The 72089-nt window shown below is 38.3% G+C and overlaps 2 protein-coding genes across 3 annotated transcripts in view; both read left to right on the forward strand.

Moving 5' to 3' along the window:
- The first annotated feature begins 8519 nt into the window (after positions 1-8519).
- NPY1R (neuropeptide Y receptor Y1) lies at positions 8520-9798 on the forward strand. The gene is made up of 2 exons (XM_035552738.1): positions 8520-9218; positions 9340-9798. Exons 1-2 carry the CDS (start codon positions 8520-8522, stop codon positions 9796-9798), a joined length of 1158 nt encoding a protein of 385 aa, XP_035408631.1.
- A 40931-nt stretch (positions 9799-50729) lies between these two features.
- NAF1 (nuclear assembly factor 1 ribonucleoprotein) overlaps positions 50730-72089 on the forward strand; it is a 22125-nt gene continuing 765 nt past the window's right edge. The window contains exons 1-8 of one of the 2 annotated variants that reach the window (XM_035554434.2): positions 50730-51049; positions 52868-53012; positions 55542-55635; positions 59540-59622; positions 60633-60793; positions 64469-64520; positions 68237-68342; positions 71276-72089. The exon at positions 71276-72089 is cut by the window's right edge and continues 765 nt beyond it. In XM_035554434.2, the coding sequence (XP_035410327.2) occupies positions 50802-51049; positions 52868-53012; positions 55542-55635; positions 59540-59622; positions 60633-60793; positions 64469-64520; positions 68237-68342; positions 71276-71691 (1305 nt within the window). In that variant the 5' untranslated portion in view covers positions 50730-50801 and the 3' untranslated portion in view covers positions 71692-72089. Of the gene's footprint in view, positions 51050-51253; positions 51396-52867; positions 53013-55541; positions 55636-59539; positions 59623-60632; positions 60794-64468; positions 64521-68236; positions 68343-71275 lie in introns of those variants that run through there. The other variant, XM_050710580.1, reaches the window with a different exon arrangement.

Here is a 72089-nt window from a genome sequence, read left to right on the forward strand (position 1 = left end):
CAGCAGTTCTTAATGATTTCAACCATCTTCTCACCTAACAGTGGTGCCATGGAAGCTTTTCATGCACTTATTTGACCTGAAGATAGAAACCCACCCTGGTTCTCACCTCCTATGTGGGGATTTAAGACCATCTCCCAGGGCACAGACATAACTGGGTGCTCCCTGTTCCAGGGGAGTTTCCCACATTGCTGACCCTGCTGCTTGAAGTAGGAGATCCCTTCTGGAAAGAGGGAGTCTTTAGGGACACCATGTCTTTCTGTGAAAACTTCTGACTACAGCAAGCTGAGGTGGTCTTTAAAAAACAAACAAACCAACCTGAATTTGCTGGCAAAACCCACAAATGGGAAGTGATGGGATCTTGCATCCCCCAGCTATGACTTATGTGGGATGCTATTGTACCTTTGTGAAGGTACGAACAGCCTACCTTCACGCTGACCATTTCTAAGGTGGGCATTCACCTACTATAGTTTCCTAAGCAGCCTCTAGAAATTGCATGCTCCTTAGTAAAAGCAGTCAGTAAGAAAAGTGTTTGTTCCTCAAAGCAATTTTCTATAAGAACAAAACATCCTACCCATCTTATTTCAGGAGAGTTCATCAACCAGTAATGTACTGGCAGGTGGGGCTTTGTGTTTTGTGGTGTTTTTTTTTGTTTGTTTTTTTCTTTTAACCTGGACCTGTAAATAACACCAGATTCTTCCTCTCAGCTGTATTTGGACAATTCGCTGCTGATACTTGTGGCATCAGAGGCAATTACTATTCAGACCATTAGCATATTTTTCCTTTTCAGTGGTTGTGAACCTCTGAATTGCCAGTAATACTACTGAATAATAAAATAGGTGATCTACAGATGGGAGAAGTACTGATATAAGAGGACTGGCAACAGATAATAGTACAAATTCCCTAGAAACCAGCCTTCGTGGGGTTGTTGAAACCATGGAGGAGTCCTTGAGGAAGTGAGAGATGGTGACGATGAAAGATAGCTGCTCTGGAGGAGCTGGGGAAGAAAAATGAGATTTCTGATTCAGAAGGGCACAAAAGAAAACGCAGGACAGAACTCTGCCGTTATAGAAATACAAATGAACTGTGGCATGTTTATAACCTCATTCCCAAAGATTTCTTTCTTTTGGGAGTATTATCCCAATATCCTTGAAAATTTAGCTTCTAAAGTCTAACTGTGAAAGAATGAAGACTCTAAGCTCTTTCTGAAGTCAGTGAGAACTGATGAATGCCACTAAAATACCAAGTTGTATGCCACCGAACAACCAAATTGTACAGCATGCAGTTGTCGCCCTGAATCGAAGCTCACCATGAGTCAGAGCGATGTTATTGTAAAGTTTGCTACCAACAGAGCCCCTATCCATCAACAAGACAACCCAAAATGGTAGGACATAACTACTGCAGAATTTGAGGTATTTTGTGAGATGCATATAAAGCATTCTTGTTGGTTGAAATTTTTCCCACACGTCCACACAGCTGATCATCCCACACATGTAAAAAATGCTATTAAAAATACTGGCTGTGTTTTGCTTCTGTGGATACATGTTTGGCCTGTCCCTTCCACAGGTTCTTACCTTGTGTAAAGCAGCTGGGCGTGAAGGCAGTGAGCCATGGACTGCTGAAAAGGTTGTAATGCTTGAGATGTCTTTGTAATGAGGGGGGACACCTGATGGTTAGCTAGTAAAATACTTCTAAGGGTGAACATTTTTGTTACCTAACAGGCATTGTCACGTTTGTTGGCTGGTGTTATATGCATTGATTGTTGATGCTACTTCTGGATTGTCATGCAAGGGCCTATTTCTGCTGCATTTGAAGCCAGGTGGGAGCTTGTGTTTGAGTGTACACGAGTTCAGTCCCAGAATGGACAGAAAGTAGGATGGCCATAGCAGAAAACATGACTTAGTATTTTAGCCAGGTAACATCTCAAGCAGTCTTTGAGTAACAGTGCATATTTTCAGGGTAGCTTTACACTAGTTAGCTTGAGTTTATCATTGGAAGTGGAGCTGCAGCAGCAAGACACTCAGCTGAGACTAACCACATAATTATTCACACAGCTTCTTTGCATTTGTGACATTAGCAGTCAAGTGAAATGTTGTTATGTTTGGTGTCAGTTGGTCAGTTTGGTGTCAGTTTGGCAGTCATTGCAGAATAAACATGCTCTTAGCCAGAGAATTTACTGCTGTTCTTATTGTACTCAACAGTAAAACGTCTATTTAGTCTACTGATGACAGACTTTTGCCCCCAGGGCCACAAGTTCCCTGATCTGTGAATAGTGTAATGTGAAATGAAAGCCTTTCAGTGGTACTGCGGTTCCTTACTAGAAAATGAAAACAATAAAAAAATAAAAATAAAAATAAAAAAAGCAACAACCACCAACCATCAGTGTTTCCACTCAAAAAAGTGGCAACTTCAGTTTATTTTATATACAGTAGAAACCACAAACAACTCTAAAGGTGTTCTTTTACTCTGTGGATATTAAGTTTTAGAGAGGGATTGTGTTAGCTTAATGCACGACAATGCATTGTAGTGAAAGTGACAGCCTCATTTTATGATATCTTTTCTCTTATGTTTTTGAGAGTTACAGTGAGAAAGCATTTTAATGGGTTGATCTCCTGGCATGTTTTTTCCATGTGTTTCTGCAAAACGTCTTGTTCCTTTCTTTGTGCTATTACTTCAAAGAAATTCTGTGTTCTTTTACTCATGCTGTTCTATTTCCTTAGTTAAGATAATTGTCTTCTTTTTATTGTACTTCTCTTTTTGCAGTGTCATGTCTTCACACAAACACGCACCATCAGTCCTCCAGCCTGGGGTGCCTGTGATGCACTGAAATAATATGCTCCAAGGAAGAGGATAATCTCCTACACTGTGGCTATCTTGCCACTCCAGTGTTCTCATGTCCTGACAGCGATTGGCAATAGAATAAGAGTTACTGAGGAATTATTTGACATCTTTGTGAATTTGGTGCTCCAGTTGGACACAGTCAGCTGCGTGCTGAGACAAGACGCACAGAATGGCTGAGAACTGCTAAAATCTGAGCTTCCTTCAGAACTTACCTGATGCTATGCAGCTTTTACTGCACAACATGCATTTTATATATCTATCTAATGAAAAACCTTTGATAAGAGCATGTTTCTGTGTTTTAGAGTGATTATGTATGTGTGTTTTATTGTTCCCATATATATGAAATTCTTTGGAGAAGATTGGCATAGTTCCTACAGATTCAGTCTTCTGAGGTGAGCATACAACACAGAAAGCAAGTATGGCAGAGCAGGAGGTTTGTCGTAACACTTTGTTATAGCATGTATGTATATATACATACACATATAGTATATACGTTTGAAAGACTCAGTGACTCACACAGCCCTTTCTACTGCTCCACTGCTCTGTTTCAAGCACCCACCTGCAGCGTGAATAACTCCATGAATGATTGTTACTATAACTGTGAGTTCAGGTCACTGAGTTTGTGACATGTAAGATCTACCTTCAGTCTCTTATAGGTAATAATTATTTTTATATGGTATAAAAAAGTATTGTGAGGTGTGCTTCCTATGTTTATATGACGTATGAAATTCTTGTGTAGACTGACCACTATGACAAAATATTATGAATCACTTCATTTACTGATGAAATGGAGATCCTCATGATTAATGACAAAATGGAGGAGAAAGAAGATCATATCTACCAGAAACTTTTCTCTGGTGGGCACAATGTCATTCCTCTGTTTGGATTTTTCTAGGCCACCAAATGTAAAGCCTGTGTGGTGGGTTGACCTTACCTGGCTGCCAGGCCGCCACCACACCAGTCTCTCACTCCCCTTTCTATACAGGACAGAGGGAGAAAGTAAGATGGAAAAGGTCATGGGCTGAGATAAAGACAGGGACATTGCTCATCAATAACCATCATGGGCAAAACAGAGTTGGCTGGGGAAGATTAATTTAATCTATTACCAATTAAAAATAGAGCAGGATACTGGGAAACAAAACTACAGACACCTTCCCCATCCTCCCTTTCTCACAGACTTAATTTCACTCCTTCACGCCCAACTCTTCTACCTGCTCCTCCCCAAGCAGGAGACTGCAGGGCAATCAGTAATACCTTGGATTGCTCCACACCCATAACAATGAGAGACCTCATTTGTACATGTCCTAAACTGTTACCAGTTTAGGACGAAATATGCTTTTTTATGGGATCCTCAGCACTAGCTTAGATCTTTGGGTTTTCTGCCTAAGCACATCCACCTTTGCTCTGCTCAGACGGACTCTGGTGCATGCTAATGATCCACACATAGCTGAAGTTCTCGAGAGGCCTGCACTTTTCTCCTGGTTGCTGGTGGTAAATGTCAGCAGAGTCAAGCAACGCTAATGTACAGCTACATTTAGAGCAGCCCTGAGGTATGCCTGCACTTTCCTTCCTCACGTGGAGGGCTGCAGGTTAGATGCAGCTGAGCTGAATGCCTGGAAATACAGTAGGAACACGAACAAACCTTCCCATGAGGCTTATTCTGCAAAACATGTTACAATCATTTATTGCATGTAACTATTTTTTCTTAGCAATAATTAACACAGCTACTTGCTTGAGAGCTATCCACAACATAACAGAGCATTGTCCTGTAACAGAGGTATTCTAACTGGAACTCCTTGCACTTGAAAAATTAATCTGGATTCTCGGAGAGTCAGGGCACTTCTGTTTTACATGAGCTGCAAAATCCTAATACAGCCTGCAGGGGGACGTTTTTCAGGTGCTGTTCAATAAACCTGAGTCGATCTGGGTACCTTTTCTCAGACTTCTGTACTGGCTTCCAAACTCCTTGTTGTTGTTGTTTGTTGTTGTTGTTGTTGGTAGGTTGACTTTTTTTATTTATTTATTTTTAATGCATATTAAAGTAGATCTTCTGCAGAAGTGCCTCTTGTGTGTGAGAGCAATGTATTTCAGGATCATCAAAAGAGCAAATGGCAAATAAAATCATTATTTGCTTTTTATGAAGTTGCCCCATAAGCAGTAAACTTGCCTCCTACAGCTGCTGGTAGTTTGCAGAGCTATTCAAGCCAGCTGCATATAAAAGTCTGGTTGATGGAAACTGGAGTTTGCAAAAGCAGCAGCAGAGCTGGCCAAGGCAGCAGCTGCTGACTTTCCAGCTCTGTATCCACCAAGGAGCTTTGCTCCCTGCTGGCAGGGGCCCATTTTCCTCCCAGCCCCCTGGGATATCCCCCTGCTGTGTACGAGCCCCATGGCTGGGACGAATGGCCCTGCAAGAGGTCCAGGGCAACTGCTGTATTTTCATGAGCTTTGAAAATTTATTGACATTAGGTTTTAAAAGAGTTTTGTATTGCTCCTAACTGGAAAAAAAATAGCAATGGTGGCAGCTTGACCGTTCTCATCAATCCATACATCTCCTTTAGTGAAAAATGCAGACCAGGAGGTGGCTGTGCTGGTTTAAAAACTTTGTAAAGTTGCTCTTCGGACCTGAAGCCGCCTCCTAGCTCCCTTTCCCCAAAAAGCTTCCCGTTCCGTCCTAGCTTTGGCCACGAGGTGGCAATAACTTGCAAACAAAACGCTGAAACCGCCAGGCAGCAACTGGAAACTGTCTCCTTCCCTGAGCTTTTCGCTGAGCTCTTCCCCCTCCTCCTTTGTTTCAATATTTAATTGCATTTATTTCGGAATTACTAGGCAACCCACCCCCAGATGTGTAATTTAAAGGTGATGTGCTTGCAGTGAGATTTCCAGGATCCGCTCAGCAGAGCACCATCCATCATGTGATGCTGGGATAAGGTGGAGTTCGGCTTTAAGGGGGAGTCTCCAGCCTTCCTCACCCAGCTTTGGGATCTCAGCTGGAGGAATACCAGAGGATCCTTTCCCTCTCCCTGCTCCTCAGCCAGCCCCCGAGAAGACCAAAAGCAGGCAGACAGCTGCAAGGTGAGTTTCCCCTGGGGTTGCTCCTGGTGCCAGATCGGGCTGGTGGTGCTGGCTCCGCTAGGTGCAGGTGACAAAGTGCCAGGTGGGACCTGGCCAGGTGGACCATGGGCTTGGGCTGACAGCATTTAGTCCTTCCTTTCAAAGAGCTCCAGGAGTTTTTGCAGTCTGCTGCCAGTCGACTCACACCACCTTATTTTACTCTTTCCATCTATCGGTGCCAAACTTTTGACTAAAATCCTTCAGGAGAGTCAGAGGGGTGTGTGGGGTGGGGGAGACTGTGCAGCCACCCGGAGGGGGCTGCAGAGCTGTGGGCTCCCCCTGACCTGTGCCAGCAGCCGGGATGGGGAGGAAAGTCCCTGCTGGTCGGGGAGCCAGCGAGGTGGGGGACAGGGGACAGCACAGCAGGCCAGGAGAGGAGACTTCACCCCTCCTGCTGTCTGGTCCCTTTGGGAGAGGTGGGCAGGGAGGGAGGGAGGACTCCTTGCCATCAGGGCTGTGTTTCTGAGCTGGTTCCCAGCTGTGGTCCTAGGCTGGGTCTCTGTTGTGGGGAGAGGCAAGGCAAGGAGCAGAGGCATTTTCTGGTTCTGAATTTGTTATTTAATAAATAAGCGAGAGTAGACCTTGGCTAAGGAAAACTAAAAACAAGAGCCTGGAACCAAGGCCTGCCCCTGTGCTGAGTGCAATGAGGTCCCAGCTGGTGAGAAAATCTGGCCAGTTCTCTCCTTGCAGGACATGGTCCCCCACCCATCCTGCTTCTGCCATTGTCCCATCGTGTCCCAGGCTGGACCATCCACCTTGTGCAGTACAAGCAACAGGGAAATTATTAAATCCAGATGTTGATTTTCAGGCTGGGGTAAAATCATACCTGTTGGAAATTAAGGAGTCCTGACTCCACATCACTTGCATGCTTGTCCTTCGGGTAGAGCACCTTCCTCAGGCTCTGGCTGAAGCAATGCTTCAGGAAGCCCTGTGGGAGGCTTTTTCTTTATTGGGCCCTCAAGCAGACTATGTGGGACAGGGAGACCTGGTAAATTTAGTTAGCAGAGGCATCAGGTCTGAGAAAGAATGCTCAGGTACGTGCCTAGCTAGCTTGAAAATCAGAGTAACCAAACCTCAGGCAGAGATGCCGTTCCTCTGAAGCCGCTGATGTTAACTCTTGTCAGTAAGATGTCACTTGGAGGCAGGCTGCATTGCCTGTCACTGTTCCATGTAGCCATGTGGTGATTAGAGACAGCCTGCAAAGCTGTCTGAGGTGAGCCCGGGGCACCGGTGACAAGACATCACGGTGGCAGGGTCATCTTTTTGCTGATCCTCATGAGGAGCTGGAGCTGCAAGCCCAGAACGGGGCTGGCTGAAACGATGTCTGCCACCAGCAACAGGCAGAGGGGACTTAGATGGCACCGGGATTTATACCAAATATCATTTAGGACCAAAACACACCTGTTCTGGGTAACTTTTAATGAAGTACAGTTCAGTGCGCTATGTTTTTGCAGCTTCTGTGACAAGTGCCATATGGAGCTGGGTTTAGAACCCACTTGTGTGAATTTTAAGTGGCATCACTTTCATTTCGTTACTATAACCTAGGGTTACATGAGCAACAAATTTAGCTCATGGGGAAGGGGGCAGAGGGAAACTTCCAGATTCAGAGTGGCTGCTGTTAACAGTGAGTTGGAGTAGAGGTGTGTAAGGTTATTCGATTTTGTTTTTTTCTCCTGAACACATATACCCAAGTTTCTCTGATTTTAATATTAGAGGCCTTGCAAAGGGATGCTTATTTAGCCATGCCTATTTATATTGCACGGGTGTGTGCTCTGCAGTGCTTATTTTTTGCTGTTTTTTTTTTTTTTTGTCTTTCATTTTGTATTGTTCTTTCTTCACTGTGCAGTCCTGCTAGCTGAGATTAAGGTATTCAGAGCTCCTGATTTGCCTTTGACTCAGCGCCAGTGCTGCTGTGGGCGCCTGTCCACTCAGCATCAAGTGTATGCATTAGGTAAAAAAGAATGCAGCAGTTTGTGGCGTGATTTTTCTACCCCTCAGGTGTGGTTTTCCACCCTGTTATGCTATGGCTGGGTATAATTGTGCTGAGAGTAGCCTGAGGAAGCAGATCTTCACAGATTAAACTTGTAAGAAGGAGACCTAAAACATCAAACACAGGTTACGCTGCTGTAAGACTGAAGTTGATTCTCACCTTCTTATTTCATGTAACTTGTGCTAGCGAGGCAGTATTGGGAAGGGCTGTGGTCCCGGATGGCAGACTCACATTTTGACTTGCCTCCTTTCTTTCCCTGGCCCGCAGCCCCTGATCCTGCTTTGGACAGGAGGCTGTGACTGCTGCCCTTGTCAGGGATCTCCCCACTCCTCTCCACGGCCCCATGGAGAAGCAGTGCTATGGGGCTCAGGATGGTGGGGGTCACCCTGGGGTTTTGGGGTGCTGCTAGGGCAGCCTGGGTGCCAGGGGGTGACTGGTCCTCCTTCTTCCCCCAGGTCCTGCAAGAGAGATGCAGCACCAAGAGTCTCCTCACAGGCTGACAGGCACGTTTCAAACGTCGTGAGAGGTTTGGATGAGACCCGTGGCAGCTGGGAATATTATACGGCAGGTTGGGAACAACATGAATGCTTCAGTTCTTGGCTCCCTGGGAAATAGTTCCAGCCACCTGAATTTTTCGGAGAAGAACTCGCAGATCTTACAGTTTGAGGATGAAGATTGCCACGTGCCTTTGGCCATGGTCTTCACCTTGGCCTTGGCTTATGGGACCGTGATAATTCTGGGAGTCTCTGGGAATCTGGCCCTTATTGTCATTATTTTAAAACAAAAGGAAATGCGCAATGTTACTAACATCCTCATTGTCAACCTGTCCTTTTCTGATCTTCTAGTGACCATCATGTGTCTTCCCTTTACCTTTGTGTATACCTTAATGGACCACTGGATTTTTGGGGAGGCCATGTGCAAATTGAACCCTTTCGTGCAATGTGCCTCAATCACCGTCTCGGTCTTTTCTTTAGTCCTCATTGCCATTGAGCGCCACCAGCTTATCATCAACCCCCGAGGCTGGAGGCCGAACAACAGGCATGCCTACATGGGGATTGCTGCCATATGGATTTTAGCCACAGCTTCCTCCTTGCCTTTCCTGATCTACCACGTGCTAACAGACGAACCCTTCAGAAACATAACGTTTGATGAATATAAGGACAAATATGTGTGTTTGGACCTGTTCCCCTTGGACACTGCCCGGCTTTCTTATACCACGACTCTGTTGGTGATTCAGTACTTTGGACCGCTTTGTTTTATATTTATTTGCTACTTAAAGGTAAGAGAGAACCCCCTCTGTGACATGTCCTTCTTTTTGTCTGATGTTTGTTTATCCTTGCAAAGATTACAGGTGTAGGTTAAATTACCCCATATGTTTCTCTCTGTTGAATTTCCTGCAGATATACATACGATTAAAAAAAAGGAACAACATGATGGACAAGATGAGAGACAATAAGTACAGATCCTCTGAAACCAAAAGGATCAACATCATGCTGATCTCAATAGTGGTTGCCTTTGCCGTTTGCTGGCTGCCTCTGACCATCTTCAATATCGTGTTTGATTGGAACCATGAAATTCTGCCCGTTGCTACCTGCAGCCACAACCTCTTGTTCCTCATCTGCCACCTCACCGCCATGATCTCCACCTGTGTGAACCCCATCTTCTATGGGTTTCTCAACAAGAACTTCCAGAGGGACCTGCAGTTTTTATTCCACTTTTGCCACTTCCGCTCCCGTGAGGAGGATTATGAGACCATAGCCATGTCCACCATGCACACAGATGTTTCAAAAACCTCTCTAAAGCAGGCAAGCCCAGTCGCATTTAAAAAAATAAATAGCGATGATGATGACAAAATATAAAGAAATCATAATTCTACACCAAACCTCTGAAAGCGTGATCGCAGGTGAAATGTGTCCAAGGACAAGCACAATTATTTAACAAGTGCAAAATGGGTAATGCTTTTCTTCTTTTTCCAAGGAACTGGGATTGTTGTCACTCTGAAATTATACGCTGTGCATTTTTGCCCCTTTTGCTGCTTTAATGTTCGCAGCAGTTATATCTGAATGTTATTATAAGATGTAGTTGGACCTGCTACTACCTATGGTTTTCGTCAGCTGTCTTTTGTTCTGTTTTCTTTGTACAGTTATGCACTTTAGCTCAAAGATACATTTATTGATTTTTTGTTTTTTCAAATAAGTAGTTTTTGGGAGTGTCCATCTAAGACCATTAGAAATCATAAAATTATATGAGCCACAGGGAGACTGTCACTACAGAGGACACCCATCCCAGCTTGAAATTAGGACATTTTGATCTGAAGAGTTGTTCTTTTATTTAATTTTTTTTTAATCTGGCTTTTGATCAATGCTAAAATCCTGTAAAATCAGTAGAGGCACACAGAAAATGATTCTGAGAAACCTGTAGAATATGGTAATTAGGCACATGCATTTGTCTCATTCACAGGGGCAATTTGGGCTGTAATCACTTAGGTTCAAAGACAGGATTAGGAGAGAAATTCTGTTCTCATTTACAAGAATAAAAACCTAGAGTAACTCTACAGAGCACAATGGGATAATTCTGATTTTCACCACAGCAAATGAAAGCATAAATGAATCTTTAATCCCGAATGATTATAGCTGACTTTAATAATGTGGGCTTATTAATTTAAAAAATAAAGAAAACAACACAACAACAAAAAAGCCAACTGCATTTTCATCTGCCATCACCAGAAGGCTGGGATGAAATTTCCTGTCAGTCCCAAGCTTATGAACCATGAAAGTCTCCTTATGTCCTGTATATGTCAGAAATCTGAAGGGAGATGGGAATGTTTGCTTTCTGTACAAGGTGCAATTCCATCCTCGCAGGTGATATTAAAAATCCAGGATTAAAAAAAAAAAATGCTCTAGCTACCTGAATCTTTTCATAATAATTAGTGCTGATCTATATAAATTATGTATAGCCTCATAATGTTCTGTGTTCAGATGCAACGTTATAAACCTGGATTGTCTCCAAGATGATGGATGGCTTAATCAAAATCTGCAAAATTTAAAAGGAGGACATAGCGTGGTTGCAATCGGTATGTTTAGTTTCTGAACTCACAGTTTCCACAGTTGACTGAAGTGCAGAAATATTTGCCAGATATACACAATAGAGCTCTGTGTGTTATTGTTTAAAATATATAACCTCTAATTACACAAAATATATGTGACTAGATCCCCAGCTGAGGGAAACCTGCATAACTTGACTGCTGTACATGAAACTATAACAATTTCAGTCAGCTGAGGTTCTGCATCATACAGTGCACTTTGCAATATAATCAATGCCTTTTTGAATAATCAGCTTTTTAAAATACAATTTAGTCCCTATTTTTATTTAGCAAGGTCGCTTTAAACCATTCTGGCAGAGAAGAGGGTCTTTAAAATGGATATAAATGTAAATGTAGCATAAATGGGAATCAGATCTGATATGTCTCTGAACAAAAAGATCCTGGGATGTGATGGTGAATTTAATATGTTCTAAATTTGACATGGATAAATGCCTAAGAAATGAAAATTATTTGGTTTGCCAGTATTTAAAAGTCAAAAACTGTGCCTTGTGCAGTCTTATAAATAGTGTAGAATATTAAAGTAGCAATGTGTTCTTGTGTATTATAATTCCATGTATTTCTTTACTGACAGATAATTTAATTAAAAAAGGAGGCTTCTGTAGTTGAGAACAGAGAGGGAATGTATAAAATGAATTATAAGACAGAACTTTCTTTCAGAGCTTTGCCCTTTTGTATTTTATGAGATTTCCCTTTTCTATGTGGTTCTCTGTGGAGTGTGTTGCTAATAATTTGACAAGAGGCTCCTGAAATTATTCCCCTGTCATTTTATAGTCATTTTCTTATGCAAAGGGGTGTGTATTCTCACAAAGAGATACAAAGCAGAAACCCAGCTATGTGTTTCTATTAAGAACATCACAGTAGGTTTTTCTTATTGGGGGGGAAAAAAAAATCACCATGCATTTTTTTATAATTGTTATTCCAGGGCTGGGGGGGGGAAGAGAATCACTTTCTTCCAAACCAGTGGGAGAAGACAACAGAATAATTCGAGAAAGTTACCAGCTAGTTGGTTGGAAATGTTTGATCAGGCTGAAGAAGATATTTACATAGGGTAGGTATTGATGTGATTTTGGAGCGGTGGTGCACAGAGACCTAGAAGTGGTGTGTCCTGAGATTCACAGGCCCGCAGCGGGACAGCTGCACAATTACTCCTATGTCCATCTTCCTCCTGCTTGAGGTACAGTCTCAAATCATAGCTCCCGTCTGATGCTATCTCATATTATCTCCTGAGAGCGTGTTAGGTTTTTTTAACTTTCCAGTGCCTGATAAACAAGCTGAGGCTGTGCCAGCATGTGCAAGTTCAAGCATGCCTTTGGCTGGTTCCTGCTCAGCTCAGAAGCCATTTTTCAGCTGCACTGCTGTCCTAGGATCAGGCCTCTTTTCCATGCTTCCTCACGGCCCCACATGAAGCACTCTGCCTTCCCGAGGCGCTGTGAAGGACGCAGTCTGTGCATGGTCACCTGAATAGCACAGGCCGTGGGCACTGTGCAGACAGTCTCAGCAGAAAAAGGCATTTGCAGAATTTCAGAAGCAAAGTCTTCACTATTCAGAAGAAGTTTTTATGAGGACGAAGATAAAAGTAGTCTCTCTGAGGTGCTGACCTGACATCTGCAGAGTGTAGATGACATCTACTGAGAGCAGTATTTTTGTCTTTGGTTGTATGACGACACCGGAGTCCTCAAAAGCCACTGGAGACTTTCTCCTACTGACACCTGGCTACAACACGAATCCTCTTTTTCACTTGCAGATCCCCAGCATGGCTTCTCATCCTCTATATGTTAAATTTTGTTATAGGGTGAGCTGTTGGGTTTCACGTTTCTCAGTCATTATGGTTTGATTTTTTTTCCTTCCATGTGCTGTTTTGTCAAACTCTCCACACTTCAGCGCATACTGAGTCCTGCCCCAAAACCTGAAGATTTCTCTTTTTCTTTCAGACTGGTAGAAAAATTTTACTGACAGAAAAACATAACGGTGAGGGATCTATAATGTATCTCACTATGTGTGTGAAATACATTTCATGGCAAATCTACAGCCTTAAATGACAAATGTAACTGTTTAATAAACATTAATATCTGCTTCATTTGCCTGTTATTTTATCATCTCACACTTCCCTTTTATCTGCCACAGACATTTGAGTCTTCAGCATAATCATAACACACCAGCATTGTGTATGTCATTCCTAATAAACACTGCTGTATTCCCATATTCCCTTTTTTCCAATGTATCTCTTGTGCATGTCATTGTCACTCTGTACAGTAATCCACAACTTTCACATCTTCAGTTAAAAAAAAAAAAGGATAACAATAGGAAGAGGTGAATAATTGACATTAATATCTGCTTTTGGTGGGCTAGGAAAAAGATGGATGTGAAGAATCAGTCCCTCTTTTTTCTTTCTTTTTTTTTTTTCATTTTTCTCCCATCTCTTTTAAAAATCAGTTCTAAACCAAGAAAAGGAATTAATGTGACTGGACCCTCAGGTCACTTGAGCTGATTCTGACTGCATTTCATCTCTGATGAAGGTGTGGAGGGCTAAGGGTTCATATTTCCTGACTCTGCTGTCTTGCAATACTGTACCAGCTATTATTAATGTCTCTTTATGGCAAAATTTGATACTGATTTATACTCAGACTGCAAATCAGCATACATTTAAATCCATCTCTGTTCATCCAATTCTGATTCTGACTTTAGGTGAATGTGAGATCAATGAAACTGGAGAATCTGCTTAAAGGTAATCATTTGCCTAAGCACCCTACTGAATAACAGTGAACTGTTGGCATTCACATTCTTTTTTGGATTTCAGATTATTACAGAAATAAATTAGTGGCATATGGTTTTTCTTGGCAATTTTTCTATTCTCACCCTCTCTGTAGTCCAGTGCCTGACAATACTTCAGTTTAAGGCTTTGGTTCAACTCTATTCCTAGATTCTTGGTTAAAATAATTTAACCGAGCCAATACATAGAGAAGGAAGACATTAAGGAAATTGTATTTTTCTGTTTTTATTTTTAAAGCATAAATTACGGTAGGAAAAGTGAACTTAAATAATGCTTCTGTCTGCAACAGGTTTAATTAGTTCAGTTGCAGAGAAAGGGTGGAGAAATAATAACAATAACTAAACAATAAGTTTTGCTGACAAACTTACTGTCTCAGTTGAAGGATGTATACATCTCTAGGCTCTACCATGTTGTCTTAATTCCTGTGTTATTTAAAATGTGGTATTTGCCTCCCTGAGGCAATGTTGATGTGAAAATAAATTATTTTCTTCTATCCATGTTTTGGAGAATATGAAATGTTTGAGGATTACATGTAAAAGAGAGAGAGCGTATGACCAGCTTTAGTATCTTATACTTGAATTTGCCTGTGGCGCAAAATAACTCTTATCCAGTATTTCTGCCCATGCTAAACAGTGCTAATGGTCTAATTGAAGGTGATATTTTTAAGATTAAGGAGAGCATTCACAAAGACTAGCTTTAGCTGGAGGATGGTAGTTTTCCTAACCTCCTTCAGTGACAACTCAAGGGCACACACATCTGCTCTACCACCGGTGCTATGCAGCTACCAAAATGTCTTTCTCTCTGTTACCTATACAGACAGCTGAGGGACAGACAGCTTCCAGGGCCCACGTGGGTCTAGTGAATATTGCCTCCCTTCCTCCATGCTCCATGGTATTCCTCGTGCCAGTTCATACCTCACACCCTTAGAAGGTGCTTTCTGAGGAAGTCCCAGGAATTTGTGCTCTGGTTTCGTAAAGTGCCCAAGTATATGGTAAAATTCAACTCAATTCAGGACATTGCTTCAAGCATGAACTAAGTTTAAAACATTTTTTTCCACTAAAATCCTCTTTTTAGCAAGTTTCTGGTAGGCAAGTTTCTCAGAATTCGTACTCCATATAAGTCCATAATTCGCAAAGCCTGTGTAGGTTGGAGTTATGTCCATATAGGATATCCTGCTCATTACAGCAAAGCTGACAGCACTGAGCTCTGTCTCATGTTTCCCAAAGATCTGGATTGATGATCTTGTTTCGTAACATAGATTAGGCTTTGTCACAAGAAACTTGCACCAGAGGCAGAGGTTTTTGAGAAAACTGCACGGGGGAGGCTCCCACAGTTAAATAACTTGCCAAAAATTACACTAACTTTCAGATATACAAAGAAATAGATAGTTTAGAAAAGAGTAAAAAACACACAGGTCTAGATGAAGCCTTGATGCATTTTCTCAGATATATACAAAAAAAGATTCAGAGGCAGACTCAAGCATATATTTATATTCAGTTAATAGATTGATATGTAAATGCTTTTAAGGCAAAGTAGTAGGCAAAAGATCATGTAAGATTAATAGGTTCTCTGCCTCTGTCTACAAAAAAAGGGATATGGAGCTTTACAAATGAGTCTGAAAATGTATTTTAAGATTCTTCATCTTAGATTGATCTAGATCATTTTTTTTTAGATGAAGGAAACAAAATGTTTTTGGCACAATCAAAAAAGAACAGCTTTTCATCGCACCCACCCACAGCACATGGGTCCATTTTCCTTCACTTCTGCACAAAATGGAGAACATTTGTTTATGGCAGGAGAAGTAACCTGATCAAAGCTCTCCTTGTCTTTCTTGGTTTATGTTCACACTGATACTGTGCTGCTGTTTTTCACTCTGCAATCTTCTTTTTTTTTTTTCCCCACAAGCTATGTCATTTTTATTATGCTATTTATATTGTTTCTTAATAAAAGCTCTCTGTGAAAAGATGTTCTTGCAAGATCCTACTCTATGTGTGCTTGAGCATATGGGTGAAAGGCTATGCAGGATTTGCAGAAATGTGACTGGCAATGTGATGATGTTTCAGGGGATGGAAAAGTAGAAAATGAATTTGTTGCATGCTGTTATTCACCCTTTTTTTTTTTTTTTTAAGGGAGGGGAGGGGGCTGCAGTTTTTAATTCACATAATTTAAATGTCAGCTAAGTCCATGTATCTAGTGTTCCGGGTTGGTGACCAGCCTCTAGAGACAGCTAGTTACTAGGAAACACCGGGTAACGTAACTTGTCTCCTTACTTACGGCCTTCACAATTGCCTACAAGCTTCTCATTGTCTGTAATGTATTTGGATATACAAGCAAGAGTGTTCACTTCCTTTTCTTTAAGACTAGTAAATGTTGTACATTTAATAGATTTAATAGATAAGACTGGAATATCTTTTCTGATTTTTTTGCCCCATTATTATTATGACTGCAATGTTGGAGGCTCTTCACTTGCGTCTTGATTTATTACGATCTTGGGCACAGGGGTGGTCACGTTGGCACAGTTACAATGTTCATGTGCTTGTAATTAGGCAGGTGCTAAAATAAGAGCCTTAAAGCCTGACTTGCAGCACTGCAAGGTTAATGGAAAACCTCCTGTTGACTTCAGCAAGCAAGCTTCAGGTAAGGTCCTTGTTTCAAGTGACACTGAGGAACAGAAAATGTCTGAACGTCTATTTCCTAGAGAGGGCAGCAGGCCATAAAAAAGTGGACTAAGCAGCGACACGATGCCATGAGCTGCCATGTAATTCTGAGGGATACATCAAAAAGTCACCTTTAGCTGGTACTTGTGGTAAGGTTATCCCTTTAGATTCTGTAAGTTTTGCTGTGGTGCGTTTGCTTGACATAGTTACAAGTTGAATATCTCTGCCAAGCTGTCTGGCTTGCTGATTTACAACAATTTCCTTCTCAGAAAATTGAAGAGGGCACTAGCAACTCTGAATGTAGTTTTGATTCTCAGCAAGTATACATACTTAATAGATTTTCACTGCTACAATTGTGGTTTTTTGTTTATTATTACTGCTGCTTTTTTCACTTTGTCAGAAAAGATCACCACCACCTGTACAGAATAGCTGACACTTAAAATTCACTCCAGGTGGTAAAGCATCTCAGCCTGCAGCAGGGACTGAGGATGTAGCTGGTCATGGTGTTCCCACAGCAAAAAACATCAGAAATCATGAACAAAAACACTGCAAAATGTTGCTTACAAGAGGTTATCTTCAGACTTAGGTAAGGACACCTTTAAAACATCATAGAGAAACTTGAATTCAAGTACTAATGTTTTTGCAGTAGAAATAAGGCATTCAAATAACTCAGTGACTTTGTGAAAATACAGAGCCCGAGCCTAGTCTCACTATATTAGACCAGTGGTGCAGTACCACCTCTGATAGTGTTGAGAAGATTGTGGTGTAGATGAGGTATATAAATGAGATCAGTCTGTGAAGGTTGTCAGATATTTTTAGGTCTATAAATCTTATATTACCTAGGGTAAGGATAGGGTCATGAATATTTAACCCTATTTTTTCTTAATAAAACAATATACATTGGGTGTCTGTACTCACTTACTTTCAATAGCTTGTGAATTCCTTGGCAATTTTCACTCAGATCTGACAAATTTGTCAAAGGTAACAAGCTGTCTGAGTCTGAAATGGTATTGCATAAGGTGAGTACCTGTTCTTTTAAGAAATTTGTTCTTTTAAGCAGGACAAGCATATTATTTCTGTTGTTGTGGGAAGCATTACATGCTACACAGTAAAATATGTGTATATATAGTATCACTTAAAATAGAATTTTAAAAAGCTGACTTTAGGCAATTTGTAGATATTCTTTAAAAAGCCCTAAACCATTAGCATTTCTTATATTCAGGGCATATTTCTGTGGTTTGGGAGGAAGAAACCAAGTTGTGTTGGTTGTGCAGCTGGTGTCAGCAGCAGGATTTTGTCTCCTGTGGCCATGGGACCCTGGCTGAGCACCAACATCTGCTTGGGAGAGATGGGATTAAGTGGAGCAAAAGTCTCTCTGCTATCAGAATGGCTGACCTGGTAAGAAGGGCTTTCAGTTAGGAGTGATGTGGGATGGAGGGAATCACAGGAAATGGTCTGGAGTGATTTGAATGAAGGGAAAGATAAAACGAACAAAACAGTTGCACCGTTATGTGGAAAAGCCCTGGATCCGTTCTGGGAAATCAGCATGGGTGGGTGTCTCTCTGAAGTGCCCACACACTGATGTGTGCAGCTTGGGGAATAAATGTGGGTAAGCAGAGATCTACGTGCACTTGTTGCTGTCATGTAGGTGTGGTGAGTTGGTTTTTATGACCAGAGTGCTGCAGTGGAGGGATGTGGTCTCTTTAGGAAGAACAGGTTGGGAAGATGAGGTGGGGGAGATATCTTTTATATAAGATAGCAGCTGGAGTGCATGGAGCTCTGCCTGGGGATGGATGATGAGCCAACTGAGAGTTTGTGGGTGAGGATTAAAGAGCAAACCAGGGTGTCAGCTATAGGCTGCTTGATCAGGTAAACAGTACATGAGGCCTTCTACAGACAGCTAGGAGCAGTCTCATGTTCACAGGCCCTGATCCTTGTGGTGGACTTTAAACACCTGCTGGAGGGACAACACATGCTGGAGGGCATAAGCAATCCAGGAGGTTCCTGCAGAGCACTGGTGGTGAATTCCTGTCACAAGTGATAGAGGAGCCAAGCAGGAGAGGTTCTCTGCTGGACCTCATACTTGCAAACAAGAAAGAGCTTGTTGGGGATGGGGAGGCTGAAGGCATCCTTGAAGAATCCTAGAAGTGGGGAAAAGGGCAAAAAGCAAGATCACAACCCTGGACTTGTGGAGAGCAGACCTCTTTGTGCTCATGTATCTGCTTAAAAGAGTCCCAGAAGATAACTCCCTAGAGCAAGGAGTGAGCAGAGAATGCTAGTTGATATTCAAGGATCATATTTTCCAGGCTCAAGAACAGTGCATCCCATCTAGTAGGAAGTCAAGCAAAGATGCCAGGAGGCCTGCATGGATGAACAAAGAAATCTTGGCAAAACTCACGCACATAAAGCAAGTACAGAGAGAGGGGATTCAGTGACAGGTAGCATGGGAGGAATATAGAGACACTGTCTGACCATGCACATACATGGTTAGGAAAGTTAAAGCCTATCTGGAGTTGAATCTGGGGAGTGGTGTCAAAGACAAGACAGACTTCTGTAAGTACCTAAAACATCAAAAGAAAGACTGGGAGAAATGTGGATTTGCTGGTAAATGGGGTAGGAAATACAGGCTATGGAAGAAACTGAGGCACTGAATGCCTTCTTCCCTCAGTCTTTACAAGTAAGACCAGCCTTCAGAAATTCCAGGCCTTGGAAACCAAGGGGAAAGTCTGAAGTGAGATATACCCTTGGTGGAAGGGTGGAAGATGATCAGGTTTGGGAATACTTTTGGGAAAACTGGACATATATAAGTTGATGTGTTCTGATGGAGTCCCTGTGAAGGTTACACAACAGCTAATACTTGAAACCATTTCCAGGCTCATGAAGAACAAGAAAATCATCTGCATTTGTCAGCATGGAGTCACAAGCCATAAAGTGGCTTGGAAGATAAAGGGAGAGCAGTGGATATTGGCTACCTAGACTTCAGCAAGACTTGCAGCACTGTCTTCCATAACTTCCTCACAGAGAAGCTGATGGAGAATGGGCTGCATGAGCAGACAGTGAGTTGGGTTGAAAATTGGCTGAACAGTTGGGCCCAGAGGGTGGTGATCAGTGGTACAAAGCCTAGTTGCAGGCCATAAATTAGTGGTTTACCCTAGGGTTCAATACTGGATCCAACCCTGTTTAACACCTTCATTAATGATCTGCATGATGTGGCAGAGTGCACCCTTAGCAAGCTTGCAGATGACACAAAATTGGGAGGAGTGGTTTATATGCCAGGGGGCTGTGCTGCCATCCACAGGTCCCTGGACAGGATGGAGAAACGGGCTGACAGGAACCTTCTGAATTTCAGCTATGGGAATTGAGAAGTCCTGCACTTGGGCAGGAACAACCACATGTACCAATATATACTGGGGGCTAACTGTCTTGAAAGCAGTTTGTGGAAAAGAACCCGTGGGTCCTGGTGGACTCCAAGTTGTATGTGAGCAAGCAATGTGCCCTTGCTGCAAAGAAAGCTAACGGTATCCAGGGTTGCATTAGGCAAAGTATTGCCAGCTGGTGAATGGAGGTGTTCCTTCCACTCTGGCCACAAATGGAGTAGTGTCTGGTTCCAGGCTCCCCACAATGTGGAATGTGTAGCAAAGGGTCACTGAGGGGATGAAGGGACTGGAGCACCTCTCCTGTGAGGAGATGCTAAGAGAATTGGGACTGTTCAGCCTGGAGAAGAGGAAGCTTGGGGGGATCTCATCAAAGCGTACAAATTCCTGAAAGGAACATGTGAAAAGGATGGAGCCAGGCTCTTCCCAGTGGTGCCCAGTGCCAGGATAAGAAGCAAAGGGCACAATCTGAAACACAGGAGGTTTTGTCAACATAAACACTTTTTTTCTGTGAGGGTGAGTGAGCACAGGTTGACCAGAGTTTCCATCCTTGGAGATATTCAAAAGCCACAGGGGGAAGGTCCTGGGCAATCTGCTCTGGGTGGCCCTGACTGAGCAGGATGTTTGGACCAGATGGGCCTCTTTTCCAACCTCAGCCATTCTGTATGTCTGTGAACTTACAGCATCAGAAATTTCTTCACAGAATAGAGCTGCTTCTCTCTTTACTTAAAGTTCTCTGAGAAGCTGTTTTTTATCTCCAAGCTATGAATTACTGTGTGCTTCTAAATTGTATCTAATGGCAATTGTATTTGTTGTGCTGTAGTTAGTGTTAGCTTTCCATTTAGTTTACTCTGGTTATACAACACCTGAGAAAATGTTCTCAAATGTCAATTCTTTAAGGATCTTGAAAAACACAGTCTGATTTCACTAATCTCTTAAAAGACACTACACATTGGAAAAAGAATGTTTACTTACTTTGTAGATGTTTCAATGCTAACACATTATGTGATGTATTGCTTTTAGTAATCCGTTAAGTAAGATCCAAGTAACCTTTCTGTACTGAAGTATTACCACTTACTTCACCCTGATGTCCAAATTTGGTATAATAAACTTCTGGATGGACCTGTTAAAACTTTATTTGATTTATATACTCACTGTTACAGAAGCACTGACTGTCAGAGTAACTTGGTGTAGCTGTACTCTAACAAGTTTGGGGAAGATTGGGAGCTATGCTGGTAAAAGCATTCCTATCAATTTCTAAACAAGCAAAAGAATAGAAAACTCACTCTTGTCTGCTGTATTGGACAGCAAGCAGCTGGCCAGCATTATGTGGGCAATGAGTACAATTGCATGTCTGACCCAGGCAGGGCAACGTGGGAAGGAGTAGCATGGTGGAATTTACATGGAAGAGCAGTGGTATTGCAGAGACGGTTTGCATGGGAATACAAGGGGAGAGCTGACGCAGATCTGGTGCACTGAGGAGCAGTTATAGGGCACAGAGACATGGAATCCAAATTTAAATTCTGTTATTTACAGTAACCTATGGTAGGAAATCTAGGATAGTCATCAGTTTCTAGGCCAAGCTGTAGTACATGTCACAGATTTTGTTTTGGCCATTAAAAAAAAGGTATATTTTTACATGATTTCTTAAACCCTTCCCCCTTTCCATCAAACACCTCTCCAACTTTCCAACTTGTGTTTTTAGTTCAGAGAAGCAGAGAGATTTCTGATGACTTCAGCAACCTCATGAAAATCCTATACCCAATCAGAAAACTATGCTGCTTTTTCAGTGGTCTCTCAATGTGGGTACCTGCTAACAGGAGTATTTAATTAGACCTCAAACTACTCTGCTACTTTGCCCTAGTAGCCAGAATTCATGAGCAGATAGGACTGTTTTCATTAGACAGGAACTGTGAGGAATATATTCTTCTGCAACACTTATTCAGAACCATCTTACACAAGGTACTGTTTTTAGAACATGGTATAAACAAGCAACAACAGAAGACTTCTTGGGTGACAAGTTCCCAGTGAATGCGGGTGTCAGAATCTCTGTCTCTGTGTTGTTTTTGAAGCCTTTTGCAATGACCCTCTATATTCTCATTGCATGTAGACGGTATTGCAATCACTGAAATGATGGTCACACAGACCTCTTTTAGGTATGGTTCAGGATTAAGCAATCCCTCTCTCCACCTTCCTCTCTTCCCACGCCTACGCATCACAATCCCTTGTCACATTGAACAGTAAACTAAGCTGCAACATTGATCCAGATTAATAATAACCTAACAACAAAGAAGAGATTCAAATGAGGGAACTGGTCCAATTTACCACCTGGGTACACAAACGCTTACTCTGCTCTGAAGTGCAGAGGTTAAGGGGAGGGCGGAGCAACTCACTACAGATGGGTATGCACCGTGCTCAGGCTGGCATGGCCACATAAAGATGTCAGTCAAACTGTGCCCTGAACTTGTAATAAAGAAAATAAATGTTAATCTATCAGGGTTAGCTGTGACCTGCTGTTGTTTTGAGTGGCCACCATGTGTGAGCAGCTGTTTTTGCAGGACCAAATGTCTACATTGGCCTTTGTCCAGCACCTGGTGTGCTTACTGTTTTAAGTGCTCATCTTTTTACTTAAGCCTTATGTGATGACAATCATTATTGCCTTTCCATATAAAGCCACCTTTCATGTATGCTATGCAATAGAAGCTGTAAGCTCATTTCCAAGAAGCACAATAGTCATGGAAGTATGCATCTTCTAGTGAACTCCATAACCATGTGCAGACATCCATGGTGTGGATCGTTGGATTGCAAAGACTGGTATTTCTATGATTTTTTTTCCCTTCATTGGAAACTACTTGGAAGAAACTGATTGCTGCAGGATTGCATCCAGGGGGACATTTATCTGGATTGCACATTACAACTTTTGCATGTAAGTGTGTAATATATACATACAAAGAATAGAGTTAGATGGGTTGGAAAGATAATTTTGGATAGTAGAGTCACTGAAATCAAAATCTAGAGTTTTTTTAGAAAAGTGTTACTTATTGGCTTTTCAGAATTTTCACAGAAAAACAGAACTTTATTTTGGCACAAAGTATCCTGTAAAGTATTTGAAAACACGTCTAAAGAGAACAGGGGATAGCCTGGTATTTGGACTTTCGTCCTTTTTCTCAGTAAGTTGTTCTTGCTCATAAAATATGCATGATCAAAATGGAGTTCCACTCTGGTTTCAGTATGGATTTTGCCAAAGGAAAGAGTAGCAGGAGTTGCTGGTTTTGCTTCATGTCCTGTGTCTATTTTGTGCCAACACTACCATACTCTGAAGTGTTACCTTTTATTTTTTAATTAATTAATTTATTTATTTTGTGGAGTTTCTTCCACTGTTTTGCTTCTGTTCCATTCCTCATTTTAAAATACTTTCATTTTTCTTCTCAGCCCTTCAGATGATCTTACTTGCTCTCTCACTTGCAACATGCAAAGAATTTGCTGCCTGTTTGTCTAAAATTTGATTTTATGATGGTCATGGAAGATAACTGTCTGATTTATATAGTGTATGACATAAACCCAGCATGGTATTCACATCACTTTTGTAGAGAAGAAATTGATCAGTATTTTCTAGAAGGAATTTATCATTTTGCAATATGGGGCCTTGGGGTTCTTCCTTTTAATAGTCTTTTAAACATATTTTACAGTATTTACAGTATCTACATGGTCCATTTAAGATCTATACTATGGTCAGCATTTATACTGGGAAAGCTAACCTAGAAGCATAGAAGTCTTAATTTTACGGACACAGTAAGACCTAGACACCTAACTCTGTTAAACCCTAAAAACCGTTTTAGGTGCCATCTATGTGTGTAGAAGCACAGAACTTTTTGAGAACTCAAAATGGTATAGCTTGTCTAGAAAGAGATGTGGTGGTGTTACCTCCTGCTATGGGCTGCTATGCCTGTCTTTGGGACATTGCCACATGTGCTGTGAATATGTTTCAGATAATTTAGGTAACAGCTGCTACATTTGTCCTCTGCAACCTGGGGGATTAAGATAACCAGGCTACGAATTGTGTCAATACACACAACATCTGGCCCATTTCTGTCCCCATGCTGTCTTCTACATGCTCTCTCCCCCAGACTTTTCAAGTAGAAATAAAACTTCCTTTACATTTCAGATATAACTTTGCATAGGATCAGCACAATTCTTATCATTAGCCATTTATATAAATGTCTTAGTTTTTATTCTCTGCTCATCCCCTCTAGCAACTTTTTAGAATTGATTTGAATTTGTAATTTGCGATATTGGGAGTTTTAAATGTAGTACTAACTTACATTTGATTGACTCAGTAATAAATACCAAGGCCCTGCTGTGAAGTGTACTAAAGTCTATAGTGAAGTAGATTTCATTGCAACATGAGATTGAATTCTTTACTACCTTGTTGAACAACGTCTTCACTGCATACGAGGTGTGCTCCATGATGCATCCCACATTTTTCATTTCCTGATCATCTGAGATAGAAAACATGCTCAAAATGTTTTTGATTTCCTCTCAATGACAATTGGAGCACGGCCTAGTGGATGGCCCAGCAGACACCTGGATGGAGGGTACTGGATGCTGTCTGTCTTGGGCTGCCCCCCTCTAGATAAAATCTGGAAAGGATAAATTTTCGAAATGATAAGAGGTAAGTCCTTCTTCTGTACAGACTGCTTGAAGAGACTTTCTTTTTTGTTGTTTCTCACAGGTTTCACTATCTTGTAGATTTATTTATTTATTTATTTATTTAATGAGAGGCTTGGTCTTCATTATAATTGAACACGTTCCTTAAGCACTGCTAGGAGCCATGTTTGCATGATGCTGTTCTTGAGTTAATCACCTCAGCTCGGTTAGGAACAGTTCAGGTTTGTCTGCGCTAATGCACTGTGGTATTTATACGTATGTTTCTGTGTTGCAGGACTAACAACACCCACAGTAGATGTCTTAATGTTAGTGTGCACAATTCCAAACAATCCGTATCATAATGCATAAACTAGTATTTTTAATACTGGGGAGATTGAAGAAACCACTATAGTGGGTACTGGATAGTACAATCAGTTTTCTTACAGCTCAGCAAGTTAATGGAATTGTGGCTCTAAAACCTTGCAAGTCTGTCTGCTAGTTCTTGAAGTTGTGGCATGATTTGAGAGGCGAGCCTCCAAAATGTTATGGAGGCAACAGGTGACAATTGGAAATGTCAAGAATGGAGTTCTCTCCATATGTATGTGATTTATGATACCTTTAGCTTTTTTAGAAAAGCTTTCTTCATGATCCTGAAGCTGATGCAGTTTTGTAGCTGGAAGGAATTGTTTTATACCCAAGTAAGATGGGTGAGGGCAGTCTGTCACAGTGAGTACTGAACCCATGAAGTCCTGTTATGCAAATTCTATGCAAAACGAGGCAAGAAAATCAGAAGTCAAGAAGGTGGCCATCAATAAGGAACTGCTAGAATGGTGAAGATAAGAACAGAAATAGTTTTGGGAACAAAAATTACTGCCAACAAAAATTACTGCCAATGTCCTTTATGACTAGGGATCAGAGAGAAGACTACGACTAGGATCAGAGAGAGAAACAATATTTGCAGCTATCTCTCTACAGGCATTAGGTTGCCAACAGAGAAAAAAGAGCATGGAAATCCTTTGGTAAATACCCAGCATGGTGAACATATGAGGAGAACATGCAGTAGCTTCATCGGACAGTGAAATAGGAGTTGAAGTAATTACAGATCATTCTGTTTCATGATCAAAGTGAAAAAATCAGGGAAAAATATGGTTTGGATTATGTGAGAGTTCCAGGTTTGTGTTTCATTCAGAAAACAAACAAACAAACACAAACTTCTGTACTCTTCAGGGTTATTTAACCTTTTAAAACATGCCTTTCTCTTAATCTGGATAACACTTTAATGAAAAATGCTGTTGTGAAACAAGAAAATGACATTTTTTAAATCTTCAAAATGAATTTTCAGCTTTTTTTCAAATAAAATGTTACATTTGCATAAAACCATGAAATTAAGCACTAAAATGCATTTAAAATCCCTTCCCCCCAAAACAAACAGACAAAGAAACAAACAAGCAAAAAATTATTGGTGGCATAAAGCCCAACTTTGTTCCAAATAAACAACATTTTTGGTGGCTTTCTTACTTTATAAAGATGCACTGATAGTCCTTACCCACTCTCATAATATCACTGAATCACTGATGTTAAATGTAATCTCACAATAAATTCCAACCCTTTTAGTGTAAATGAAAATCATTTATCTTCTTTCATAATTTTTCTGCATGAAATATTGTTTCATTGCATGTTTGTGGGTGCTGAAATATTATTTTATTATTAGAGAAGCTGGTCATGAAATATGAAATGTCAATTAGGTGGGTATCCTATTCAGTATCATTCAGTATCTCAAAAATATTGGCATGGGACTATGAAGCCCTCTCAGGAATATTCTGTGGAGAACCAGGTAGGAGATTCACAAAAGGATACTGAATGTCTGTGCTGTAACTTTCCATCTCTTTTTCCTAAAGGAGGCTTTAACTCGGGGGAAAAAAAAAAAAAAAGCATAACCAAAGTAACTGTGAAGGAGAAATAGAAAAGAAGCTTGGGAGCATGACCTTTAGATCACATTCATCTTAGAATCTGTAACAATGTTTGTTGCTTTAGAAAATCAGTTTGCAAATTGCCTAAGGTGAATATGACTTCAGAAAAAAAAAAAATCGTGATATATCTTCATTTTTTCAGATGAGTCCAGAGATGATATTTAAAAAAAAAAATAAGATGAAAACTAGAGCAAAACACGAATCCCTTGCGAACTCCTGTCTTCATATGTTTCCACAATTATTCTGAACACATGTGCAGTTCACACTTTTCTGTGTTTTTTTTCTTTTTTTTAAATATCAAACCTATATGTACTGTACTTATTCTGTGGTACTATGTATTAAAATGTTTATACAAGGAAGAATAAGCTCAGAGATGTGTGGGCGATAGCTTTGTTATTGTAGAAAGACTAAGCTTGAGAAACAAGCTCTAGTCACTATGGCAATGAACTTAAACTTGTCATGTGCCATTGTAAGGTTTTGAAAATTCAAATTTTATTTTCCCTTTTTTTTTAATGTAACATACAAACAAGGAAGGAAAAGTGTTGGTTTACTGCCCAGTTCTGCAAGCCATACCAAGCTTCATGTACAGATACTGTGGTGCTGGAAAATGAAGCAAAATTGAGACAGAAAAGGCAAGGAAAAAAAAAAGAAAATAAAAAGATAGAATACCTACATAATACTTCATCAGTCTTTCTTGACAATAGTTTTTTTAGCTTCAGCTTTATGAGCTTTTGTTACTTCTGTTCAGCAGATAGTTAAAACCTAACTTTGCTTAGAAGTTTGGCATGTAGAAATGAAACACGCTTTTCTACCCTGCTTAGTTTCAGGGATGTGATTGAATGTTGTAATTCCCTCACTGATAGCTACTATTCCCACTGGGACTGTTCACAGGACTATTTGTCAACTTCCAACTATTTAATATTTAGTAATATGCAAGCTGCTGACAGGATGTAGAAAAAATGCATGTTCTGCCTTTAAAGCTGAGCCATACCAGTAATGAAGTGTTGGTGGAACAACACTTTCAATCTTTAATCAAAAAAATAAAGATGAATACATGATTTTATATATCCTTAAACATACATTTATATATATAAAACAAAATACATAAAAAAAAAACTTACAGAAGAGGGTTTTTCTTGGTCTCTTTCAGTCTAATAACTATGTCTGCATAACCCTGTAATGCAACACCATCAACAGAGGTAGTTCTTTAAATACCTGCTCATTGATTATGTTGCCATCATAAAAACTTCTGAAGAACAATTTTCAATCTGTAATGATTATTTTATTAGTATCACCATTTTTGGATCTTCAGACCCTGGGTTAGTGTACTGTGTCTCATTTAATTTTGACCATACCTATTACTATAATTTAGATTTGTTTAATTAGAGTGGGGGGAAAAAAAAAAGCAGTATGAGATTTATAAAAATGCAGCTTCTGCAGCTTTTGTGCTTTCCTCTGGGAAAAGGAAATTCCTCCCTCATTTTGGGGCATACAATATTAGAAGAGATGACTTGGGATATTGATGACTTGAGTCCACTGCAACAGCGGAGTTGTTCTTTGGTCTAGATGTAGGCCTTTCCTTTTGATTTAGGAATACATTTCTGTACATTTTCTATTATAAATTAGATGAACGTGTTAGAAGTAATCAAAAGTAGCTAAAAGAGAACAAATTGCTTTTGTAATACCAATAATTTAATTTCCGTTTGTTAGCTAAAAAGAAGTATTAGACTAACCACTATGTGAAATACATACTAAGTATTGCTGTTCATGCCAACAAGCTACACAAATCCTCAGTTTTATGATACTGGAAGTTCTTCCTCAATTTTTTTAAGGAAGAGAAAATGTACAGAGAACCAAGCTATGCTGAATGTGTATGTGGAATGAAATGTAAAAGACAAAATATGAAAACTTCAGTCCATTTTTGAAATTCTGATGCTGACAAACAGTTATCTTTATTCCAAATGCAGCTAGTACAACATATTGCAAGATTAAGCTCTCTAATAAAATCCAACATCATGAGTACTAGTTGCATTACTAGTGAGCTTGTGGAAGACATTCAGATGCCATTAACAATTCTGGAATCAGAACTTGAGTGGGTATAAATGTGTAACACAACTGAAACCAGGAAAGTACAGATGCTTAAACTAAAATGACTTACATAGACAGAACTATCAGATAATAAAGTAAATAAATGTAACTTACTAGTTCTTCATGTCCTTTGTTTCCCTGGCTCGTGTGCATGTAGTATGTTAGTAAGGACAGCTAATATCTGTATGTCCAACCTACTACTTTTCTTCCTCTTATCTCTGTTATTTGTGTACCCACAAGTCATCTTCTCCTTTTCTCCATCAAACTACAGTTTTTATTATATTGACAGATGCCATTAGGCAATAAGAAATTTGATTGCCAAGTGTGGTGAAAATAATTGCTTATGAGTCCATTGGGGTAATTATTACCTTCTTAGGGTAATAATTGTTTTCTCTGTTTAACTGTGCAGAATTCAGATGGCCAATATTCAGACTCTCTCTCTCTCTCTATATATTTTTTTTTTTACAGGAAAGGAATGATTGATCCAATTATGAACACCAGGAACTTCCCCGAAGTTAAACACACAAAATCCATATTATGCATTGGTTTTGTCAAAATAATACACTGTTTTGTAAAGTCTAAATAAAATAGCCATTGTTTTACTTTCAAGGTTACAATTCCTGTTTATTATTGTGTAGAGTAATTATCTACATAATTTAATCAGAAATCTGATGCTATTTAAAGATATACAACCACCCACAAACCCCTTTGAATTGAAGGCAAGCACAGGTTTATTACAGACTGAGTAACAAGGAATCCTTTTGTGATATTGTTTTGGGAGTAGTAACTCTTGGCTGATACGTGGAAAGCAGCAAATTGGTGCTTGATCATAATAGGAATGATAGCAATAAATGTCAGGATTTAAAGAGATGTTAATATTTTTATTGTAAAAATGTACACCCTTTCTGTTTTCCCTAGTTAATTTTAATTTGACATAAATTTCCATTGGTTAGACTACACAAGTGGTAAATTCAAAATCTTAAATTTTTAAATTCATCAATGCATTAGCATTCAGGTAGGAAAGAATGCTCCCAATAACTTAATACCAAAAAACTCCCACAAAAACAGTACTTCCGTAGGGATATCTTCCTACATACAGTTGCAACTTTTATGAAAGCTTGAATAACTCATAGAAAAGAGCAAAGCTGAATTTATGGAGATAATATAACTCTCTCACCTGCCTCCACCATAAATAGATTGCATTCATCTTAGCTGCCCTCTCCTTGATTACATTTCATATTTGAAATGATTATTATCCTAAATTATTTCCTGTTTGAAGTATAGATTTTTCAAATCAGCCTGACAGGCATGCATCTTATGGAGGTGCCTAATTGCCTTTTATACTGGAAGGTTTTGCTTGAAAAACGTGCTTTCTGCATCCAGATCGCTTCATACATAAGAAAATATCCTGACTATTTTTTTTAGCATGCAGTACAAGGTAAGTATGTGGTACCTGATCGGTAGACTACAGAAAAGAAATCTCTGAACACCTAAAAACGTCGTCTTGATCCTGTAGGGTAAACTAAGGATTGAAAATAAGTTCTAGATGCTTCAGAATAAAGGGCAAGAGTATTATGTGCTCAGAGACTGGGTTTTGCCTGATCATCTTAGCTGGGACTGTAACTAAATGCAGTTGAGGAGAGCATTAGACCACGTCCTCAGGCAGTCTGAATAGAGCCTATATGAGAAGGGTTATCCTTTGTGTATTCCTGTGCTGTGAATGAAAACGAGTTCAGGTTCAAGACTGCTGGACTAAAATATTTTTTAGGCATTTAGTTCATTTAACTACTTCCACTGTTCCTCCCTTTCTTGAAAACAAACCGCTTGCCTTTTAAAGTAAGCAGCACAATAAATCTCCATACAGCCTGCTTCCTTTGCTGTTCAGAATAAATGGTTGTAACACCACAGCAAAATTAAAAGATGCAGTACATGCAGCCTTTTCTGTTGTGTCCAAAGGCCAACACTAGGGAGGGTTAAAGTGTAACACACATCAGCCCAGAAATGGAGCTAAACACAGGATATTTATGCCCCTGAGTCAATTTTTTATCGTGTTTTCATGTATGGAAAATTCCAAAGGAGAGTGGATTGGAGCAATGGATGTTTAGCCTGGGTAAGCCAGTGTATCTCAGGAAAGGAGCAAGGAGACTTGACACAAATGGATGAGGTTGTTATATTTTCTTATTTTCTTCCAAGTGTCTGTAGTTCAGATTTCAACCTTGTGTAATACAGAAAAAAAAAAAAAAGGAACCAAAAAATAAATCCAGTGATCCAGTGATGACTGCAAGGGACACTACAGGTTCTCTCTTACTCCAGTGCAACTTAAATATCTTATTAAACAGTATGTGTTTGTGGAATTAGATGAAACCCCTGATAACTGAAAAAAAAATGGAAAAGTTTTGGTTCTCTAAGCCTGTTTTCTTTCCATCAATAAACGTATTTTCACATTCAATTTCTCATTAGAGTTTCTAGCATCCTAGTGGAAATAAATGCCATAAGATTGTTGTTTTCATGCTAAGCTAATATGCTGGTTTTGCAGACTGGAGGATGTTTTCTCAGCAGGGAAATAATAACTCTGAAAACAATGGATTTTTCTTAATGACATCTAAATTTTTATAAGACATCCAGGGCTTCAAGCCAAACCATCCACAGCATGAGTTTTCCTCCATTTCATCAGTGATTGTGTTGGTAACTCTGCATTGGCAATGATCCTCACTTTACTTTTAGGTGTATAATTAGATACATCCAAAAGCTAGCACAGTCAGTGTGTTGGGATAAGCCCTTCCAGACATCTGTATGATACCCAGAACCAAGATAAGACAGGTCCAAGAAATTGTCAAGGTTATGATACTTTCACAGATTACAGTGTAACATTGGCTACATCTCTGACATTGAAATATTATTTGTTTTTTTTTCTGAAAATAATTAGTTTTGACGCCAGAATCACTTAACATACAATGGATATAAGGGGGAACAGCTGCATTTATTGTTATTGATTTGTCTTGATTTATCTCCTCCCCCTCCCAGTCTACCATTAATGAAATTTTAACCATGTGCTAATGGTTAAGCTAACTAGCCAGGACGTGGGGCTAACCTTATATTAGTCCCACTTGGGGCACTTTCTTTTTCTGGGGGGAGGAGAGGATTTCTAGATCTTCAGTAACTGGGTTCAAAGTCAATGTGGCCTATATTGGTAGTTCAGCCTGGGTTGCTAAAAAATTAGCAATCTGGTGTAAATGGCCTTGTTGTACCAACATGTACTGCCAGTGCATGTCACTACTAAACTGCCAGTGCATGTCACTACTAAAGAAGATGCAGGGAGCATGTGCTAGTTCAAACGGCATTTTTCAGGCAGCAAGGTGCTGTGTGCCGTGTTATGCGTTGTACTTTAAATTGTAAAGCCCAGCATGGATTGAGGCAGCATCAATACCTGCATCTCTTTCACTCAGGAAGCTATACCACATGCCAAATAACAAACCAGGTAAGAAAAATGCTGTCTTACTTTGACATTACTATTCTAGACCACACATAGTACATAATAAATAGGGACTCTAACTGTTTTCTTCCCAGTTTTAATAAATGAGGGAAGTCTGTAATACTGCAATTAACATTTTCCTGTACAAAAAACACTTTGGATCTCAATTTCATCTCATCTTTTTAGCTTTAGGATGCTTCAATGCCATTAACTAAAATGAAGTAAGCTACATTAGGCAAATAGACCTGAGCAATTTTCAGTGGTAGGGGAAACTGGAAGTGGCAGCTGTACTTGCAGAGCAGAAAAGCACATTGGATTTATTTCTAATGAGAAATAGACCATGGATGAAGTAAACTGGATTTTGTAATTCATACACGAATGAAGATGTGATGAACCATGGTCAATTTTACTAGTGTTGAATGAAATAAAAATGCAATATAATACAGGAAAGTATGTGATAGGTGATGATTCCTACAGTGACAAAACTGAGACAGGATGATTGGTAGAAGGAAAGGCTTTCTAGTGTATTGGGAAAAATATGCTAGAATTAAATTAAATTGGTAGCATGTAAGTTCTCTGTGGAATTCTAATTATTTAAAGCTTCATCATTTTAAATAATACTTATTTAGAATTTTAGATTTAATCAGAAAGTATTTTATTGGGAATATTTTCATTTATACAATCATTGTCACTCATTATTGTTTAAAGCAATTCATTATTGTTTAATGTGATTATTTAACATGACATTTAATAGAAGTTACTGACTGTATCTTCAATAAATTCCCTGAATCAGTCTGGTTTTAATATTGCCAAGCTACTCTAGCTTTTTAACCTTGGAGTTTGAGTGAGGTAGTTGTTACAATTTACCACAGAAGCAAGAATGTTTAATGCCCCAAATGATGATGATCCACTATTGTAAAAACATTTTTCCATGTAAAATAAGCACTACCACAGCTTGCTCTCTGAGGTCAGGAATGATTAGGGAATATCTTTGGGGAGCCTTTTTTGCCAGGAACTTAAATACTGGTAAAACTAATACAAACAGAGATTCTTATTTATTGAGTACTTACTGCATTGAATGCATATCCATTTTTATCTACTTTCACCTTCTTGAATAATTGCAGCAGATTAGAATAATACAGCTTTCCTTTGTACAAAAAAAAAAAAAAAAAAAAAAAAACTTTGTTTTCTCTGTCTTATGTTTTGCTGTTCTCTACCCCTTTTCCAACAGAAACTAGGGGGACTGTAAGGGGACTTCTTTTTTTCTTTTATCTCTGTGAAGCAGGTATTGTTTTTAACACGTAGTTAAGCCTCACGGAGTTTTTGGAAGTATGAGGTTCCTGTTAAACATGGAAAAGTGTATCCACTTAGAAAGTTTTCCAAAATGTCTTTAATGTGATGTGATTGGAACTTCTAACTGGTAGAAAGTTGAAGATTTTAAAATGTTAGGTACAACATATGTCTCCATGAAACCAATAATTTGACTGATGACCCGTTTCATTTTACTTACATGATTTTAAGTGTCTGGTATACCTAAATTGTCTTGGTGTACTGATTTATGAATACAGCAAATAAGAATTTTTGAGACTACGGAATCTCTTATGCCTACCATGCAGTAACATATTCAAAGGGAACACACTTTTTAGAGTCAGCCTACAAAAACGTGTTTAATTTCATGCTACAATAGACTAGAACAGTGCATATGGTCAAAGTACCAGTTTTTGGCATAGTAATAGTAATCTCCATATTGAGAAGAACTTTCCAAGCTGTGCATATTCAATTTCTTGCCCTTATCTGATCACTTCCTTAGTGCTAGAACAGAGATTAGGATATCCTCAATTGTATTTCTGCCAAAGCTTGAGTTTCACAACTGGGAGTAATTGTTACCTATTAAAACCAGGAAATCTGTCATAATGTTTACCTAGAAATTCCCCTTTTCTTTCTCTTATGCTCACAGTACAAAGCATAGCATCAAAAACACAATGTATACAACAGAACAACAAATCATACCATTATCAATAGAAAATATGTCAAAAACATGGTACTGAGGGTTGCAAAGGATCCTGTATACACAGCTTTTAGGAAGCAACATAACATAACTGCCTGTTTAGAAAAGTTCCTCTTTCCACTTCCTGCCTTTATCCAACCTGTAGTTTTTCCCCAAATTACATGGACATTGATGTAACATTTGGATGCATTAGTTTCTCTGTATTGTTAAGTATGACCAATTGACCTTGGTTTTCTTTTTGTTTTGTTTTTTACAGCTCGTTATTTTACAGTGATGGTGTCTCTAAAATATATTCAGGGGGTTTTTGGTCATATAAATCTGAAGTGTCAAGCAATGGGATATGTTTTTCTAACAAAAAGTAAGTGTTGCATATAATGTAGTTTCTCCAAAAGCCTCTCTAGGGAAACTCTTACAAGCTTTAAGATCTTACATCTGAGCAATATTGCATCTTGTCAAAGAGGTCTGCTGTGAACTGAACCATTTCAAATTGTGGACAGTATGTCATACCAGTCCCTAAAGCATCTGCAATGCAGTATTCGTCTTTAACAATTAAAAAAATACCTTTGCGTTTATCTTTTTGGGTTCCTCAAACTTAGAAATGAAGAATCCTTATTATATTTTCTTCAAAGATAGTCATCAATGTCCAAATTCTGCTTAATTAGTACTGATGTTACTTTAAATGAGATATGTCATCTGTATAATAGAAAATAGTAAAGTTATGCAGCTTAAGTGTTTCTGGGAAGGGGAACATTTCTCTGCATTAATCCTTCAAAATGCTTTTGAAGCACTACCACTTCAATCTTGCATAAAGATCTCTATGGGATGCCACTGATCATCCATGGACAATGAGATATAGAGGTTGCTGCTGTTTTTAATGTGCTGTTGACTGCTCTGCACTCGCTCTTCAAATAGCCTTCTGTGGACAGTATAGGAAAAAATGATGAAATTAGATCCATGTAAGACTAAAAACCAGAGTTTTGAGCAAGAACAGCTTCTGCTTACCAATATTTCCTCTCAAAAGGAACAAGATGGAGTGGAACAAATAATATGCCAATATTATGAATGAATCTGTTGGAAATTTATATTTTTGTGTGTGTGTGCTTATCTTTCACTTAAAAAAGACACTTGCAGGAACAAAAGCCATGGTTTGAACCTGGAAACTGAATGATTGGCATTTAATGTTTGAATTAATAGAAACATACCTCAGTGTGAAGTGTTATATAGACAGTTTGTGTATGTTTTTTTTAACACTGCAAACTTTCAATTGATGCACATGAGAAAGAACATTTTAAAATTCATTTAAATTGTGTGTAGAACACTTAAATTTGTGTAATAAAGTGCCCTTATTTTTTCTAGCAGAGCATTACAGCTATGATCACTTGTAATCAAAGTCCAAGAGAATCAAATTTTATTTTTCAGTCTCTGTGTGCTGAATCTTTCTGTTAAAGATTCCTGCAGCAGTGATAGGAAGGCTCACTGATACAGTGAGAAACAGCATAAGAAAAAATACAAGTGAGTTTTCATTTCATTTTCATTGTAAGGTTTACAGATGTGTTACATTTTCTCTTGTAAAGCTAAGAGAAGCTCCATATTCTCTCTGAATTTGGATTACCTTAACATGTCAGGAATGAAGTCTTTTTATTTGCTAGTTCAGAATAACTTCTAGTGAAACTTTGTGCTTGATTTGTGAAATAAACAAGTAGCATTTTCATTCCAATGAGCTCTTGTCAAAGGAGAATTTATAATCTCTTCAACAGATGTTATAGCTCATGACTGGATTTTTCTACAGCCATTGCCCCTTCATGAATTTGTGGAAATTCAAGCTTGGTGAGGTCCACCATGGTGCCTGCAAAGACTTCAGCTACACATGGCCATTCTCAGCCCAGTTAGGCAGGGGAAAAGGGACTGGAGAAGCCAGCAAGGTGTTGAGCTTCTTAATAATTTTCAGTAACTTGTCCCTCATTAACTTTCCACATCAATACAATTGCATGTCAGCTCGCTTTTGTATCTCTCAAACAGAAATATCCATGAAACACATTATTTGAAAAATATGGAAAATACATCAATATATAAATACTGCCTTTCTTCAAAAGGGTATTGTCTGGTGCAAAATTATTTAGATTATATGTTCACTATATGGAGATCAGAAAATGAAACATTTTGTTTGTGAAAACATTTTAATTCAGAACAACAACTGTAATTGGTGAATTTGTGTTCTGAACATGCTTCAGACAGGATTGTACCATCTGGAATTATTAACAGTTTGATTAAATGCCAAATTTCTAGTTTTGAATTCACTGATATTACTGGAATCTGTTCTCTATATTTATTTTGAATTCATGACTAACATCACAATCTACTTTTTACAGAACAAAAATAAAATTTTGCCTGACAAAAGCACCTAGCTATTTCTATTTTTTATCACAATTTATAATTAGGAGGCATCTAAGAATACCTAGCTGAGTAATCACTGCATTATGTAAACAAACTCTTTGCAATATGATAAAAGATTTGTTAATACTATTCCTTTACCCAATACTGGTCAGCTTCATGAAGGACACCAGCCCCCTAAAACAAGTTTCATTGATCTTAAATACAAATCGCAGAGTGATTTTACTATATGGCATAATAACAGATGACAAAGAAGAAATTGAGTGCAGAAAAGACTACATGCGTGTGACAATAAAGTAGTAATCAAAATGAAGAACATGCTGTTTATTTGCTTGAGTAATTGTCCTTCAACAATGCCCTTCAACAATGACCTTTGTATTTTCTTATTTCTTTAACCACTGTAGGTTATCTTGTTGTAACATTTGTAAGCTACTAAGAGTAAGTACAATAGCACTGGATTTTTAAAAGATAAAAAAAGATAAACATTCAATATAGTTGCAAAAATATCTGCCTTCCCTTTGTACTTCAAGTTTACTTAGTCTTCTGACTAGGTTTGATTTTTATTTTTAATATGGGTATGTAGATGACTAAAAAATACTTTACTGTTTGATTATTGTTCCCCTCCCCAGTATTCTAATATTGCTCTCTTCTGCTCTTGTATATATATTTCTCAAATAGTTGAGTAGGTGGTTTACAGTTAGCTTGTCCACAAAGCTTCATATGCCAATGTCACATATATCACAATGTATAGTCTAATAACTAATGTGCTTAGATTAAGCCTTCTTATTCACAGTTACTGGTTCTCTTTTGCTAATAGCCAGATTTTCCCTTGCTACCAAAACCAGTCTTGATCCAGTGTTTGATGTCAGTTTTTTTCCTCTATGAAAATAATTGTCCTTTCACTGTTGTAATTTCTCTCCATCTTTTAACATCACTCTTTTCATCAGCCTGTTTATCATGTAGTCTGATTTGTGCATTGTCAGTAATTCCTTTCACTCCCAGTGAATCCCATCAGTTCTATCTGGCACTGTATTAACCAATTCCTCAATGACAGTGTGACCTCTGATCTGGTATCATTTGCACACGTCATTTGTACTTACCATTTTAACTTTCTGTGATGGTTTTACCCAGCTGGCACCTGAGCTCCACCACAACCGCTCTCTCACTCCCCCTCCTCAAAAGCAGAGGGGGAGAGGAAAGTATGATGGAAAGAGAGAGGGTTGGGATGAGGATAATTTAAGTAAAGGGAAAAGAAAGATGGAAAAAAAGAAAGCAAAGGCTTTGACAAACCGAAGGGGCCCCCTTTGGGGGCCTCAGTGAGTAAGACATAGGTTGAAGATACAAGGAAGTGAGTCTGATGAAATGGATCTACTTACAAACTTGCAGGATATGCTGTACAAAATTTCTCTTTTTTTTTTTCCTCATGAATTCATCTGCAACTGAAAATCCCTCCTCTACTCTGGCACTAAAAAAAACAGGATAGTTACCTAAGAAGCCTAAAAAGCAGGGACACAAAGCTGTCTTACCTTTGTGTGTGTGTGCATGTAGCCATTTTGTGTATGCGTGATTTCAGCTTTGTGGGAATAAGGAACTAAATCATTTCCAATAAGCAGACATTCCCAGATGAATAGAAAAACGAATGAGCATCTCTGGATTGTATTTCCTTTGAATATATTGAGTTACTTGAGAAAGCAAATCCAGTTAAAGAAATTATAGGCATCTCTTACTTTTACAAGAGACAGCCATGATTTTTTAAAGTTCAAGTGCCACTTTCTGGCCACAGGATGAAGGATACCTTTCTCACTGATGGGATTAAGTAATAATTATTTATCAAGGAGCTCATTACAGGTGTGAAATCAGATGTCAAGTCTTCTAATATTTTTGTTGAATTTTGTTTCTCTACTCAATTTCTTTTTTATAGTGGTCTGCTCTTCCTTCTTCCTCACTTCTTTCTTGAAGCAAAAAGAAAAAAATAAAAAGCTTTCTTGAAAAAAAGCAGACTAGTTTCTAATATCCAACAAACTATGATCTTGAATAGGGGCAGTAGACATTGGACAGTAAAGTACACATTGCTTCTGAGTGGAAGCTTCTAGTGAAGTTACGCTACTTTTCCCATGCTGTCTCAGAATTATGCTTCTGAAGGAAGTACACGAAGTACACCAGCTTATAGCAAACAGAATCCGAAGATAAAAGAGAAGGCCCAAAAGCACAAACAACCTCCTGATTGTAGAGACTTGCTACATGAGGATAAATCCATTCACTTGTAACTTTTGCTAGGATATGACTTTTCTCTTTTTCTTTTTGGTTTTATCCATAAATCAATCAATACTTCTCTAGCTTTTTTCTGAATCCATCTTGAACAGCAACAGCAAAATAAGTCTACTGCATATCTCAAAAATGCAGAAAACAAACTTTAGGTACTGACAAATGGAATTTTGACTTTTTTGGTTTAATTAATTTAAGCAATAAGAGAAATAAGTTTATTAAGAGACACAACTTTTCCTGTTTTAAACTGATTTTTTTTTTTTTTTGTGAGAGGCATTCCCTAATTATCATTACTAAAATACAATGTGAAGACATAGTATGTTTTTTTCAAGAAAAATGCTTTGTGCTTTAGAGAGCCATATTGTGACAGAAATTAACCTTCTGAGTAGGAAGAGAAAGCCATTTCTGAAATTTAATTGATTTTTATTGTTGGCTAAGATGCATATATGTCTCTCAGGGAAATTCTGCACAGAAATAAAACTAAACACACCATGCAGCACACATCTAGTATATCTGACTCTTAGGCAATGCCATGCCAATCGTGTATATGTTAATAAGTTGCTCTGAGAGGGTACAGAAAATCAGAGCATTGCTTCTATATCTGACTTACCGTATATATAAGCAGATCAGGCAGAGAGTTCCTGTGAAGTAGCCACTGCTTCAGGACTTCTGGTTGTTAGGAAGTCTCAGTGGAATTGGGCACTCAGAACTGCTGCTCTGAGAAAGAACACAAACATCTGTATTTGTTTAGACCTAAGACTCATATAGATGAATATCCTGTCTGCAGGAATGAATGATGGTGACTGTCTAAAGGAAAAACATAATTAACAAAGCTAGCATAGGTGTTCTTAGCTTGCAGCAATCTGTAGCTCAGGAAATTTCTGAAGCAGTGATGTTATTTTTCCAATTAATAAAATCTTCTGGTATCCAGAAAAAAATGTGGAAAGGAGTTCCAAAACTCACTTATGTGTGTTGTGTAAAAAATAAATCTTTTTTTTCCATTTTGACTTGCCTCATGCAGGTTTTAATATTTTAATGTCATTATTTTAATGTCTCTTGTCACTGTAAAGTGTTGTTTCTTATTCATATCACTCATAAGCCTCCTTGACAGTACATTTTGGTTGTCTCTTTTGCAGACTGGAGAAGGCTGTCTTTTTAGTACAGAACCTTCTCTACATTTGTTCCAGTTCTACTTTATCCTCTCTGAGATGAGGGATTGCATTGAGTATTTCATATGTAGAGGCAGAGTGGATTTATTCTGTGGCATAATATTTCTTCTGTTTTGTTCCCTGTTTAATTATTCTTTTCTTTTTTTGTCTTTCTCATTCTCTTATCTGACTTTGCCTCTCTCTCTCTTTTTTTTCCTTTTTTTTTGGTTTCTTACTGAATGCCCAGCTAGTGTTTTAATAGAACTATTTATTATAAACCTGAGGTATTTTCCAGATCTGTAGTAAACAGGTCTGAGCCCATTACAGTATATGTAAAATTAACTGTTTCTTATATGTATGATTTTGCAATATTTGATTCTGAAATTTTAGTGACATTTTACCACCCACCTAGTCAGTCTTTCCATGTGCTGTAATATTGTCAGCAAATTTGGCCACCTCATTGTTTACCAGAACACTTGTGACAATAGGCGAACCAAAGTTTTCGTATACTGGCCACCTAATGCTTCAGGCTGAGAATTGACAACAGGCAGGTTAACCAGTACAGCTCTTTCACATATTCAAAACTCATTTCTAAAAATCAATCAGCAAATAGGCTGGAGATCAGAACTCAGAAGCTCTCACAGAGTTTCAGGACGCATAGTTCATTCAGGGCTAAAATAATGGTAATGTGGATTATGTTTTACAAAAAGGTATTGGTTCATACAAAGGGAGACGGGATATTGGCACTGTTGATCCTATTTGCACTGTACCTCTCCCTTCACCTGGTCAAAACAGAGGTAATTTATGTAAACAATGGCTGCTTAGTGCTACACGAATGATTTTTGTCCTTTCACATAGTCTGTTTTACATTTTTTTGGAGGCAGTGCAGTGGTATTGCTTTTCATCTTACTGCACAGTTCATAAAACAAAAATATTTTCTCTCTTGTGATGCACAAAGTGGATGTTTTTTCAGTCCATCTGGACCAAACACAAGTCACGTGATTGTCTGAGATTGCAGGAGACCTGGAATTGATGAGCCAGGTCTCTTCTGGGTCTGTGCTCCTTGGTTCCCAAAGAGCTTTGTATCTACAACAACAAATTACTACTATCAAAAAGAGAGAGGAGTAGATCAAATGAACAAGAAAAGACAGGAACATGGTATGACAGGAGAACAGAGGGTATATAAAATTCCTGGCACTCCTGACAGAGGGACAGAATGAAAAACAAATTCTCCAGATAGGTAACCAAGAATAAGGAGGCAAAGCAGAGGGAGAAATTTTATGACATCCCTGGAGGCTAATGAAGGTGCAAGTATGTCATGAAGGTAGCTAAATTATTTAGATGTGTTTCTGGAAAGGAATGGAGACATGTAACTCACTGTTGTAAATTTCATGGGGAAACAAACTATATATGAACCCTTAATTAAAAGTGGCACAAACATTCAAAATCACAATGTGTACACAGACTTCCCTCTAGCTACTTTTAAATGACTGATATTGGATATTATTTCATCCAGTAGAATGAATATCCTGTGTAATATGCTCAGTCTAATTTTTCTTTCTGCTTTCTTTAGATTGCTGTGGTACATTGAGTACAACTTGTGTATCTAATGTGAAATGTGCTTGCTTGCTCTCTGACTCTATTATCTCTGAAAAGTCATTGAGTAAGTGCTCTGAATTGTGATCGTTTCCAGTACGTTTTACTGGTGGTGTTATCGGAAGGTGACTCCATCTACAAGATTTTCAGTTTAATCTGAAAACATTGAGCTCAGAGGCATCAAATATGAATGAATGAATTCCATATTTCTTCAGGTGTCTTTCCAAACAGGCTGCTTTCAACAGACACAAGGCTTATTGAGGAGGCTGACTTCAGTTGTAGCTCTCATATTTGGGAGAGCATTATGCAGATCTTACCTACCACTGAGGAGTCAGTGATGAGATTTGAGCATTAAGGCAATGTGCTTTCAGCATGTTTTTTTTTTTTTTTTTTTTTTTTGTTTTTTGCTAGGCAGATGGATTTTTGTTTTGAGATTTCTTTTTCCTGTAAAGTTTTGGGTTTTTTTCGTAGCTACAGAGAATTACAATAAGAGAGCCAAAGGTCAAAAGTACACTGGTTCTCTGTGGTTAATTCTGAATGCAATGGAAACACGATCATGTTCCAGCCAAACAGATGGAGAAATCAGTATATTTTGTGGAAGGAACTCCCTGAGTACCAAAAGAAATGTGAAGAACAAATGTGAATGCATATAATTCATAAGGATGTAATGCTTTCTCAAAAAGTATTCAACAGTAAGTCTAAATTTGCAACTTTCTCACCTGCAGGTTTCCTGGACCTTCTTGTTATCTTAGGTTATACTGCTTTCTTCAGATATTTCAAAGACGTGCCTTTTATGGTTTTCCTTACAAAACAGGTTTTGTCTAAAAGGGAATTTTTAGAATTTGTCATAGTCCTTTTGTTCTTCTGGTTTTTTTAACAGTGGTCCGTTGGAGAGAGAAAAAAAAAAAAGAAAGAAACAGGCTAGTTCTTCATCATAAATAGGAGGAGGTACAAATTTCATTGCTAGGAGCTTGGATGTTGTTCCTTAACTCTTAAATACCCTGGGTCTTGACAGAAGATTATTAGCTATATAATTGTCCTGGTTTCGGCTGGGATAGAGTTAATGTTCCTCATAGTGGCTGATACGGTGCTGTTTCGGACTTTTGATGAAAATAGCAGTGATAACACACCAATGTTTAGCTGTTGCAGAGCAGCGCTGGCCCAGAGGCGAGGCCTTCCCAGCTCCTCGCACTGCCCTGCCAGCGAGGGGCCGGGGGTGCCCTAGGAGCTGGAGGGGACCCAGCTAGGACAGCCGGCCCAGGCTGCCCAAAGGGATGTCCCACACCGCCCAGCAGCACGCTCAGCAATAAAAATGGGGCATTTGGCTGGGGGGCTGCCATTGTTTGGGGACAGGCTGGACATCAGTTGGCTGGTGGTGAGCAATTGCATTGTGCATCACTTGTTTCTTTTATTCTATTATTATTATTCCTTTTCCTTTTCTTATTAAACTGTCCTTATCTCAACCTAAAGGTTCTCACACTTTTACCCTTTTCCAACTCTCTCCCCCATCCATCTGGGTCAGGGGGAACGAGCGCAAGGCTGTATGGTGCTTGGCTGTCTGCTGGGTTACAACACAAAAATAATCAAAATCTGTAACCAGATATACATTATAACATCCCGATAACAGTATGTCTTTCAGATTAATTAAAGCAGGAAGTACGTTTCAGTCACTGGTCAATGAACAAGCAGGTGTCTGTAGGGATGTATGCTTTTCTTCTAGTTTTCCTTTGTGACGTGGCAATTTACAGAAACATATGAGAAGAACATGCTGAGATTGCTTTGACAAAGCTGAAGTAAATCTAAGATACGTTATTATAGCAGGATTATCAAAGTGTTGGTACTTCTACAATGACCATCATTATGATTACTATTGTACTACGCCTCCACCAAAGTCAGTATTGAGGTATGAGCAAACACATCTTTTAAATGTTTATTTGATTATGTTTATTTGCATATAACTGTACGAAGTCAGTGCTTTGACAGAACAAAACTATCTACTAAACCCACATCCTGCATGAATATACTCTGAGGAAAAGACTGTGATTTTCCTTACTGGAAAAAGCCAAGTAGGAGGATTGGTTAAAAGAAGTAGCCTCTATCACCCAGGTGGTGTCCCACGATTTCAGAAGAAGTTAAATCCAGCATAGAGCGGTACTGGCAACTAATCTCACAGTCTTGCCTTTGGCTCCTTCTTACCTGCTTGTTGCACATCCTGCAGCCCCTTTACACTGGCGCTAGCATTTGTAGAGCTACAGTGAAATGTGGGATCTGGGACTGATCTGGCTAAAAACTAACCTGGGGGTGCCTGTTCTTTAATTTTTACTGGATCACTTCCTTACCCCCACTCACTCATGTCTGCATGAACATCAGTGCTGGCACAAGGAACAGGACAGAAAATGAAAACTGGGGGAAGAGCAAAAACCATCTATTTTGTTGGCAGTGCCAGTTTATGCTGCATTAAAATTATGAAACTGCAATGTAAGAAACACTACCTGAGATGTCAAGTGTGCAGAAATCTACCTCAAATCATCTGAACACAGAGAGAAACATCTTTTAGATTCAGTGATTACATAAGTGGATTAAAAATTACATTCTTTAATTTCTTCATGGATTTCATGCCTAATGTCTGTCATATATTGACACTTTAATGAGTGCCTGTCTACCCAAAACACTGTTGCAAGCACTGAAAGAATACTAGGCTGTGCAGCCAAAATGTGACGGATTGATTGAGAACATGTATCAAGACAGAAAAAAAGGTCCTCCAGGTTCCAGAGACAGTCAGTAAAATGCTCTGATAACCACAGAGTCTTCACAGAAGGCCGTGGGAGACATGCCAGAACCACAGGAACCTATGACAGTCAGATAAACAGGTTACTGAAACATTTTCTTTCACTGAGGTGATTATATATAAGCCATGCTCAATTTTACAAAGCATATTACTCTCTCCAAATATGCCTCCCTATGCAGATTTCAGCTATGCAGACGTTTGAAATATCTGAGCTATTTATACATAACAGAATAAGTCACATTTATAGATGTAGCTTGGATGCAGTTGGTTTGGCAACTAATTAAACTATGCTTATATTGATATAATTTCAAATATTGGGCTGAAATCATAACTAGAAAAAGAATCTAATAGATTCTAATAAAAGTTGATAAATGAATTGCACAAACTCTTGGAGTAACTGGAGGTGAACTAGTCAGCCCATCAATGAAGGGATTTGAATTATTATTGATGAAATTGACTGTGGGCAGCTCAATTATCAGAGAAATACCAGCTACATTTGGAAGGAGAAATTAAAAGGAAAATGGGACTATAAGATGAAGTTGTATATTTTTCCATATTTAAAATATATATTTTTGGGAAAAAGTCTTTTATACTAAGCATATACTTCTATATAAGTATACTTACATATTGTTTCTTTTCATCTAGTTATAGCCTGCCCAACTGTTTATACACAGAAGGAAAAAGGAGTTTGTGCCAACTGTACAATAATTTGAAGCTTTGAAGTGAGTAAAACATTCTGTACTGTAACTATTTTAATCTTGTTTCAGAACAAGATATCTCACCTGTGTAAGCTACAATATTGATTCATCTGGTTGGAATGAAATGTGACTAGCAACAGTGATACAGAAAGTTCTGTTGATGATCTGATTTCCTCTCCTTCCTACTGTTCCTGATCAGGAATACTTTCATCTCCCTTGCAGGAGTTTAGCTGATGAGTGAAGAAAAGGCTCCGAAATAGGAACAGTATTTTCGAAATTGTTGCAATTCTAAGCCTGTATTTTTCCCTTAAAACTGGTCTATATATAAGGAACAACATGAATGCATAATACTATGAAGGCACCACAGTCATTGCTACTAGACGCAATGAATGTCCCACTTAACGTATGAGCCTCCAAGCAGCCTTGGACAAAATCCTCCCTGCAAATTGGTGTACAAGCATAGTAATATGGATGTATTACCAAGATTGTCTAATACAAGAGAAGTGCCAGCAACTGTTATGTCTTTCTGACCTTCTTTAGTAAGAGATTTAGTAAGTCAGTCTTTCTTTTGTTCGCTCTGAAATAGGTGGAGTTCACATGCAGCTTAAGGGTACCTCTTGTAACAGCAAAGATTAGTTTTCTGAGTTTTTCTTTCTTTTTTTTTTTTTTTTTTTAAGAGTCTGCAAACAGAACTCAAAGTTTTAAAATGATTTTCTCACCTCCCTGGAGTAATTATTCTCAGATGTCAGAGTGACAATTCAGATGTTAGCACTCTAAAATACTGGTCATTTTACAAGACATTCAGCTCATGTACTTATCTATTTTTGTAGGTCTAAATGAAAGCAATTTGAGGGACTACAAGAAAAAAAAACTTTCCTTTATCAATTTAAAAAGTGAAGTATTGTAAGGAGTGATGTGAAGTGCCATCCTTTTGCTCTGGAGCGCTTGGGAAAAGTCTAAGTAAAACCTAGAAGCACGGCAAAGACACACAGGGATGTGGGTTTTTGATGTCACTGTGCTGGCAAAAAGTCCTACTGTAACTTCAGTTTTATGTGTTTCAAATGCTTTTTCCAGTATCATTGCTCCAGTACTCATCAAATTCATAAATGCTCACTGTCCTGGTTTCAGGTAGGACAGAGTTAATTTTCCTCCTAGTAGCTGGCAGGGTGCTATGTTTTGGATTAGGATGAGAAGAGCGCTGATAACATGCTGATGTTTTAATTGTTGTAGAGCAGTGCTTACACCAAGCCAAGGACTTTTCAGCTTCTCGCTCTGTCCTGCTAGCGAGCAGGCTAGGGATGCAGCAGGAGCTGGGAGGGGACAGACCCAGGACAGCTGACCCAAACTGGCCAAAGGGGTATTCCATACCATCTGACGTCATGCTGAACAATATATAGGGGTGGCTAGCCGGGGTGGGGGGCCGGCTGCTCGGGGATAGACTGGGCATCGGTCAACGGGTGGTGAGCAATTGCATTGTGCATCACTTATTTCGTACACATTATTACTATTAATACTATTATTATTATTATTATTATTATTATTATTGTTATTCTTTTCCCTGTCTTAATAAACTGTCTTTATCTCAACTCACAGGCTTCACTTTCCCGCTTCTCTCCCCCATCCCGGAGAGGGAGGGGGGAGGGTGAGCGAACGGCTGTGTGGTGTTTGGCTGCCAGCCGGGCTAAACCACAACACTCACTCTATCTTTTCTCCTTTTATTTATAGGAGAAGGACTGGTGCTGACCTGAGCTAAGGACTTGACAAGCTGCGTAACTGTACCCACATCATGTGAAAGAGCAGTAAATGCTGTTCTGAACAGTGCTAATGAAAAGGCTGAAGTCATTTTAGCTCTTCAATTAATCACTTGCCTATACCAAGGCATTTTCTGTGATGTGATTTGGTTCTTCAGTGTAAGTTTTAGTCTTGAATCAACACTAGTAGAATTCTAGACATCTCTTGACCCAAATCAGAGAAGAGTCATCATTAGAATAAATGATCTTATGAAGGATTTCTTTGATTCACAACAGGATATTAGAAGACAAAAGCTTTTTTAAAATCTATTCATACTATACTTCTGAATGTGTAAACAGATTTCCCAGCATTTGTATCATTTCATGCTTTGTGGAGACCATATTTAGAGCTGTGAGGAGCAATTTGTCACTACGAACTGACTGCAGTTTCAGATAATAATGCTACAGTTGCTGAGAGGTAAATTGGACAGTAATAAGAAATGGAAGAGTATATGGCAGCTGAAACCAGTCACTTTAACATTCTGTTTTTATATACCTTTAAAAACAGTATTTCCAGGGCATTTTTTTTTCTTGCTTTGTATGTTGTCAAAAATTCTTAACTTACACAAGAATCTCAATGAAGATCTAAGTAGCTGATTATAGTGATGAAGTTCTGAAATTGGTTACACACAAAATGCTGCCAAACTACCTAAATAAACTAACCTAAAAATTACGAAGAAATGTTTTCAAAAGTATATTTTTCAAATTTATTGTGCTCCTTCCATTAAAATACACTCTTCTTATTCTACATATAATCTCTCATATCACTGTGTATTGTCAGCTAGAATAAAAAAGCATAAAAAGTATAAATGCTAAATGTCACAACAGTATTGGGTTTCATATTTCAAATATACTAGGAAACTTGCCTTCCTTTCTTACTCATGGTGTTTTTTTTTTTTTCTTTCTATTTTCCACTCAAGATATAACAAGCAGCATATGAAATCTCCAAGCAATTTTCAATCTTCAAGTTCAGGAGAGATAACAGGATTAAGCTACGTTTTGTAACAGATTCCTCACGGAAATTTAATAAAACATTTTAATAATAATTTGAAGGGTGTCATTTTAGCTTTAAAAGTATGATGGAAACAATTATACACACGTCTTAGTACCAGGAACAGATAAAATAAATGTAGAACACAACACCTCCAGAGAGCTTCATCGAAGAAATTGCAGGCAGAAAACAGGCCAGCAATCATTTGTAGCCCTTTTTCAACAGATGACATTGGGTTCCAATCCTAGCTAAACATTCCAATGTTTCTCAACTGTTTAAATCTTGAAACCAAGTGCTTTCACAGTTAGAGCTACTGTGATTAGAGTGTTCATCTATGAAATGATTCTTTTCGTAGAACATCTTCATGCTTGTGTTTCTGCTTTTCAAATTACTTGAAATGCCCTGGTTGAATGGATGATGATGTTTATTATGCATCATACTTTTCACTACCCTCATTCTAAGAGAAGTGCTATCTTATATGCTGGAGGCTAAGTTGCAGTGTTCAGATGAAATAAAGTATCTTCTTGTTTGAAAGATGCTGGTAGTTCTGCACAAATATGAAGGGAACTGTCAAAACACAATCTAGTTGCCAGAGTACAACTACAGAATACTTAACTAAAATACTTTAAAAAGCAGGAAAGACGTGATTTGTGAGACAGTCAAATGATTCTACTTACATAAGTGCAAGGTAGAGACTTGAATATACTTTTGCATTGATAAGAGGTTTATATTTAGCAAATAAAATTAATTTTCATTTCCTCATTATTCAACTAATTCAAACCTATATTGACATCAATTATTTTACCTTTTACTAGGAACTGATTTGACCACACTGATCAAATACCTCACAGAAGCTCACAAACCCTGTATTATGGTCCATTTCAGGTAAATCTCAAGTCCCAAATCTGAAAAGCAATCAAAATAACAATAAAGACCACTCTAACTAGTAATAAGCTCGCCTTGCCTAATTTTAAAATTAAATAATTACTAGATCTGTTTTTGCAGGATTGTCTTTTAGTAGGATTCTGCCTCTACTTACGCTTTAATTGTATATGTACATCTTTTTTGCATTTACATTTTTATATACATCATGTATATATATGACATATTTGTCACTGAGATTCAATATAAACCAACTTTATGAATGTTCAATATTTAATCACTGTGCAACTGACATCTAAATGTTGTATGAATTGTATGAATTTCCAAAGTTCCCTTTTGTTAAAGGGCTTACAATATAGGGCAGTAATATTTAGACCATGTGCCTTACATAGCCTATCTTTAGGAACTCAGTGCAGTCACTGGAGAAAAGAAGATTCCTCCTTTTATTTTTTCCTTTGGCATGGGGCAAGGTGGTGTGAGTAATCGTGCAATGAGAGAGTTTACTTCTGCCTGTTGTTTATATACAGAGTCTATACAGGCTCCTCACTTAGTGCAAAAAATACCAGCTGCCAATGATGTTAAGCCTTTTGTGGAAACATACATTAAATCATCTATTCTGCTTGGCTTATATAATTTTAGATAAATGTAAACAACAGCAACAACAAAGCTTTATTACTTTATACACATATATGCTTAATTTTCCTACTAAACTCAGGTTGTGTATGCTGTGTCGTGTTGTGATTAAATAGTGGAACTACCAGAGGAAGACATCTATTTCCTGGCAGATGCTCATTTGAACCCATTTGGGGTATTTGTGAAGCACTCTTTTGGCATTTTAATCAGCATTGCCCAGGCAGTCTGGAGGACAAGGAATTGTTTTGAGCACCCTTTGAGCCCTGAGCACAGAGTTCTCTCAGAGCTGGAGGGGAAGTTTATCACAGGGAAAACATGCACAGGGAAATGAGTTTCACTCTCCTCTGTTCTCATCACACTTTCAAATCCCAGTCTTCTTTGCACTCTGCCTTCATCACATGTAATACTCTTATGGTTTTATTCATGATGTTCCTCCTCAGAATTATATTGCACTCTGCTGCTCACCTGTTGCCTGGGAGTTAAAACAGCTTTAGCTCTTGATTTGGAAGTCAGTCCACAGGACAGCGTGATGAGGCTCTGTCACGGTTGGGAACAAATACTGTTCGCAAAAGGGGTATGGTTGTCAAGTTGTGGTTTGGAGTCTGGGCTTAAGGGGCTTTTCTGCAGGTTCACAGTCCCAAGTGACCTCTAGATGTTGCTTGTCTTTTGCACACCTTTTGGGTTTTGCCATGGATGGATTGCGTTCGATAAAAGGCATGCATTTTGCCTCCCAAGTCACTGTCATAGGACAGAGCTTTAAGTCTGAACGTGGGGAAGGGCAGGAGGAATTCCTCTTTTCTCTCCTACAGGAGCAGATAGCTGGTGTGCCAGATCCCAGGACACCAAGAGGAATAACTCCCAGTACACCAGCAGGCTACCCTGCAGAGTTGTGTGAGGCTCAGGATAGACACTGAAAAACCCCTCTGGCTCTGGAACAGCATGTATTTATGACAAACCTGCTATGGAAGTGCTCATTTATGTCGTGGTGAATAGTTTGGTGATCTTGAGGATGCGGTTCAGTGTTGTAGAGCTAGGTATTATTATAGGGTTACTGTAGTAGTGTCAGATATTATTATAAAGTTGATAGTGTAGAGCTTTTAACTTTTTAAGTTTTAATTACGTGAATCTCCTGTGTGTTGTCAGCATATTCAAATTACCAAGACTCAGAATTATGTCAGCATGTTCAAATTACCAAGACTCACATCCTACTAGGTCCCCAAAACACACCCATGCAAGAGAAACATTTAACTCTAACTTTCCTTTTTGGGCAAGCCTAATATAAGCAATATACCAGTGGTAAATATCGATTTAATCTTAAAACTTATTAAGCACGACAAGACTTCACACATTCCGACACAACTCGCGGCGCCTGCCCCCACTTTACAAGAGCAGCCCCTAGCCCCCCAAAAAGCGGCAGCCAACCGCGGTGCGCCCCAGCTAACCCCGCCCAGCGCCTTGGCTACCCGAGCCCGCCATTGCTCGGCGCCGACGGTCGCCCGCCCCTCGCGCATGCGCGCCGCTCCTCCGCGGGCCCGCCCGGCCCGGGCGAGGCGGCGGCAGCGGAGGGGACCACGTGGGCGGGGGGGGCGAGATGGCGGCGCGGGGCGAGATGGCGGAGCAGCGGGAGGTGGCGGAGCAGCGGGAGGTGGCGGCGCAGCAGCGGGAGGTAGAGGCGCAGCGGGAGGTGGCGGCGAAGCTGGAGGCGCTTACGTTCGACCCCAGCGCGGCGGCCCCGGGCCCTCCTGGCCCCCGGGAGGGCGAGGGGGGAGATGAGGCCGTGGTGCCGCTGGGCGAGGCGGCGTCCTGCTCCCAGCCGGCCGCGGCGGCGGACTCGGAGAGGTGGGTTTAGGAGCGGGGTAGCGGCGCGGTGGTGCTCTGCGGCGCTTCGAGGGTCGGGAACCGGCCCCCCGGCCGTTAATACGCCTCCAAAACGACGACTATAGGGGCACAGGAATTAATGAGAACACGAATTTCTTGGTTTCTAGAGCATCGTGCTTGGTTGGGCCGCCATCATGTGAGTGTGGTGCTTGACCTGGTGCCCTCGGGGTGCCTCTAAACTGCTTTCTGTGACAAGACACCTGAAAAAGTCTGAACGTAGATTTTAAGGTGAAGCGGCTGCAGACCTAACTCCTGCTCTAATGCTGATACTCGTTTACATCTCGTTCGAAAAGCGTGTTCTAAACCGGTGTGTTTTTTGTAAAATGATTCGTCTTCTACCTTCATCTATGCTTTATGATTCAGCATACTGAAGGATAACTTTGTTTAGATGTAAGCTGCCTTTCAATTTCTGAAGGCTGCACGCTTTTTCTCAGCTTCAGTGAGTTTCGTGTCTGCCTTCTGTTGCCGTTCCATAATGTGAGATTGCCACGTGCTTCTTCTAACTAGCAGAAGTTGGTGCCTAAGAAGTATAAGGTTCTCCCCTTGAGCTTCATTAACTTCATTAACAATTTAATAGTGTAAAGCTTGATTATGGAAGTAGTTGGTTTGCTCAGTTCAAGTTGTCCTAGAACATCATGAAGTACAGCAGCGAGATTCCTGACTTAATCTTTATGACTGTAGGGACTTTATCTGTAGTCGTTATTGCTTCCAAAAACTGTTGCAGTGATTGTCATAACTTCATTATAAACGTTTATCTGAAAACTTTAAACTACAACACATAGCTCGCTGTTCTGAGATTTCATTCTTTCTTTTTTCCCTCACTACATGATTTTCAGTAGTCTTTTTGCCTTTTTGCTATGTTGATTTTGTTCCAAGAAGTCCTTTTTCAAAGGATCTGTTCAGGAAAGTGTTATTTTTTGTTGTTTTTACTATTAGCAATTGTTAGAAAAACTGCAATAACAGATAATTGAAAGCCGTCAATATGCTTGTTAAGAAGGTGATTTAATATTAAAATATCTACAAGGGACCGTTTTCTGTATTTTATTTATTCCTGCTTCTAAATCCTACGCTATAACTGTCAGATTTGCTACTAAAACACAGGTGCAAGCCTACAAATGTTTGTCTCTGTGTGTGTTTGTTAAAGGTTTGTAAGTAGTGTTTTCAGTCAACGGGATTGACTGTTCTGTGTGTTTGTTTCTCCCTCCAACTCTTGAGGAAGGAAACGTTTTGCTAAGTGAAACGTGAACACGAGTAATGATGGCTTTTTTACTTTGCCTTTTGCTTGAAATATTAAGGGTCCTGGGCAATAAATAGTTCTTATGCCAGTAAAAATTACAAAAAACATCTTTTATTTGCAAAAATTTTACGTGTATATATATATATATATATAAATAAATTTTAATACTGCAAGATACATTCGTTGGAATAACTACATATATTTTTTACTTTCACTTAGGATTGTGCTAATGTTGGGATTGTGTAGCAAGAATGACTGAACTATAGTAGGTAGCTTAATATGTTATCTTTCAAAACTTCTTGTGGGCACCCAGGCGAGCTCTTACAGTTAGCATTTGCTCTGAAATGTTGAAGCATTACTTTTCTCAGCTTTTTAGTGATCTTGTCCAGTGAGCTGTTGGATCAGGAAGGATTGCTGGTCTTATTATACAGTTCAGAAAAATGCCTGCTGTCCAAAGGTAGTTGACTAATGTATGATGTAGGTGTTTTTTTTAACTTTGATGTAGGAGTCTGTATTTTAACTCCCAAATTTGTTTCATTTAGTGACACAGATTCAGACAGTTCATCAACTACATCCTCCTCCTCTTCGTGTTCTTCTTCATCAACAGTGTCTGATGAAGATGATCATCCAAACGAGAAGGATAACAGAAGACAGTGTGTTAAAACAAAAGATGAGTTGCCCCTTGATGTAAGTAAGAGGTGGTGTCCTTTAACATTTCTTCAAGTAGCCTATCTGTAAATAATTCAACTTGATATATTTTCAAGTTGCAAAAAAAAAAATAAACACAACCCAGTGATCGAATGTACATTTTTACACTAGTTCATGTATATAGCACAGTTACTAGTGTACAATGTGTTCTTTTTGGTATATTAAGGTGCCTTTGAAGTGAGGTACACAGCTCATTTTAGGTTCATATTTGTATAAAATTACAGCTGACATCAATAAAAAGAAGTCAGTTTCTGCATAACTATACATCATTTGTAATGGATTATGAATAAAATGATAATAAAATACCTTGTAGACAATCTTTACATTAATAACATACGTTCTCCATACAGTAGATCTGTTCCCTTTATTAAAAGAAAAAAAAAAAAGACTTCTGGAATTAAAAGCAAGTCCAGAAAAGAGTGTGAAATGATTAGAAATGTGTGTGAAAACTCTGAGCAAATACCGCTTAGATAAAAGTTATCTTTGACCTCAGTGGTTTGTGAGAGTTTTTAATGTGGTGCTGGATGACTGGAAATCATTGACACGCATAGCAGCAACAGGAGATGGGAGTGTGTTGTGTTAAATTCTTAAACTGTTGATCCAGAGACAGTTGGAGTAAAGAAAAGCTGATAGGGTATTCTTCTACTAAAATTAATCAAAGATTGAGAAACATAATGCTTTGTTTTCAAAAAACAAAACAGAGCAATTCCTGCCTCTGTGTACTTTTGAGATGTTTTGAGGTCTGGTAATAATAGAACCATTATAAGTGCTTCATTGACATTTTTTTTTACAGAGCTGGACTTCTGAACAGAAATCCCTGCTCAAATGGATGTACTTAGCAGGTTTTATTTACCTTTGATCTCAATTGTTGATCTAAATGAAATTCATGTTAATATGAAAATGCTTTGTTGATCTGCTCTCATCTTGTTAGCCTTTTTATCTTCAAGTCCAAGTGATTACAAAAATTCATTTTCCCTTTAACTACTGACCACAGGCTAGGTTCATTTAATCGGTTGATCAAAGCTGTAACTTTCTGCCAGTGATAGTTGATAAGAACTGAAGTTCTAGCAACTATTTACTGTATCTTCTACTAAGCTATAGTACAGTGTTAAAATTATTTTGTGTAAGGATGTTGTAGATTGGCCAATGTAAATTAGAGGAAATAGGATTTTAAAATTAAAATGCATCTGTTAAAAATGTAATGCTTTTTTTTTTTGTGGGAGATAAATCTGTCCCCCCAAAAGTCCCCAGTAGCAGCTGACTGACAAAGGCATGGGTCAAAGATTGAAGGAATAAAAGTATTGAACTGGAATATGTGCATAGGGGAAAAACCTGCACCTACTAAGGAGTCTTAGTGGAACTGTTTTAGAAACTTTCTGCTTTGATGTACAGGATCGGCAGCTACTGTGGGTAGTAGGATAGGTGGCACGGTTTTTCAGTTTGAGAGTCACAATGGAAATTTTAGCTTTGTTCCTTCTGGCGTTTGGCCTTTGCTTTAGCATCCATGACTCAGTTTAGTCTTAACAGTAAAGTTTGCTTACTGTTACAAAACTCACGGTCTTGTAGAAGAGAGCAATGTTTCTAAATTTGTGTATATTGGCTCTGATGCTATATTATATAATACGGAAAAGATTTGGCCTCAGTTTGGTTGTCGAGAAATGAAGATAAGGTGAAGTTTTGATGAGAGACAGAATAAGATTCTTCTGTTGGAGGCAAACTTTATTTATGCTGGTAGCTCTTCTGTTTCTGGAGATGAACTTCTAGAAGTACAATTAACTGCTAAAATTTGGACTCTTTTTCCGGATTCAGATGATGTTGAAGGTAACTTACACTAGTTGCACATAGGTTTTATTCCATATAGTCAAAATAACAGCAGTGTAACATACGGAGAAATATTAGTTTGAGTACATTGGAGGTGAATGATGAGTTTGGTGTTCAGGTTCAAATACAAGTGTTAAAATCTGCTGTCAAAGGCAAAGTTTAAAGTTTTGTATATTCTCTGTGTGGTATTCATTTGTGTAGCTGAAGTTCTGCACTTCTCTCGAAGCTGCTCTCTGATTATCCTCCACCAAATAGAACTTTCATCTAAAGATAATATCTTGACATCCTTTATATTGGTCTGAAGTCAAGGCACTAAATTGTCTGCTTTGTGATTACTGATTATCTAATTGTATGTTGAAAGTGATTTATTTAGTTAGGAAGACAGAAATATGAAGAAATGAATAAAACATCTATCAGTTGCTGGCTTTATCCATTTGAATAAAATTGGTGTCTACTTCAGTTGCAATGGAAATACACGGAGTACTGTCTTAATAGAAAAGATGTCTTAAAAAGTGACATTCCCCCAGGATGAGTTCATTTAGAATTATTCTGAAAGACAAATCAAACTAGATTTTTAATGAAATCTTCAAAATGCTAGGAGGTTTTTCTGATTGTCAAGTTTATGTAGCAACAAAGCGGTGAATGTATGACAAGATTATATTCTGAACATCGATTTCGTATTTTCAGGAACTGCCTCCAGTTGAAGACTTATCTTTAATTCTACCTGATAATGTTGAACTGAAGCTCTTTGGGACAGTTTCCAGTATCATTGAGCAGCTAGGTAGGCAAAATATGTTTACATTTAAATTAAAATTATGTGTTTATCTGTACATTAGTTGTGTACTTAATTGTTCCTCCAAAGTTTCAGTACTGCAGTATTCTGTTTGATAGTGCTGTTAAACATTTCTGTTGATTCCCTGCCCTTGTTCAGAAAAGGGGCAGCAGGTTACCAAATGAGAACTGATCTAATGGACAGACTACTACTAAATGAGTATTGTTTGCACATGCTTTTGTGGAACTTTAATGTTCTAACTTGAATAAAAAGCCTTTTCTCACCTTGTGTTATGGCCTTTGCATTAATCCTGGCAACAATAAGACTGAGCATTTGCAGTATTTTGATATCCAAAGGTTGTAAATGCTATATTTGAATTACCTCTGAAGATACAGGAGGTGTGTAAGTGAAAGCAAAGGTACCATACAATACAGTTCCAAGTTCTTCCTTGTTAATAGATGAGAGCAGAAAGACTTAATGTAACAGCATCTGTTGGGTAATTGGTAGTTTGAGTAGGTTCATCATTTTGGCCTCCCCCCCCAAGTTCATCCCATTTCTGGCACCTTGACCAAATGCAGGCTGCCAGTGTCAGCGGTCATAGGACAGCATGACTAACATGATTTATAGATGCTGGAGGGTAAGCTTAATAAGATTGAGACATATAATAGATGTAAGCTTGGCTGTAGGCAGTATCCATTTAGGGATCTTTTCAACTCTACCTGGCACCTCAGTTTTTGGGATGTGAAATAAGTTTTGCAGAAGCTGCTATTAATGAAACTTCCTTAGTGTATTTGTATTTAAGCATATTTGAAGTGCTCCATGCTGCTTGAACTGCTTTTAAAGCAATTTGGCTAGGAGAATTGTAAATTTAAAAATAGTATATTTATGTTGAATGGGAAACAAAAGAATAAAGCAAATACCTTTTGCTATTAAAAATTCTTACATTGTAAAAGACTCCAGGCAACCCAGGTTATTAATCTACAATTTTGTTGTTGCTGTTGGTTTAGAGTTCATCTCAATCTTTGACCAGAAGCTGTCTTGAAAGAATAGAAGGTAGTTGTCTGGACGTTATTGTTCTCTTTTACTCGTCTTTTATCACTTATTCATAATAATGAGGGTTGTTTTCAGCTGAAACAATAGTTTGAAAGGAATTTAAGAGAGAAATAAGCAAGAGATAGTTTACAGCTATTCTTACCTTAGGTTTAAAGTGTGAATGCTTAAATGAAGTTACTTTGAGGAAAATTTTCAAAACCAAAGTCTTTAAATTTCCAGTCCTTACTGGTGAATAGAACCTCTAGACATCCTGTCTGTATACTGATAGGTGACTTCTTGAATCTGCGTTCTGCTTTGTGTAACTGAAATGTATGCACTGCTGATTTTACGTTGGTTGGTGAACATTAGAAAACAGAATAGTAAACAAATACGAAGTAAAGGTCTAAGTGTGTAGTAAAACCCCAATATATGTTGTTTCCTGCTTTTTCTGCCTTGCTTTGTGACTTCTTCCATCTACATGTTTTCTTTTCAGTTCTTCTGGAAATAGGTGTCTGAGAGGCCTCAATTTCAATTGGTTTATGGCCATATCAGGGATTCTGTCAACTAACTGGGTTATTTTTGATTCTTGAACTAAATCGAAACCCGTGTATACCAAATTTGTATCTGGTACACGTGTTGAAGACTTGGAAATTGCAAAACTATTAGCACAGTAATCAGTATCCTGAACTCCTTCTGTCCCTTTGATTATACTTGGAAGATTGCAGATTTTATCAGAAATCTCTACTGTTTTCTGTAACAATGTGGTGATGTCTGTAAGCGGGCATACTATGAAGTCAATTCAGGGGAAGAAAAACATAGTTTAATGTGTGCTTCACAGTAGTGATGGTAGTTCTTATGGTGAACATTAACTTCTGTTCAATGTGTCAACATTTAACAGAACTTTTGCTGTGTTTTGCTTCAAGGTGCCTAACAGAAAAATTCCCTGTCTGGGTTGTAGCCTGGAAAGTAAACAGCTTTGGTGTGTATATATAGCAAACCTGCCTTAGGATTGCGTTCTGGGGTCCTGGAAGAGTATAGAAGCTAAAGGTTTTTGGTGGGCTAGGGTAGGGGGAACTGTAGGTCAAATGTGTTTTTGCTTTTTTTTTTTTTGTAGGATATATTTCTTATGAGGATTAAGCAACATACTGGCTTCTTTCACTGTATATTTTATCATATAGGTAGCCAAAAAATAAAGCGATTTCCCAATCTCACAAAATTCAGTAAAATGTTAAGTCTGTAGCATTGTCACAGGCTTGCTTGGCATATCACGTTTGCAGATTGAAATAGCAGCACAGCTTTAGGAGTTTTCGCTTGAGGAGGTGTTTGCTTTAAGTTCTGTTATGTAAGTTTAGAAGATTTTGTTAGTTTTTGGAGGAGTCTTAAAGTGATGCTAAGTGCTTGAATATTTGATGATTGAGAAGAATTGAAAATGGTTAATTGAGCATTATTTTCTAGAGGTTGTGGGAATAGAAATGTTGTTTTTGCAGTGTTACATTGTTTAGAAGGAAGGAATGTGGTATTGAGATATGCTTACAGTGATAAGAAAGCTCAGCAGGTGACCTCGTAAATGCAGACAACCAGACTCCTTAGAGCAGTCAGGTGAAAATCACTATGTTAAGTCAAGCCAGATAAGGGGAGAAAACATTACCACCTCAAAAACAGGCCGGCAACTGAAGGCCAGGCATTGTCTGTGAAGCATCAGATAGATTGTGAACCTGGATTACCCACTCCAGTGGGGAAACAGGGGAGGGTCCTGTCATCAAAAAGTATATAAACTGTGTTTTGGAACTAGTAGGTGCGCTCTCCTGCTTGTGGGGCGCCTGCCATTGCAATCGCGAATAAATTACTACTTCACTGAGATCCTCGCCTGAGCCTAAGTTACTGGCTACGGAGTGTTTCTCACAAGGTGGAGAAGATTACCTTCAGAATCAGAATTTTTGGGTGTGATGCTCCTAGACCGCTGACAGCTTTAAGTGCAATTTCTACTGAATGTAAAGGAAGACAATATTTGTTTTCTTAAGCAAAAAAGAAAAAAATGAGAGTGAAGTATTCTAAAGACTCCAGTAAAGAGTAAGCTCTTTTTCTTTGGATCTGAAAAACCTAAAGATAGATTTGATTCATAGCCTGTATATCATCAAATTGTGTATTTAACACAGGAAAAGCATACTTCTTTGTCCCTTTCTAAGTACGTAAGTCTCCTAAGTGTTTAATCTTTTAAGGTGCTAGAACGAATTGCTCAGTTTGACCTCATACCATCATTGATCATGAATTAGGCCCAAATGTAGTATGAGACTACTGTATGACATTAAAGTGCAGAAATATTTCAAATTGCATATCTGTATGCAGAAATGATAAATGACGCTCCTGGTTACTGCTGTGATTGCACTGCTTGGCATCTTTTTTTACTTACTAGGGGGAATTAATAGCTATCTCTATTCTTTTTTTCTGGTGGATTATTTTTTTTGGAGTATTAAGGCAGAATATGCACATGCATCTACACTCTCATACACAAAAAAAACCAAACCACAGCCTCCCCCACAAATTATTGCTGCTGTGCACTCGATTAAGAAACAGCCTGAGGAAATGCAACAGGTATTTCACATACAGTGTATCTGAGACTTCTCTTTTGTATCTGACATGTGATGTCCTTTCTTTCTCCACCTCTGGAGAAAAGTAATTCTATAAACCAGTGTAAATCTCACTTATATCGCTGGAGAATGTTTTAAATGATTGTAAGAAATTTTGTATGTGTGCAAGAATTGTGGGGTGAAACTCTGACATTTAGTTTATAAATAATTGTGTGATTTTTTTTATTTCCCTGCAATTAAGTACATACTGCTCTTGAAACATAATTCTAATTGCTTTTTTTTTCCCATTGTAGTAATAATTGAATCTCTGAGAGGCCTACCTCCAATAAACGAGGAAAGCATAATTTTTAAAGAAGATCGGCAAGCTGCAGGAAAGGTGTGTGTGTGTAAAGCGTAAAAACCTGTTACTCTAAAATTAAAAGTATTATTTTGCAACAGATAGTGTTTGAGTCAACTAAATGAAAGACAGCATTTCGTTTATGCATAGTTTTTCTTTGTGCTTTTGATTCTGTAGTCATCTGCTTTTTTTAATCTTAAAAATTCCAAGCCTGGAACTCATTGCATCCATATAGAATGACAATGTGTGATGAATTTCTGCCATTTGAAAAGAGTGCATATGGGAGATAGAGGTTGCTTTAATAATCATCTGTGCTCTTTTATTGCCAGGATTTGAGGCAAAGGTTGGAGAAATTAAAGTTGACTTTCAGGAAAAACCAGGAATAGTTACGTATACGTACTCTGGTGTTACAGGTTTAGGCCAGTATGTGCTTTAAGAAGAATGTTTCCTGATAGGGATATTACATTGAATTCTGTATACGCTATGGAGAAAGTAAGTCATCACCTAGAACTGTCACTACCAGAATATTTGTCTGCACTAGATGTGAGTGGAACACTGGAAAGCATCAAATTGGAGGTGTCCCATACATCTCAGAATTCTCTGTTCTCCATTGAAAAGACATGGGAACTAACATAAAGGCATCTTATAGAGCTGGACTTTAGGAGTAAAACAGTCAGGAGATTCTTCAGGTGTTGATTTGCTCAGATTTGAAAGCATAATCGAGAGAGAAGAGTTAGAGGTCTGACAAAAGGAAAGATTACTAAAGTGAAGGAAACAGACAGTGAAAGCAGTGCAGTTGGCTGGGTGAAGGCAGTATCAGCATGTGAAAAAAACCTTTCCAAGTTAAAACTTCAACAGTAGCTGAGGAAATACTCTGTCAAATGAATATGGTCAAAAGCTAAAACATGAGAATAACTTGATTTGATGCTGCAATTTGAAAACATCAATTCTTAAATGCAAATTATGTTAAAGCTTCACAGCTGTTTATGATTAAATTATGTAACTAATCTTGTTGATGTATTTAAAACTGATTTTTTTGTCTGTTTCAGATATTTGAGATATTTGGTCCTGTTATGCATCCCTTTTATGTGTTACGATTTAACAGCCCTGAGCATATCAAAGAAAAAAGTATTAATGTGCAAGATAACATGTATTTTGCTCCATCAGTACAGGACTTCACCCAGTATATATTTGCAGAGAAACTGAGACAGTAAGTAGCACATCTTCTCTGATCTGGTTATAACTTTTTTTTTTTTAATGTAGCTGAAAATGCCGAATCAAAGTTTAGCCTTGAGTGGGAAACTGGAGGACTAAGCCTGACACCAAAACTTTTTTTTTAGGTGTTCTCAGCTGTGTAGTAATAACTGGGTTGTATGGTTTGACTTCTCAGAACAGTTAGAATAGCTGTAAACTATAGGCTTCTAAGGTGTTTGTATAAAGAGTTACTAAACTTCAGTAATAAGTTTTTATTCTGTTCTAGTCACTATTACCTAAAATATAACCATAATTATTTTTTTTTTTGGAAAAACTTTCATTGATATTTCTTCTAAACCACAACATACCTGTATCTTCTCCTACATGTACATGGGTTTGGCAAGCTGAACTGTCTGGATTTTGTTGTTCTGCAGATGTTTTATTGGTTTCATTAATGTGGTTTAATACTTCATTTTAAACTTGTGTGAATTCTGAATGATTTAAAATCTTAGTATTTTTATTTAAAGGCCAGAATTTAAATTTAATTACCAAAAATTAAGTTGTGCAGATGGGGAACAACTCTGTGTGAAAATGACCTACTGTAGATTTGGTGGTAGTGGTGGATTTGAGCGACAATGTAGGGTGATGTTCAGAAACTTCTTCATAGTATTAGTCTACTTGAGGAAAGTAGGATATATATGAGTATGGTTTGTTACCATCTCAGAGATGAGGACTCACAGATAAGGACTGAAAAACAGGGCATAATAACTGATGGCTAAATATTAATTTTCTAATAATGAAATGTCTGAAATAACTATAGGTTTTAAGTTCTGTCACACGTGACTAAGTCTCTATTTGTTAGGATTAGTTCTCATGTGACTTACTATCGCAGAAAAAAATTGTAACGGTGTCTGCGTTAATTACAACTTCTGCCAGTATTCTTACTGAATTTTTTTTATTGATCAAGGACATAGCAAGGCCTGCAAGTCTTTTTTCTTTGAAAGCAACAGGTATTTAAAGAAAAATATACATCACTTTCAGTGGAGACCTTTAAAATAGATAGAAGCAGTAGAGTGAGAAAGCTTTGTTCTTCTGCAGCCAGTTGGTCTTTGATTTGTGCTAGTAAACTTTGTTACTTAGCACAGTAGTTGCACAGACTTAATCATCTGCTTACTGCATGAATAACTGTAGGCCAAACTCAGCATCTGAGATGTGAGACTAGTTTTCTAATTTGTTGCATGTTTTGCAAGTAGTTTTGGGAACTATTTGTATTATTTCAGTAATACTTGACTATCATATGTGGTACAAAATTAAACACTAGGTAAGATGTTTCACACTTTCATGTCTTATCACGGCAGTTGAGCAATGTGTCAGACCTTGCTTCTTGACTTGCATAAGAATGATCAATGTGTCTAGTCCAAAGTAACCAGAATTTGAGAATGATGGTACCATTTCAGTTTTATTTCACTGAAACTTTTATTTTTGATGTATTTTGTCAGTGATGGTTCTTAAGTTTTTGTGACACCATTGGTACTATCTGTTGAAGTTGCCTTTTCACAAGGCAGGTAGGATAGGTCCTACCAGTGGAAACGGATAAACAATTTCCATGTCTTATCTCTGCCGTAACATCTATATAAAGAAACCAAGATGGCATGGACAGTAGAAAAACTCAGCTTCAGTCAGTGCTTCATGGTAGGGCTTTTGGACCATGGATTACAGATTTGATGACCAGTGATTTTGTTTGCTGCTCTTGATTAGATTACTTTGCTCTGCAGATTGGTTTGTGAAGTGTTGTCCGCTGAAAATTTTAAAAAATGCTACTCAGAACTGTAGTGGTGCTTTGAAATGGAAAGCAATCAAAATTAAGATCTAAAAAAACCTTAAGTTTGAAGCTTTTTTTAAGATCTGCTTGCATTGTGCAAAATTGCAGTGGTGTGAACAGGCCTTATGTGTTAAAGGAAAAGATAATGGAAGTATCAGTATTTAGTAGATAGTGCAAAATTTTCTTGAATGCAAAATGACTTACTAAAAGTAATGTGTGGATTTTTGCCTGCATTGACTGAAACAATAATTCTGAAGAAGCTCACGTATTTTCATGATTCCTATGAGTCACCTTTTTGTTAGGCTTCTAGATCTTACAGTACCTGAATTCAGAAATCTAAGAATTAGTGTCTTGCTCTTTGCAGAAGATTAAGTATCTCAAAGCATGGAAAATGTTTTGTTTTGCTGAAACAGTGAAGGCTGCCTTGGCAGAGTGAGATAAGCTACTTTAAGATTACGAAAACTTAAGATGTGAATTTTGCTGTTAGTAGTACTACATATTGCCTAATGACCACAGGTTTTGAAGTCTTATTTATGCTCTGGTATTTCTGGAGGGAGTTTATTACCCTGAAATAACAAGGTGAGAGGAAGAAACAATGAAGTTAATTCGTAATATATATTCTTCCTTTCTTCGTTGCCTTGGTTGAGTGTTTTCTAAAGCCTAGAAATTAATGGGTTGCATCCTGAGATGTTTCCTGGTAATCACGGTGGTGTTGTCTTTAAGATTTTTCTAATTATATATAAAGATTGAGCTTCAGTTTTATGGGTAGGGATTGAGGCACAAAGTACCTCCAGGTGAGTTGCCTGTATTCTCTTGGGCTGTCTTTCATGTCTGTTTAAGTCCAGGCTGCTTAGAGTTGGTCATGTACATTGATGTTGCTGTTGTAGCTTGATTGTTTTGTTGACTTGCTGATTACATAACGCTCAGTTATTAGAGCATTGGTCATAGGTATTTCATATAGAACGCTTTTTTAAACTTACATGGCTCCATTTTACAAGTATGCATTTAAGCATTTTGTTTAGTTTGCATAAGTAAAGATTGTCTTGAAATTACAGACCAAAATATATTAAATTCTCCAGAAGCATATTTGATAGACTTCTGATTTAAACTTGTTCCAAAGTTGCTACTGATCAATGAAATTACTTGATTTTTTAATGGAGTTCTTAAAGTGGTGAGAGAGATAAATGGCACCACTTCAAAATTCTTGTTGGGCAAGAACGTTTTTTGAGAGTTGTTTTTGCTTCTTTACACGTCTTTTGTCTTACATTTTAATTTTATATTTACGACCATCTTTATTAACCGATTATCTAGTTAATGCCGTCTTACTAGAATTGTAAGCCAAGCCTAGGATTTTGATTCTGAACTTGCTTTGCGATAGATGGACTTGAAGCCCACGTCCTCCTAGACAAATTCGTTGCTCTTTTCAACGGGAGATGTGTTGTGAAAACAAAATAAGGGTATAAGGATGACCTGTCCCAATTCATTCACGCAATTTAGGTTTAAAAGGATGCGTTGGGAGGGTACTGGTTGCAGCTTAATATTAGCTGTCTGAAGTATTTCGTCTACTCAAAGGAGGAAAATGTTTTCAAGTGGCAAGTCTGGTGAAGCCCTAAATTGACACATACATTACTGTTTGTTTAGAAATAATGTGGAAAAAAACAAATGCCTCTTTAAAAACAGGCAACTCCTGGTATACAAGATAAATCTTGAAGAAAGTATTACCCTACTTGCTACAGTACAGTTTTTATACAAATTATTTCTTAACCTGAAATACGTTACTACAACATGACTGAAACATGAGATGTTTCATAGCCTCCTTATAACATCTTACTTCTTGATTGTTTAACTTTATATGTTTTTTCCTTTTAGGGAGAAGGGGTCAGATGCATCTTGGAAGAATGACCAGGAACCGCCACCTGAAGTAAGTATATATAGTTTGTTCTATTGTTTTTGAAAATGTACATAGAAAACATTCTGTGCAGTGTGATTAATTAGCAGCTTATTTTTTATGTAGACAAGAGTTTTATATAACTTCTTCCTTTGTTGTAAAGAGCATCTGTTTTTCTTGGAGGGGCCTACCAGCCAGTGGAGAGAGATTTAGTTAACTTTTTCGTTTTACTTTTTGCAGTTTGGAATATATGTATCTTTATTTTCAGTTTCTCCAGTTCTTCAAGAATGTGTTTGGCAACCTGAATGATCAAATTTGAGTAGCAAAAACTATTACCTTGCCAGATAGTTTTGCTTCTGCTAGGGCGTTTTTGTCTTTGCTGTGCTTTCACTGTAGCTTTGCCTTTCACCCTGCCATAACCAATCCTTTGCATTTAAAGGTCTCCTAGTACTATACAAGATTGGATGTTAATCTCTTAAATTAATGTGACACCTCTTCTGTTGCATTCTTTGAATGGCTCCTTGTTAAGGTTTTCCTACTGTTTCCTATTAAAATGCCAGTGTAACAAGAGGAGATGAGCTTTTTCCCTACAAAGGCAGTCATATATGATGATACAGAAGCAAGAGCTCTTCACGACCATCACTTATTGTAGGATCTCCAATGACTTCTTCAGTGACCAGCCTTTCTGTCTAGTGGTCTTTAACACCACTTTAACTGACTTTTTGTTATTTTTCATGACTATTCTCCTCTTTAATAACAGCTGCAAATGGTGGTTTTATTGATGTGTCTTCATGACACTGATTTTTTCTGGCTTAAAGCTCTCATTTTTCCATGCAATTTTTACGTTAGGCCTAACTTATACAAAATAGCTGAAAGTCCTAGAAGCCTTGAATAGTGTCCTAAAATGGTCTAAAATGAACTGCTTTTTCTGAATTTTATGAGAACTTGACAGGTGAGCATAGTTCCACAGTATATGGTTCCTAATATAAACTATAGGTAAGAAAGAGCTTTTAGTTGTTTATGGGTGTGGGTTTTTGTGGTGGTGGTTGTTGTTGTTCTAAGCAATACTGCATTAACAGTCCTTATCCTGGTTCATTGTTCTGGCTTGATGGAGAGATAGATGTGATGTGAGCTTTTATAAGGCTTGAAGATAGGTCCTGTAATGATGTATCAGTCTGTCAATCCAGAACATTGCTTTATTTAGTGTGGTGTGGATGGTGGATTTTGAAATACTTTTTCTTCCCACAAACTGAATTAAGTTGAGCAGTGTTAACTTCTCTCAAAGAATGCTCGTTTAACACTTCTGAATGTAGATTTCCTTCCTTTGTTGGGAAGACATCTCACCAAGAATTACCACTTGAGAATTAGAAGTGTTGCACAGAATTAGACTGTAGGTATGTGACTGACAGAGCACTCAAAGACTGTGTATACTTTTGGCTAAGCCTAGCTTTCTGGTGATGATATAAAATGTGCTTATAGGTTAATGGTAAGCTCTTCCTTTGTTTCATAGTTGTATTTTAAAGCTATTCAGGAGGTAAGCATGTAAATGCTTAATTTGAATTTGTGGGTGTCTAAGTAACTTTAAAATCTGGCTGTGTATAGTGAAGCAGTCAAGTCTTTAGCAGATACAGATTCAGTGCTTTTTCCAAAGTTGATAATTATTTACTAAAAGATTTTTTTTTGGAAGATGATACTCTGGTGGTTTTGAGTATTAGAACCTGAAAGTACTGAGGGAACTTTGCTGTACTTCACGATAGGAAGAAAGGAAGGAGATTTGAAAGAAATCACTGCTGGCAAGGATGGGCAACCTAGTTGGTTTTTGTGACACCTTTCTGTCTTAGTGATGTGCACGCTTACTATTTTGTAGAAAACAACACACAACATCTTGTAATCCTTAATTAGGCTCATCTTCGGATAGTTCTAGTAGTTAGTTTACCCTGAGATAACCAGGTTGTGACAGCTGATGAGCTGGTAGAAAGTAGCTTTTGCTTTGAAGGCAATAACTGTTGACAGGGGTGCAGATTAAATTTTACGCTACTGGTGCTTGAAATTGTCTCATAGAGCCAGGCTCTTTCAGAGCCCTCAGCTGGAAGTTGATTCCACAGCTTGTCTGGCAAGCTCCCACGGTGAACTGCGTGGAGTCTTGGAGTCAGTTCTCTTGATGCTGTGAAGTTCTGTTTTTCCATGAACCTTAACTTAATCCTGGCTAGGTCTTTCATGCTTGTTACCTTTTTTTAAGGTATGGGTTAAGTGTTCCTTTAGCCACAGGCTTGTGATTAGCCTACTTTAGCTGTAGACTCAGCAGTACAATTTCTCTAGGCCTTGTCTTTGGGGTCATAGGATGATGATGCATGGTCAGCAGGAGGAGATAACTGCAACTTCTGAGGTCGCTTTTATGGAATGTCACATGAAAATGAGGTAGCAGCAGAAGGTACCTGTCGTTTGTTACTTCTGTTCTGCTGGAGGACAATGTGTTTAGTACTTAGAAAAATGCAGAAGCTAGCAAAAGATTTTACTGTGTGGTATGTAGTACTGTTGTATTCCTTGTGGCTTTTTTGAGTGTAAGAATATAATCCAGTTATGCAGAAGAGGAAGTAATTGTATTCAGAATTAATGTTTAGGTTGCTTTTTTTCTAGCAGTGTATCCGTGCTGGGTTATATTAGATATGCGCTCTGAAGCGATACATCAGGAAACAGCAAAAACCTTCCTTTTGGAACTGGGGGTGAAGGGCACAGCCCCTACCTACCCCCTTAGTCACACAAGGGAGCTGTCTTTCAGGGAACCAGTTATGCTGACAGATTTCTTTGCTGCCATTAATAACTTCTCGTTCTACATGTAAGCTAGGGTTCTAAAGGTAATAAAGCACTGCGTAATGGGAACAAGATGTTGCAGTGGCATTAAGTCCGTTGTAAATTGTGACATTCTTCAAAATTGAAAATTCCTTTGAAAAAACGTTGCTATTGAAAGCTGGACAAGAACAGTATTAGTAGAATCTCACTAGTCTAAAATTGTCAATACATTTTAATTTTCTGTAGTATGTTTAATGTAGTTAAATTTAACTGCTGAGTTCAGTGTTGGTCATAAAAATAATCTTACATTATTAAAATAATACATATTTTAATTTACCTAGCCTGCACTTTAAATAACATGTAGCCCCTTGCAAGATTTCTGTTGGTAATTACTAGCCAGCTTCCTCAGAGTTTCACTCAGCTACTACTATATTACTCTCTTCCTCTTAATTTTGGTGAGAACTAGGTAAAATGTTTGTATTGGGTTGGATGGGGAAGAGCGAAATAGAATCCTTGGTAGACTTGTGTTGAATTGCTTGTAAGTTCTGAAAATCTTCACTGCAGTTTTTAGCAGTAAGCTGTGAAAGGTATTCCTGAAAAAGGATGTGTGCTTAAATCTGTTGTGTGTCATACAATAGTTATCTTTTTCTTACTGACTTCAAGGCAGAAATATGTTCAGTGCTTGAATGTTGCTGTTTTTAGGAAAATTGGAAGGAATAACTGAGAATTGTCTAAATGTCTTCTGAGAAATTTGTGGAGTGTGAAGGTTCTGATTCTTGAGATGCCAGCTGTACATATGATGGCTCTTTGAATGTAAAACAGGAAAGTGCAGCTTCAGTATTTTTCGAAGCTGACTGCAGGATGGAATATTTTCTAAATAATGATTTATGGCTAGAACTGAAGCTCTTTGTACATTTTTTTTAATGTTTTAATGGCTTTGTTCTCCTTTTTTTAACCAGGCCTTGGACTACAGTGATGATGAAAAAGAGAGAGAGGCAAAACAAAGGAAAAAGAAGCCTCAAAATCAAGGAAGGAAGAAATTCAGATCAGAAACAAATACATCAGGTGAGTGAATACTACGGGAGAATGCTTTCATCTGTTAGATAATCATTGTGCTTTTCATACAGCTTATCTTAAAAATTGAGTTGTAATGTAAAAATACAGTTGATAAATGTTTGTGTACTTTTCAAAGTTGAGTGTTTGAATTTGTGACTATGTTCCTTCCTTTTAAGGAAAATTGGTATATTTTTTCCATTAAACTGAGAAAGAAATAGTACAGAGCAGGATAGTTGCCAGAGGAGACTCAAAGCCTCTAAGATAGATGGTATGAGCTAATACACAGCAAGGATATAGAGCACACGCCACATTTCAGAATTTGGAGCTTGCTTATTGCAGAAGTCATTGTGGCCGAAATTCAACCTATGCCGTTGAATGCAGGGAGAAGATAAAGGAGAGTCATGTATGATTTTTGGAAACCCATTTTTTTTGAGACTCAGGGAGAGTATGCCAGTCGTCAATGGGGAATTTCTTCCTTTTCCTGAAAGGGAAAGTCTTTTTCACCCAAGGCATATTAATACCTCTCCTTAAAATAACTACCTGTCTTAGCCCACTGAGAACCCCTGTTCACCTATCATAGTCATTAGATAAACAAACCTGGAGTAGATTAGTGAACTGTGTAGTTTTTCATAGTATACACGCTGCTCTTCATTTCTTTTTCCTGCTGTTGACAGATCATTTGCATGTGTATGTTTGCAGCTGTGCTGTTTGCAATAACTGAATTTTCCTATGTCTTGTCTTGTGTCTCTAGTGACAAAAACGTTTTTATTCTCATTTTGGCTGAAAATTTTAAATTCCATCTTACTTTGATATTACTGATCTGCTTCTGTTGTGCTTTCTGTACTTTTCCTTTTAAATACTGCTGATCCACCTCTACTCTTTTTCTGCTATTGCTTGCATATCAGTTTGCTGCTTCTGTCTGCTTCATTTTTGCTGTGCGTTGGTATTCCATTGAAAAAAATCATTATTAGTCATACCATTGGACAAATCTTTCTTGGACTGACTCGTGCCGTGAGTTTGCTTTTTAGTACAGTTGCTAGGCATGGCACCCCCACTGAACCTCTCTTCTCTTTAGCTCGTAGGTCAGCAGCTGTCCTTTTAACTGTTTTCCTCTGTGTACAGTTCATCCCTTTTTTCATAGCTGATGGTTATTTTCTCTCCTGGCTTCTGCTTATCTGCACTGCATATGGCATATTTTCCAGCATGTCCTTATTCTGCCAGCTTACTGCAGACCTGTCTTTCCTAGGGCTTGCTGAGGCTGTTACTGACTTGAACTACTGTACATAACTGAGAACAGAACAGGATGAGCTTTCTCAGTGTTTCAAGGAAGTATGAGTTATGATTTACTGTGTGTGTTATTCATAAATAACATGTTCTAAAGTTGATGTTACTTGCGGTTTACTTTTGGCTGTGGAATTCAACAGCAAGGACGGCTGTTAAGTTGGAGCACAAACTCAGTCTCAGCTGGAGTTCTACATGGTTGCACTTTCGTACAACTCTGGGTATACTAAAAATTGTTCTTATCAAAGACTATAAAAAGGAACAAAAAGAACATGAAGTAATTCCACGAGTGCTTCCCAAAGGGCTGGATGCAGCAAAGGAATCAAAGGTCCTAATCCCCCATGAAAATAGTTAGGAGTCTTAGTATTAACTGTCTTTGCAGATCTGGCTTTTTACAGATGAAACTGTTTTGTGTAATCTAGCACCAAGGATTAGGTCCAGATAAGTTATTCAAATTCAGTGACTTTGTTGTGGTGTTGTGTACTTTCATACTTCCTGCATTTCTAACCCTAAAATCTTTGAGATCATGTTTCTGTTTAAATTCTATAGCCTTTTGGATATCTTAGCAGCTCCCTGGAACTTTTTGTAATGTTGTAATGCTCTTCATGTAGTCCTTACGCAATTCTATAGAATTGCGTGTCATTAATACTCTTAACAGCATTCATATAAACTGGCTGCACATTCATTATGAACCTTAAATGTATGCTTACAGTGTGACCTGTACAGGAAAAAAAAATCTTTCAAAGATGTATGCTGGAAGTTAATTGGTTAAAGATTTAGGTCTGTCTTTTTTTTTCCTGATAGAGTTGGTTAATTTTATTAAATTTGAGTTGAAACCATTTGTCCTGTGTGTGCTGTAATGCCAACTCGGGTCTGAAAGATGTACATGGCTTTATAGTGTAATCAGTGCCTGGTACATCGGCTTTAAACATGATAAATGTCTTTGTCATACATCTGCCTAGATATGTCTTCACTGGTAAGTTGTTACTAAGATAACTTTTGACACCACATTTGCAGTAGATACTTGAATAGTAATTAGCTAAGTAAAGTAACTTGTGTTCCGTCCTACCTATAAGCACATGGATCTTAACACTACAAATTTTGGAAGATGTATAAGGAAATATCCTTACATGCTTAATATTGAATAAGTCCACTAGTAGTTTGCAGCACAATGAAAATGTGAAAAACTAAAGATGGATTAAGGACTGCTGATCTTTGTAGTGTGTTGTTGCTAAATCTGGTCTTAAGCTGAAGCTTCCAAAATACTTGTAGTTTGAGTGTTTGCATGGTTTGTTAATGCAAGTGAAAATGCCTAGAGGGGAAGAACGTGAAGTTTCCTTCTTAATGACTGAATTTGCAACCATCAGGATCATTCTTTCTATAGTACTCCAATAAGTCAAGATTAACTACTAAACAGTAGACTTGCCAGTACTTTTTTGTTTTACTTGTCAGTATTGTTGAAAAGGTTACTCTTCCAATTTCATTGACTTCAACTTTTGATGTATGATTTTAAAACAGACTTGACTGTACACTATAGTAAGCTCTCTCAATACAGGTTAGGTATTTATGTTTGTATTTGAAGACAGAAGTGATTCTTGAAAGGTTTGTGAGGACTAAATGTAAACTTTCCAAAATACTAAAACTTTTCTTTTGTTTTAAAGATGAGTACGAAGGAGCTCATCAGCCAGTGCAACAGCCTGCTTCAAGTTATTCAAGGGGGTACCATGACAGACAGTTCTCTGGTGTTCCGTTTCCTCCACCATCAGGACCTCGAGGATTTTCAAGACCTCAAATGAGACCACCACAGCTATACTATTCAGACAACAGAATACATCATGAGTCTCCAGTGTTCCGGCAGCCTTACAGAAATGAAAATCCAATGATGCAGCAGTATCCCTTTCCTCCTCCAGTTTTTGGTTCTGGTAATGAGATGCATCAATTTCACCATCCGCCTTCAAATCTAAATATGGCTTGGATGGGCCCAAACATGTACAACTCATCGTACCCATTTTTGCCACCACCACCGCCGCCTCCACCTCCTCCAGATAGCCATCGTTCTCCCTTCAAGCCTTACTAAGTTTCCATAAACGTGTGGCTGCCAAGACTCTATTCCCTTATTTTGGAGATGCTTTTTTTTTCTGCAAGAATAGGACAAATGCAGAGTTCGATGCTTTGTGGGATATCCACAGAAAACTTTTTTTCTATTTCTTTTCTGTTTCAAAAAAAGTATGATTAAAATTACATTATTATATAATGGTTTATTTTTGTAATATCTACCAGCTTGGGGTGATAATAAAAACTTTTCAGAGATCGGTGTATAGTGTTTGAAATGTTTTGTACTAAATTGAGGTTTAATAACTACTGTTTCATGGTGATAGGGGATATTTGGCATAGATGTTGTTTTCAATAGTTTTTAGATCAGTTGGATACTGCTATGCTGGACTGTCACTTGTTTGGATTTGTGTCGTATGGTGG

The sequence above is a fragment of the Cygnus atratus genome, chromosome 4, assembly GCF_013377495.2.
Source record: "Cygnus atratus isolate AKBS03 ecotype Queensland, Australia chromosome 4, CAtr_DNAZoo_HiC_assembly, whole genome shotgun sequence".
Lineage (NCBI taxonomy): Eukaryota > Metazoa > Chordata > Aves > Anseriformes > Anatidae > Cygnus > Cygnus atratus.

What these genes read in the sequence shown, in the direction of transcription:
- NPY1R (XM_035552738.1), top strand. Translation starts at nt 8,520, where the DNA reads ATGAATGCTTCAGTTCTTGGCTCCCTGGGAAATAGTTCCAGCCACCTG. An exon ending in TATTTATTTGCTACTTAAAG is followed by an intron (nt 9,219 to 9,339) that starts GTAAGAGAGAAC and finishes AATTTCCTGCAG; the next exon opens with ATATACATACGATTAAAAAA.